The sequence below is a fragment of the Orcinus orca genome, chromosome 7 (genome assembly GCF_937001465.1).
Source record: "Orcinus orca chromosome 7, mOrcOrc1.1, whole genome shotgun sequence".
In the NCBI taxonomy this organism is placed as follows: Eukaryota; Metazoa; Chordata; class Mammalia; order Artiodactyla; family Delphinidae; genus Orcinus; species Orcinus orca.
In genome coordinates, this window is record NC_064565.1 from 102161075 (window position 1) to 102222126 (window position 61052).

The following is a 61052-nucleotide window of genomic DNA, read 5'->3' on the forward strand; positions in this document are numbered from 1 at the left end:
TTAAAATCAGACAGCTATATATTAAAACAAAAGGATTTATAAAGCCCTGGAAGTAATTTAAAATTAAAAGCAAGTAAACAAAAATAAAGATAAAACAAGTTTACAGAACATTAATGTGCAGAATATAATATCACTGTATCAGGAGTCTTTGCAGAGCTGTGAGGGGAGGACCTCTAAAGTTGATTGGGAAACTCAGTGATCATTCCACTGCTACCACCAGAGCCACCATCATATGTTGATGATACACCAGCAAAAAGTTCCATCTGGGTGAATCAAATGTTCACTTTTATTAAGGTGAGCTGCCACAACAGGTGTATCACAAAGGAAGCTTTGGGTTGCAAAATGTAGAAAACATTGCTAACAAGGACATTTCCTCTCTTACATAACAAGAAGCCAGATGTGGTATCCCCGGGTTGGTTAATTTATCAGTGACCCTGGATCTTTTCCATCTTTCTTCTCTGCCATCTTCAGCATGTTGGCTCTGCTTGGCTCCACTCATGGTCACAAAATAGCTGCCTGAGTGCTAGATGTCATAGGTAATGTCCAGAGCAGAAATATTATAAATTCTCATCCAAATAGACTATATGAACATATAAATCATTCATGAGGGAACTGATAAAGAATACAAAAAAATGGTTCTCTGAGTGTTTTCAGGAAAAAAATGTATACATATCAGAATGAAAATAATTACTAGGTTAGATACTAAACTGATTAACATTCCACAGGGCTAAAAAATAACAACTTTTAGGGCTTCCCTGGTGGCACAGTGGTTGAGAGTTCGCCTGCCGATGCAGGGGACACGGGTTCGTGCCCCGGTCCGGGAAGATCCCACATGCCGTGGAGCAGCTGGACTCGTGAGCCATGACCGCTGAGCCTGCGTGTCTGGAGCCTGTGCTCCGCAACGGGAGAGGCCACAACAGTGAGAGGCCCGCATACCGCAAAAATAAATAAATAAAAATAAATTAAAAATAACTTTTAGGTTAATGTTTCTTCAAGGGTATACAAGAACAACACCTTATCAATTTCTACAGGTTAATGTTACAGAACTGTAACCTCTGTGCTTTTATCAGTAGTGGATTGTTAATCAAATATCCTGTGACAACAGTTATATTCCCAGGAGTATCAGATGAAGGTCAAGTTGGATTCTTAGGAAAACTCTAGTATTATATTAAAAAAAGAATGATCATCATTTTTTGTCTTTTTTATTTTTTAAAAGTCTTTATCTTTTTAGTTCTAACTTATTTATTTGGCCACGTGGCTTGTGGGATCTTAGTTTGGGCCCTCGGCAGTGAAAGCCCAGAGTCCTGACCACTGGACCGCCAGAGAATTCCCCATTTTTGTCTTCTTTAAAGTTTGGGATAAATTTTTCTTTCAGATACAAATTGTTTTACATGCCTCAACAAAGGGGAAGTTTTGTTGGCTTAGAGAATTTGGGTTTTTTCCCAAACTGAAGGTTGTATCCCCTTAATGGGATGGTGGATGGAAATCAATGTAGTGTATGGCAACCAGCATTTTAAAAAAATGAAATATAATAGAATATCAAAGTGTATCAAAAATAATAAGGTTGGGCTTCCCTGGTGGCGCAGTGGTTAAGAACCCGCCTGCCAATGCAGGGGACACGGGTTCAAGCCCTGGTCCGGGAAGATCCCACATGCCGCGGAGCAACTAAGCCCTTGCGCCACAACTACTGAGCCTGCGCTCTAGAGCACACGAGCCACAACTACTGAGCCTGCGTGCTACAACTACTGAAGCCTGTGTGCCTAGAGCCCGTGGTCTGCAACAAGAGAAGCCACCACAATGAGAAGCTGCGCACCACGACAAAGAGTAGCCCCTGCTCACCGCAACTAGAGAAAGCCTGCGTGCAGCAACGAAGACCCAATGCAGCCATAAATAAATAAACAATAAATTTATTTAAAAAAAATAATAAGGTCAATTCCCTAGTGGCGCAGAGGTTAAGAATCCGCCTGCCAATGCAGGGTACACAGGTTCAAGCCCTGGTCCATGAAGATCCCACATGCTGCGGAGCAACTAAGCCTGTGCACCACAACTACTGAGCCTGTGCTCTAGAGCCCACGAGCCACAACTACTGAAGCCCTTGCGCCTAGAGCCCGTGCTCCGCAACAAGAGAAGCCACATCAATGAGAAGCCCATGCACCGCAAGGAAGGGTAGCCCCGCTTGCCACAACTAAAGAAAGCCTGAGCCCAGCAACAAAGACCCAACACAGCCAAAAAAAAATAATAGATAAATTAATTTAAAAAAAATAGGGCTTCCCTGGTGGCGCAGTGGTTGAGAGTCCGCCTGCCGATGCAGGGGACACGGGTTCGTGCCCCGGTCCGGGAAGATCCCACATGCCGCGGAGCGGCTGGGCCCGTAAGCCATGGTCGCTGAGCCTGCGCGTCCGGAGCCTGTGCTCCGCAACGGGAGAGGCCACAACAGTGAGAGGCTCGCGTACCGCAAAAAAGAAAAAAAAAAAAGTCAAGTGTCAGGCATGTATGTGTGTGTTTGCGTGTGTATGTGTGTGTGTGTGTTCGTGTTGGGTTATAAAATGTATTTCCTATTGTGAGTAATGGTTAAAAAGTTTGAAAAACATTGACTTAGACCATTTAAGACTCATCCTAGGAGCTGCAAAGGGACCTATGCAAAAAACAACTACTTGGAAAAAGATGATTAAAATCAGAGTTTTGTCCTCAAGGAGGGAGCTGGGGAATGGCTATTGGGTAGAGTGGGCTACAATCGAAGACTGACCAGGTGGTGCTTGGTCCTGTTTTTCTCATCCTCCAACCTCCCGAGCTAAGAGATATGCCTTACACCATTCTGGCTGCTGTGTGCCTTTAAGTGACCCACCACCTGCTTCATTACTTCAAGCTCAGGACAGCCCAAATACCATAAAAGTCATCCTTTATTTCCTTTTGTGACACTAGTTGTCCCCCAAATATCTGTTCTCCTTCACTGACATAATAATTGAAATTTTATCTGGACACATAGCCACCCAGCTAAAGACTACATTTCCCAGCTTCCCTGGAGTTGGGTGTGATCGTGTGACTAACTTAATGATTTATACAATTATAGCTGGTCTATACAATGTTCACAGAAGTGATGTATGCAAATTCAAGGTCATTGAATGGCGGGGGTGGGGCGGGTGGAGGGTGGAGGGGATGCCTTCTGCTCCCTCATTCTGCTGCCTAGAACAAGGACTCATTTGGTACCACGTAGACAAAGGCAACACCTGAATGATGGTGAAGCAACAAAATAGGAGGTGTCCAAGTCCCCGACAAGTGCTATCATACCAGCCAGCCCTGAATAATTACATAAGCAAGAAATTAAACTTCTTTCTTGTTAATGCCACTGTTTCTGAGTCACTGTTATGGCAGTTTAACCTATATCCTACCCAATACCCTCTCCTTATACATTGTTAGTAGAAAATGGTGCAAGGTTGAAGTGCTAAGGTACATAGACATTTGACACATCTGATTTTAAGGTGTGTGGACTTTAAACCATACTCCCAGACAGTGCCTGTTTGTCTTCATATCTGGGCTCCAAAACCCAGCAGGGTGAGGATTAGATTGAAGGTCAGAGGAAAAACAGTTCTTGCCTATGACATGTGCTGCTTAGATTAAACCATATGAAATTGCTGTTTTTGTAAATTAAAAAAAAAAAGTCAACTATTAACAATTTCATATGTTTAAATCTAACAGAACTGATGCTGGATTCCACAGATATGGAGTCTTGGAATTGACAAATAGCAAGCTCTTCAACAGCTCTCCTTTCTGAAGGGCTTGGGTCAAAAGCTGAATCCCTATGGCAGAGGACGCTTAGGTGCATACCCGGATGAAGAGTCTCCTGCATGTCAATAGCCTGACCTCGGGTGTGATAAGAGAGTCTGACAAAGCCTTGGGAAATACAGTGAATCTAATGGGATAACTTATAACTATCTTAAAAGGGACAAAGTGAAACTAATGAAATGAAGGCAGTTAGCCACGGTTTTGTTGGGGGGTGTAGACTTTGGGAGGAGGCAAAAGAGGTAATGATATGATTTAAACCCATGTGTGTAAGCTACAAAATCAATCTCTTTTTATGGGGCTGTGTCCCATCAGTCATAGTATTGCAGATAACAATCTCTTCCTGTCCCTCAGTCAGTATGACAGCATGGTAGTATGGCAGATGGCAAGCCCATAGCTTGTATGTTACAGATCCAATGAACACTGATTTTTTTGGCCTCGATTCCAAATTCCCAGGAAAGAATCTGATTGGCCAAATATAGCAGATGCTCCTGGTGCCCTGTGCCTCGTCTGCTTGGCACACCTTGGACTTCAGCTGTCGCTGTGGACAGCTCCTATGAGCCCAGATGCCTTCCCACCTCCAAGCTGAGCCAGCTTCAGTATTTCTGCCTCAGGGCTTTTCCCAAAGCCCTGCGTAGCTCAATCAGCTTGCACACAGGTACGGGTTGGCTGTGCAAGGTGGACATGGGGGACTTATCACTCCCAGGAGAAACCCCCAACTTACAGAAGACGAGTCAGCCCAGCCTCCTGTCCTTTAAAAGGACGATTCTGAGGTGTATTTTACATGCTTCCTTCTAGGGCTCCCAGTGGAATTGGGAACCATAGTAGTAACCAGTTCAATAATACACTTTGTTTTCCTTCCTTCCGTGTCTCCCTCCTTCCTGCTCTCTTACTCTGGCTAGGACTACCTCCTACATGAATTATCTGCACCGAAATCCTTGTCTCAGGTTATGCTTTTGGGAAACACAAACTTAGTTACCCAATGTGGGTTAGATGACCACTCCCAGACCAATCATCTTTGGCAGAAACATGGCTGCCCAGGGCCTACCCCAGGGTGTGAGGATGGGTTGAAGGAAGGAGCTGACAAAATTTCCCTGCAAGATTGGCCAAAGGTGTTCCATACACTCACTGAATGTTGGGCTGAACTTCTGCATAGAGGTCAAGGTGTTTCCCACAGACAAAGTCATAATTTTTTCTCTGAGGGAATTTCCTGGTGGTCCAGTGGTTAGGACTCAGTGCTCTCACTGCTGAGGGCCCAGGTTCAATCCCTGGTTGGGGAATTAAGATCCCACAAGCCGCATGGCATGTGCAAAAAAAAAAAATTTGTTCTGTGTACTTTATGGTTGCTCTGGGAACAGAATTTCTTTCTTTCTTTTTACCATTTTATTCTTTCAGTGATATATTGGAAAGTTACTTATTTTAAAATTTCTATCTCATATCTAACCTCTATACTGAGCTTTAATTCTAAGCATCATCCCTAGTTCATGCCATCATCTCGTCTCTACTATAGCAACAGCCTTCTACCTAGTCTCCCTTCTTCCAATCTGTTCCCCACTCTGAAGCCAGAGTGACTTTCCCAAAATACAAATTGGATCATGTTACTCTTCTGCTTAAAGCTATCTACAGTTTCCTATTATGTTCATGTTAAAATTCTCAACACTAACGTGGCCTCCATGACCTGAGATTTGACCCCAGCTAACTCTTCAGCTTTATCTTCTGCTAAGCTGTCTCTTACACTCTAAGATCCCGATGCTATAAGCTTTTAAAAAGCTCATCTAAAGGATCTTGTTCCCTCTTATCTCCAGGTTTTTGTCCTTGCTGTTTCCTCTGTCTGGAATACCATCTCCTTCCATCCCACTCCTTTCTCCCTTGGCCTTCACCTAGCCAACATCTACTCACCCTTCAGGTTTTGGCTTGAATAACACTTGTCAACTCCAGAATGGGTGTACCTGAAATGCACTGCCGTATTACCTGGTAGATCCTAGTCTATGCATGTATCATCCCGTGATAGGCACATGGGAGGACACTCAGTATGTTGAATGAAGGAAGGAAGGAATTGAATGGACTCTCTTGGGTTTTCTGGAAGGACTGTCCAAGCCAGCTTGGTGATTTTCACTCTAGGTGAAACTGACTCACTTCCCCCAAACATGAGACTCAGGCCTGGCCCATCAGAACCACACATACCCTGCCCTGGGCCACAGGTCAGGACTTGGCAGATAATCCAAGTCAAGGCAATCAGGCCCAGTCAGAGATGAAATCAGGCCTTCTGCTTGAGGAACCAGGAAAAAATGGTTTTAATTTTCACCAGCCTTAGAGCTGTAAGAATGTAAGAAGCAGACACAGGGAAACAGAGCCAAAAGTTGGAGAGGGAGAGGGAGAAGAGAAGAAGGCTGGCTCCTCATTTCCAGCTGTAGCCTGGTTCTGTCTCCATTTTGGAGGACACTGTTCAACTCTAAGTTTATTTCACCTGTTTACTTGTCCCCATGCCCAAACTTTTGGGAAAATAAGAGTGCAACCAAGCCCACGCATGAGGGGCCAGAGAGGCATGTGAGAAACAAAATGTGCTGAAACAGAAGGTCTTAACCTGGGGCTCCCTAAGGTAAAGCAGGACGTCAATCCAGTGACTCTAGCTTCATTCAAGAAATATTTAATAAGCATTCAGCATATTCTAGGCATGTGTTTTTCAAAGTGTAGTACATGGATAATCTGTCAGAATTCTCTCCTACACTTCCTACTAAATCAGAAGCCCTGGGGGCTCAGGAATCTGCATTTTACAGCAGCTCTTGTAGGTGATTTGGATTCACACTGAAGTCTGAAAACCACAGGCACTGAGCTGGGTGCTGGGGCCTACCTAACACAAAGCAAGGCAGATGTGGTCCCTGACTTACCAGTATATTTATGTGGGGCAGGGGTAGGCAGGGGAGTGAGGGAACAGCTGATTACAATAAGGTGATACAGTGCTAAAACAGAACCAGGGAGACCACAAGAGAGGCGCTTAGCTCAAACTGAGGAGGGTCAGAGAAGTCTTACAAAAGAACATCGAAGCTAAACTTGGAGGAGCTACAGCCCTGAAGAGAAATGTGTATTTCACAGAAACAAGGGAGTTGTCAGCTCCTGGAGAGTAAGTACAGCAGTGGCTGCGAACGAAACGGCTAGTCGGAGAGTGTAGAGTGAAAAGCGGACGAAGGACCCAATTGTGAAAGACCCCAAACCACCCCAGCCCTCCAAGATGTCATCGGTCCTTGCCTTCGCCTGCCGTTTCGCCCTTCGTGGAGGTAGGCCCGCGCCCAAGAGAAACCATCCAGCTTCCAGCCTAACGCAACAAGAGGGGGGGTGTGATCGGCTCTTCCGGGACGCTCCCCCGCCCCCCGGGGACTGCGCTGGACGTGCCCGCCCTGCGCGACGACGTCAGCGCGCCCGCGCGCGCCAGGGGAGGAGTGGGAGCTGCGGGCCTGGAGGCGCTGACGCTCCGGTAACCCGGGCTGGGCAGTGGGGAGGAAGGGGCGGGACAGCGAGTCCCCCCACAGTGGGGGGTCGCGGTTTGGACCCGGAGCGGGAACCCTAGAGGAGCTCAGCATCGCTTCCTCTACCAGCAGGCCCCGTCCGGCCCGGCGATGGAGTTTCCGGACCTTGGGGCTCACTGTTCGGAGCCGAGCTGTCAGCGGTTGGGTGAGGGGGTGAGGGGCGGAGCAGGCGGGAGGCGGGGCCGGGCGGAGACGGGCTTGGAACTGCAAGTGGCGGGAAGGGTGGGCTCCCGGGCTGGAAGTGCCCGAGGGGGGCGGGGCTCGAGGTTGGGGCGTGGCTTAGGAGATAGTGGACTAGGTCAGGGGTGCAGTTCACTGCCAGTACTGCGGCGTTTTCGTTCCCCTGAGCGGAAGGCTTGAGTGAGCGGGAAGGAGGTCGAGGTCCCCCTGGACCTGCAGTCCAACCCACTTCCTGCAGATTTTCTGCCGCTCAAGTGCGACGCCTGCTCGGGCATCTTTTGCGCAGACCACGTGGCCTACGCCCAGCATCACTGTGGATCTGCTTACCAAAAGGTGAGGGGGCGGTCTGCGGGTGAAAGGGGGCGGATGGAGGATGGCATGCAGAATCTCTGGAACCCCTCTGCCTCCCATTTCCTCTCTTTTACTGTCTTTCTGAGGCTCAGTGCTGGGAACATTGTTTCCTTTTGCGTTTATGGGGGGTCATGTCCAGGTTCTTTCAGGACCAGAGATTTGGCTGGTTTGGGAGTAGGCCACAGACCGACCCCTGCTCCCTGACTGTAGGATATCCAGGTACCTGTATGCCCACTCTGTAATGTGCCTGTTCCTGTGGCCAGAGGGGAGCCCCCTGACCGTGCTGTTGGGGAACACATTGACAGAGACTGCCGCTCTGATCCAGCTCAGCAAAAGCGTAAGGTAACCGTTGGAGGGGTTCACCATGGTCACCTGGGACTACAGTTGCCTGGAAGTCTGTACAACTGTTAGGATGGGGTTGAAGGGGGATCAGAGTCTCAGCAGAGACAATCCTCCCTACTCCACCTCAGATCTTCACCAATAAGTGTGAACGCTCTGGCTGCCGGCAGCGGGAAATGATGAAACTGACCTGCGACCACTGTGGCCGAAACTTCTGCATCAAGCACCGTCACCCACTGGACCATGATTGCTCTGGGGAGGGGCACCCCACAAGTAGGGCAGGGTAATTGCAACCAAGTCCTCTACTTGCCTTTGGGACCATCCCATCCTTCTGAAACTGACTCAACCTGTCCCCTTTGGCTAGGGAGTCTTTTTATTTCCTTTGAAGTGCATGTTTTCCAGACCTTGTGGAGGAGTTCCCCTCCAGACTTCCTTGGTCAGGCCAGGGAGGAACATGCAAGCTGACCGTGCCTGCAGGCATGCCAAGAGTGTCTCTTCCCTACAGACTGGCTGCCATCTCCAGAGCACAAGGCCTAGCTTCTTCTACAAAGACCATCCCCAGCCCAAACCAGACCTTGCCTTCATCTACCTCTGCCAGCAGGTAGGCCTGCCTGTTTCTCCTCTTCCTTTTTTCCCTTCACATCTCTGACCTCAGCCTCTTGAATGTCTGCCATAGAGCCACAGCTCAGTCTCCATCCCGGACAGCCTCTCCAGTGATTGCTTTGCAAAATGGCTTGGTGAGTTGGGCAGGGGTCAGATGGACAGAAGCAAACCCAACAGAGAGTAAAGTCCAAGGCAGCTGGTCTTATTTTTCCTTTTGCAGAGTGAGGATGAGGCTCTGCAACGAGCCCTGGAACTGTCCCTGGCAGAGACCAAACCCCAGGTCCCAAGGTACCTTCTCTCTGGTGAAAGAGGGTGGGACGTGGGCAAGGGCTCAGTTTGGAGGGAGGTAGGTGGGACCACTCTCATCCAATGCAGGATAACTGTTAGGAACTTGGGCTCACAATTAAGCTTTTGAACTACAGTATGTGACCTTTGACAAGTTCTTTAACCCATTAGTCTTAACGCACTCTATAAAATGGGGACAGTACTAATACCTTATAGAACCCTACCTATGAAAATTGAGATAATACTCACAAGTGCTCAGCACAGTGATGCCTAACAGATGAGATGCTCACATTTTAGATACTGTCATCCAGCTTAAGCTGTTCCTCCCTCCCAGTTCTCAGGAGGAAGAAGACTTAGCTTTAGCACAAGCACTATCAGCCAGCGAGGCAGAATACCGACAGCGGCAGGTATGAGGACGGGGTAGAGACAGGCCCTGCGCTGGGAGGAAGTAAGGAGTTTACGGGGGGTTGGGGGGTGCTCTTCCAAGTAGTAGAGTTTGGGAATGGTGGTTATCCTTGTGTTTTCAATATGACTCCAGCCCATGCTGAGCTCTGCAGTGAGGACTGTCCCCCTCATTTCCTTGACGTCGAACCCTGTCTTCCTCTCCTTCCCCTCCCCTTGCTCCAGGCTCAGAGCCGCAGCTTGAAGCCGTCCAACTGCAACCTGTGCTAGGGCCTTGGGCTTGGGGAGGGAGGCTCAGCTGAGGAGGACTGTGGCCCTCGCATCTCTAGGGTCCACAGGGAGAGGAGGCCCGGAGCAGCCTAGAGTGAAGATGAGGAGGAGTGACGTGGAGGCCACCTGCAGGGAGCATCAGGAGAAACAGCTTGTGGAGCTGAGCCTACAGATGGCTCTGCTGGCCTCTCCAGCTGCATGGGAGAGAACAGCTCTGAACTGTTCCCTGGCTGGGCCCTGGCCAGACCCCACATGGCCCCCTGCATCTTGACATCCCCCGTATACTGGGGCTCCCCCCACGTGTAGGGGGCTGGGAGGGGGAGCTAGAAAGAATAAAGAATCTTGGCAGTCAGTAAGACACCAAAGTGGTGTGTTTCTTTCTCCTCTCCAACCAAAAACAGAAGAGTCCTGTCAAGAATGCTCAGCTGATCTAAGGGTGGAGGCCCATTGCAATCCCCCACACCAGAAAGTCACAGTGATCCCAGCTCAGTCCACACTTTTATTTCCCCCAAAAGTGCTTTTTTGAAAGGCCCCTTTCCTTCACTATAGCTAGCACCAAGACCAGGATGAAATATGGCAGGGAAGAGGGGTACAGTGTTATTTCCTTCGGCTATGCTTTGGGAGGGAAGCATACTTTTGTCACCAGGCCTTAGTCTGGGGCTTGGTGTCTTCGGAGACTTCCTGTCCCTGCTGCTGCAGCTGCCACATGTCAGCATACACCCCGCCTCGGGACAACAGAGCCTCGTGCCTGGGCCAAGGAGAAAAACATAAGTCCCAACCAACTATCAGTTTTACCCCAAGAGTCCTCGCCACTAGTCTATGAGATGACAGGGAACTGGCGAGGGAGATCCTTCCAGAAAGCCCTGGGATTCCACAACCTTTTCCTGGGGCCCTCAATTCAGAGGCCCTTCCCTATTCATCCTACTGTGTCCCTTACCGTCCTCTCTCCACAATGCAGCCATCCTTGACGACGAGGATCTGGTCAGCACTAACCACAGTGGAGAGCCTGAGAGGTCAGAGATCAGTCACCTACCACACCACCAGTGTGGGCCCCGCTGCCCGCTGCCCGTCCCGTACCTGTGTGCCACCACGATGGTGGTGCGGTTGGTGCAGACTTTGGCCAGAGAAGCCTGGATGGCCCTCTCATTGGATGTATCCAGCGCAGATGTTGCCTACAGAGAGGGACTGGGTAAAACTGCCCCGGCCACCCAAGTCCCCAGTGGGAGGAGGATGCGAGCTGCTGGCCAAAGCCTCAGGAATCAAAAAGAACCTGTTTTGCGCTTGAAAACTGCAAGCTGTTTCTGTGAAACATGGATTTGTGCTAGCTCTCCTAGATGGAGACGGTGCCCAGCAAGAATGGCTGGGGCACAGGTCGGGGAGGAAGGAGGGGAGAAGGCACTCAGGGCCCTCACCTCGTCCAGCAGAATGATGTCTGGAGCCTTGAGAATGGTGCGAGCGATGGCGACACGCTGCTTCTCCCCACCGCTTAGCTTCAGTCCCCGCTCACCCACCTGCGTATCGTACCCTGTGGAAATTGCCCACTTCCCTCAAGTCACAGTAATAAACTTGTTTTCTGTGACCAGATGGGCAAGGAAGAGGTGGAACCGAGGTCAGAGGGAGTAACGGGACTGAACTGGGCAGGAGGGGGACTCTGCAGGGGAGGCTCACCTTCAGGGAAAGCCACAATGGTGTCATGGATGCCTGCAGCCTGAGCCGCAGCCTTCACCTCATCGTTCCCAGCCGTGATGCGGCCGTAGCGGATATTGTTGGCAATGGTGTCATTGAAGAGGACAGTGTCCTGGGGCACGACTCCAATGTGAGACCGGAGAGAGACCTGGGTCACCTGGGGCCAAAAGACCATATGCTCTGGCCTCTGAGACCCACCCAGGCCTGGAAGGTAGGATGGGATGGTGGGAAGCATATGGGATGAGAGGCCCTGCGTGAGAATCCTGCCTCCACCTTCCTAAACCCTAGCTGTGCAGGCAAATCACTTAACCTCTCTGAGTCTGTTTCCCCATCGATAAAGAGAAAATACACTTTCTCTCCCTGCTTCCCTGGGTTGCTGCAGATCTTTGTGCCTCATACAGCACCATACCACTCATTCTCATGACTACTTTTCTTATGTAGGTCGTCTACTGCTAGAAAGGCTGAGGTCTCCTGGCCCAACTTTCTGCAGGGGTGACAGCTCCTCCACCACTCCCTGGATGCCCAGCACCTGCCATTCTTTCACACACAGGCCTCTAAATTACAGGCTTCTCCCAAGCATCCTTACCTGTGAAATGTTCTGCCCATCTATTCGGATGCAGCCAGAGCTGATGTCATAGAAGCGAAACAGCAGGCGCAAAATTGTGCTCTTCCCTGCTCCTGATGGGCCCACCTGTTGCATAAGAAACAAAGGGAAAACATTCTAAGGCCCATTGGCTTTTAAATCTTTCTCTCCAAGAGGCCACAATGTCCATGGAGGCTGCTACAGTCACTCCAGTAACCTGGCATGACAGGGCTAACTCCACAGCCTTGGTCCCAAGCTACCACGGGCACTAGAATAAGGGAAGCTCAAGGAGTCTGGGCCAACTGGCTGGGTCTCCTCTTACCAGGGCCAGTGTCTGTCCAGGCATCACGGTGAAGGACACATCCTGCAGGGTCTCCCGCCTGCAAAGAAGGATGGGCATGCTCAGCAGGCCTGCTGCACTGCCAGGGGCCCCCTCTGACACTAGAGCCACTACTGGGCCCTGCCCCTCTCTTGTTCAGGCTCTCTTTCCAGGTAGTGGTGGGCTGAGAAGCAGGGAGGAGGGGCAGGAAGGCAGTGTGTAAATGGACACCGGAAAAGGGGGCTGGGGGACAGTGAAAGGGGAGGGGCTCACCCATCGGTGTAGCTGAAGTGCACATTCTCAAACTCAATCTGGCCCCTCTGAAAGTGAAGGGGCCCTGCTCCAGGAAGGTCCTTCACCTGGGAGAGTGCCACCAATGTGTGCCATTACAGGCCTGGTATTCTCCAGACACAAAGAACGCCACGCAGGCTCCCGCTCCCCACAAACCCGGCTCCTGTCTCCTCACTCACTTCTGTCTCCTCTTTTAGCAGGTCAAACATGTTCTCCATGTCAATGAAGTTGGTCTGGATCATCCTGCAAGAAGAATGCTGGCTGGAGCTCCTCTGAAGAGCTGGAGAAATAACAGTGCACCCTGAACAGGTGAGGGCCAGGGTCAGGTTACCTGTAGTAGGTGCCAAACCAGTTGAGGGGCATGTACAGCTGGATGATATAAGTGCCAAACAGCACAAAGTCCCCAACCTGTGGACATCAAGGGAAGAGGAGTCACAGGAGGCCTGCGGGCTCTCACCCTGCCCAGTGGCTATCACCCTCCCTGCTTCCCACCCAGGAAGCTGGTGGCCTAAACAAAGACCCCGGTCCCCTCATCCCCAGGCCCAGCACAATTCCCTCACCTGTAGCTTCTGCTCACTGACAAAATATGCACAAAGCAGGGAGCCAGAGAGGAGCCCAAGTCCAATCACCAGGTTCTGGGTCTGATTTAGCAAAACCAGTGAAGCACTTGACTTCCACTCCAAACCCTGGGGCCATGACATGAGAGGAAGGAATATCACATACATGCTGACAGTCACCAAATCCCAACCTGGCCCTGGGCACCTTCAACCTCACAGCCCAAATTTTACTCCTCTCTGTCCTGGCAATTCCACAAGGCCAGGCTGTTGCTCTCAGTAGGCCTCAAACTACCATCCTCACCTGATATTTGATGATGGCCTCGCGATAGCGTTCCACTTCATAACTCTCCGCATTGTAATACTTCACCTGATGAATTCAAACCACCGCTGTTCCACACGGCCACAGCTTTCAGCTCAACTCCCCATCCCTCCTCCCTAATTGTAAACAGCACACCTCGCACCCCCCAGCTGCTTATCAGCCCCAATGGTCCCAGGCACACTCTTCCACATCTCCGAGCCTCACAACACTGCCACCAAGGCCTCTGTTACCGTCTCAAAGTTTAGCAAAGAGTCCACAGCCCGTGCCCGGGTAGCATTCTCCTGTGTGTTCATAGCACGTCGAAACTTCGTTCTCCACTCAGTGACCACAATGGTCAGGGCTAGAGAGTGACAGGAGGAGGGAGAGGGAGAAGAAGAGAGCAAGACATCACTCCCAGCAGCGGAGACCACGTGCATGCCTGCTGCTGGTCACATGCGCGCTATCCCTGTGCTACAGCCCAGGGATCCAGATTCCAAAGGGGAGGGAGTCTTAAGCTCCCTGAGGGAAGGGGCTGTGTCCAAGACCTCACTGCAGGCTGCATAAAGCCTGTGTGAAAACGGTTGTGGTGAACAAATGAACGCAAGCTGCATGCTGTTACAAAGATGAGGTTCGTCCTTGACTCGCATCCACAGCGGGCACCTAATGTGACCAGGATGCCCTTCCCCAGCCCTCCCTCCACCCAGGGTGAGCTGAGCTTCCCTCAGCAGAGGAGGCTCACCCGTCATATTGGAGAGCAGCAGGAGGCTATGCGGGTCCACTGATCTACAGTCTCCCAAAGCTGGGTCACCTGAGTGGGGGCAGGGCTCATGCCCAAGGGAGTCCGCGGATAGTTCAGGGAGGTGGTTTCACCAAACAGCACTCACCGAGGTAAAGACTCATGCACAGGAACACAATGAGGCCAAACCAGGCATTGAAGAACATGCTGAAGTAGATGATGCCAATGATGATGTCGGCCAGCGTGGGGATGATGTTGAACACCAGGTAGCTAGGAGGTAAAGTCAAGCAACGAAGAAAGGTTTAAGGGCTCGGAGCCAGCAACTCTCCCTAGGGGGTTTCAGCGTAGTGTTTTGTTTTTAACAGCAACAGACTGGAATCAAGCTAAATGCCCCTTAAGAGGTAGATGGCGAAATAAACCATAGGATGCCCAAATTATAGAATGCTCTGGATCAATTATAATGAATGAGGAAGATCTTCATGTGTGAGTTAGAATACATCTCCCTAACATTTTGATAATAAGGCCATTCTGAGAATGACATCTACGTCATGACACCATTCATTTTAGGAAAAACCTCCACGATACCACATTAGTTCTGTGAGTCTGCATGTATATATGTAAAAAAATGCAAAAAAAAGCAGAACTCAACATACTGAATGGAGTGAGAACCTCTGGAGAAGTGAGCGGAATTCAAAAGAGATTTGTTCTGTCTTCTTTATTTGAATTATTACGAGAGCACGTGTACATTAATTTTACAATTAAAAAAAAAAAGAGGACAGAGGAGCAGCTCCTCAAGCTGGGTCTGTTCTCCTGACAGCCCCTCCACCCCTGCGTCTCCAGACCCGCCCTCCCACACTTCCTTTCCATTGGCTTGGCACCTGAGCAGCCCCGTGACACTGGATGTGCCCCGGTCCACGATCCGCAGCACCTCCCCTGTGCGGCGCCCCAGGTGCCAGCGCAGCGAGAGCTCGTGCAGGTGGGAGAAGAGGCGCAGCTCCACCTGCCGCGAGGTGAACTGCTGCACCCGGATCCATAGGAACGTGCGCAGGTTGCTCACGAAGCCTGGGGGAAGCCAGGGGAGGCCTTGGTAGGGCTGAGAAGCCTAAGGACATCATCCCAGCAGCAACATGTGAAAGGTCTGAGAGCACCAAGGGGCCTGGGGGAAGGACGCCTGTGGGAGAAGGGAGAGGGGCCAATACCAACCGAGGTGAGAGCGGAGTCCCTCATACCTGTACTGCCGGTGCCACCCCCCTGGAGGAACTTGAGGAAGACATAGGTGATGACAGTCCAGACCAAGGAGTTCCAAGGTGTCTTCTGGGTCAGCAAGTTCACTATGGAGAAAACGAGTCCAAGCCCACTTATGGACCCTAGAACCCTCTTCAGGAGAAACCGCCCCAGGAATCAGCCACAGCCTCTTTCTGACCACCCAGCTCCCAACTCTGTCCCACTTCCCTAGGCTAGTCCCCTGCACCAACCAGGCCAATGAAAGACCAGAGTGCTGAGCTGACAACCCTTCTCCCCCTCACCTATGTCCCTGTAGAAGATGGGGACCAACACGTTCAGTCCCCGGTCCAGCCCCATGAGCCCCAGGCAGATGAGCACAACAAACTGCAGAGCTGGACTCCCTCGAGGCCACAGGTAGCCACTCAGTAGGCGGAGTTTCCTGCCAAGGTCTTGCCAGGTAGACCGTGGTGGCCCCTCTGTTGACTGAACCTAGGATGGTGAAACGCATAAGGGAGGGAAGCTCAGAAATCAAAATGAAGCGCACTAGCCAGAAAGCCTCTAGGGAAAATGTATGGGATTACAGCTCCCAGGTAACGGTAACAGACCAACAAGCAATCCCTGATGGGGTAAAGCTAACAGGGCACAAACTGAGATTTAGGAAAGAAATGGGTTTTTATGGTGGGAAGAAATGATGACAGAGAATGGAATTAAGATAGATCCGAAGTTTCAGAAACTGAGGTGTACCTGGCTCCTGTCTACATCTTGATCCTCTTCATTGACCAGCAAGGTGTATGACTGGGGACGAAGTCCAGGGGCCCAGAGCCCCAGGACAAAAAGCCCTCCAGAGACCACATACCGCAGCACCCACAGGCTAAACTGAACCTAGAATTAAACATATGTGGGGAGACTATCAACGAGGGCCAGAATCCCATTGTTACTACTTATAACACATCTGGGGACTGGGGTAGGGCACACACCCAGGTCCTCCTCAGGGGCCCAGCATCTAATAGGCTTTTAAAAAAATCCACAGTGACTCAGCACAGCCACTCCCCACCAGCTGGCTATCAGCTCCCAGCAGCGCTGGCCCCTCCTTTCTGCCCTTTTTTAGAAGCATTCGAAAGCATGGAGCCAGTGTGACCAGACATGCCATCTTTCTTCCCAGCACCCGCTACCCATGCTTCCCCTCCCCCCACGAGGTCACTCACCTGCTGGCTCAAGTTCGCCCTTGCCCACCACCATTGTGGGCTGTTCCAAGACACTAGGGCCAAGTTCTCGGCTGCAAAAGCCACAGTCCAGAGGAGCAGGAGACCCGGGCTGTGCGTGAACTTGATCCAGACGCCCATTGCTAGCTTCTGCCGTGCCTGGCTCCGTTCCACCACGAGCAGCCCCAGGCCACAGGCGCTGGCCACAGTCCCCAATAAAGACGCCAGCAATAGGTAGCCTGGCAGTGGGGCACCCTGGGCAGCGCCCACCCGGCCAACCAGACCGGCTAGGGGCAGCGCCACCTGAAGTGTGGCCAGAAGCAGCTGCAGCACGTAAGGAGCTACGCGAGGGCCGGCCGCCCAAGACACCGCGTCAGCGCCACCTGGCCGCTCCGGACGTTTGCAGGGAAGAACCGGCACCAAGGCCAGAGCCCCCAGGCCCATCAGCGTCGAGGGTACAAGCGTGAAGAAGAAGCAGGGGCTGAGGCCACCCTTCGCCCAGACCGGACCCGCGGGTCCTTCGGCCTCACAGTAGTTGCCCACAGTCACCATGGCAATGCGTGGCCGCCGGCCGAGGCTGAGGGGACTGAGGGACAGGAGAACTGGACCGACCGCTCGGGGCGGGGCGCGGAATCCCGGGTATCTCGGGTCATGGAGCCTCGGGGCGCTAAGCCGCGGGGGTCGCGCGGCAGGGACGAACGTGGACCCGGCCACACCACCCCCTCGCTTCGCGCACGCGCCGCCGCCACGCACTCACGCCGGGCACGTACGCCGTCTCTGCCGTCCGCCCCTAGCTCGCGGCCGGGGACCCTCTGGCCAAGTCGGGGCCCACAGGAATGTTCAGCCTCTGCCTCCAGCCGCTCTCTTCCGCAGCAGCCCCGCCCACCAGGGCCGCTCCCAGCTCCTACCCAGGGCCCCATTGGCCGAGTGTCTCCGAAGGAATGGTGCACGCTAGGGAAGGCAAAATAGAACAGCGGAGTCGGCATGGTCACGTGCTCAGGGCGGGAAATCTGACCGCACGTCCTGCCGGAGTCCTTGACCTCCACGGAACCAGGGATCGGAAGCTGCCCTCTGCTCGCCCAGTAGGTCGGTATACCCAAGCGATCGCATTGGCCAGCTTTCCCACATGGCCGACCCGGTCCCCAGCCACCAGGGTGGTTCACACACACCCCACACCCCGCTTGCCCCCAGAACCTTGGCCACTCGAGACAACAAGCCGCGACCTGGTCAAAATCCCTTCTTTATTAAGGGTTGTCAAGCTGTACACGGTCCCCACCCCACTCCGCTGTAAGTTCGGGCAGCGTAGTTCACCGCTCACCCGCAGCGGACCGCAGCTGGGTGAGGGGTGGGGCGAAGGGAAGGAGCTGGGTCCCAGCATGCAATGCGGCAGCCCAAGGCGAAGACGTCCTGTCGCCCCTCCATCCCCCTCAAGGGACAGTGGGATGCAGGCCAGAGCTCTCTTGCTGATAGGCAGCCAGTCGAGGGCACACTTCCAGCCCTGTCCATCCCATGTGCAGGTGGTGGGGCGGGGTACAATAAGCAGCAATAGGGGCCAGGAAGGCCTCAGTCTCCCGGGGGACCCATCTTAAAAGTTGGAGAGGGCAGCAAAGAGTTTCCATCCTGCTCCTGCAATTTAGAAACTTCCTTCTTAGTGTCAAAAGATAGCATGAGGGGAGCTAGGAGCTAAAGCCTCCACACCAAGACAAAGCAAAAGCTGAACAGAAGGGGAACAAGCGAACGGAACAGGAGCAAGTGGCACACATGCCAGTGATGTGCAGGAAGCAGGGGAGAGGTGAGCAGGCTGCAGCACTGGGAGAGAACTGGGGGTGAGGTAAGGGCCACAGCCTGAGCTGCTCATCTGTTCAGGGTGCGGGGAGGGCGGCTGCAGAGGTTGAGGGTCCAGGCCCACCTCCCCACTCCACAGTTGGCACAGGTTCTCCCTGCTTGGCAGCTTCTGTGGTGGGCAGTCCTCTGGAGACTTGCAGGGTTGGGTGCAAAGGTGGCAGTACTGGGGCTGGGCTGGGGACCAGTTTCTAGCACCACACTCTGAGCCAAGGGGTGTCCTGGGGATGAGGCTAGAGTCCTGTGTGCCCTGGTTCCTAGGCCCCCAATCTCTCTCCTGGGGCTGTGGCGAGCCCAGCATTGGCACCTTCCTTGGCCAGGCACAGACACACAAACACCACACGCGTGGAGCCAGGCAACACTCAGAGGAGCCCTCCATGGCAGGCGGATGGGATGGCAGGGCAACGGTGGCCTCCATCCTGGGGCATAGGGACCCTCCTCAGCCTCGTCTATACCTGTGGAGAGAAAAGGGTTGGTAATGGAGATAGTCTTCAGCTATCTGCTTACACAACAGAAGCCTGGAGATAAAGGAAACGGAAAACTTCATTCTTGAGGAGGTAAGCAAAGGAAAAATCAAGTCCTGGATTTCACAGCAGGTGAGGGAATAAGAGGAAGTGTACTTTGGTGGGGAAGTTGCAGTATCTCTGCCTGAGAGGCCCACCTCCCTTCACATGAGAAGCTTTGACCTCAGCCTGCAAGTTACTGCTTCTGGCATTTGTTTTGGGGTCTTGAAGCCCTTACCTTGTGCACCTGAGGGGGAAGCTCATCCTCTGAGCCCTCTTCGGGCACGGGCTCTGGGTGCCTTGATGCTGACTGCCCATCTTCAGCCCATCCCCCAAGGGGCAGCCGAGAGAAGTGAGAGGGAGCCCGGGGCACTGTTCCAGGATCTAAAGATACAAGTAAATACTCTTAGAATGAACACAAACAGGAACGAGGAGAAGGATTCTGGGGCTTTTGGGGGTAGGTGGAAGTGCGGGGGAGGGATTAGTCGCCTTGGGTCTGGTCCCTCTGACTTCTTTCGTCCCCTAGAGGCCCCAGAAGGACCACCCTTCCCTGAAGACTCTGTGTCCTTCCCAGTGGATACCTGTGATGCCTCCATAGCGCCTCTGGAAGCCCCCATGCAGGGCAGTGGTCTCGGGAGCTCCAGGCCGGGATGCAGCACAGGGATAGCTGGCGGAGCGGGGGATAGGCTGGGGGCCCCGGGCACCCTCTCCCCCCTCTTCGGGGGCACTCTCCCCACTCTCATCACTCTCCCGGCGGTGCCACACATGCCGCTCAGGTTCAGCCTGGGCCTGTTGCTTGTGGAGCTGAGAAGTGGGGGATTCATTAGTTGGGGACAAAAGAATATCTGTCTGAAATAGCTACCCTCCACCATGGTATCGGCCAGTTCCCATTTATACTGCCTCACCTAGAATCACTGACCCAGAGTATCTGATGTGTTAATAATGTGTAACATACACATGATATCTTACAGGTTAAATTCTCAGCAGATCCCTGGAACAGGCCTGTGCATAAATTGTAATAGCTCTCATTTTCCCCAGTCATTTGATTCTGGAACAAATTGGTTGTGAATCTAAGTGCCAGGAACTCTTTTAGGTGCTAGGGATACAGCAGTGAACAAAACAGACAAAAATTCCAACTCCTGTGGGGCTTATATACTTGGGGGAAGTGGGGAAGGATAGATAATAAACAAATAAATAAGGGAAAAATACAATGTCCCATGGTGCTAAATGCTATGGAGAGAAAAACAGAACAGGAAGGTTCAGGAGGGTAGGCAAGGGAGGCTTTTACTCAGGGTGGCCAGAGGTGGTCTCATGGGGAAAGAAGGAGCATACTTGAATGAGAAGAAGGGAGCCCTGTGGATATCTCAGGGAAGTAGGTTCTTGGCAGGGGAAACCACAAGTGCGGAAAAGGCCTGGGTAAAAGTAAGCTAGGCTAGAAAGGATAGGAAGAGGATGTATGTGGGAATGGAGATTGCAGAGCAGGTAAATGGCAGAGAAAAGATTTGAACCCAGGTCTTGCTTCACATCTAAAACCCTCTATTCTGTTTTCAGCTGCCACCTTGGTTCTACGACCCTGCCCCTTCCAGCCCACTCACCTGGTGCATATAGAGGGCATGCAGGCTCATCTCAGTGGATGCATATTCCGACAGCACCAGGCTCTGCAGCTGTCCTTCCCACACACTGCTCCCGGAGCTGGCTGTCCTGGCATCCACCCTGCCCACCAGCACAGACAGCAGTCATCAACATTTCTGAGACCCACACAAATTGCTGGGGGCTACTGCCATGCCCTCCTCTCACGGCCCACCTCTACTCACCCAGAGCCTGTCATGGTGCTGGGAGCCCGGCCTGTGGGAGCCTGACCAGGCTGCAGCGGGGAGAAGGAGCGCAGGGCAGAGGCGACCTCAGCCCTGTGCCTGGAGCCCTGCAAGTCTCTGGGCAGTGGGGGGCCCCGGCAGGATGAGCCGGCTACCACATTTGCAATAAGGCTCAGTGGCTATGAAAGAAAAGGGTGGGTAGAATTCTCAGGGCATAGGGAGGCCTCTGAGACCCCAGTATTCTGCACATTAGTACCCAGTGGCACAGAGTGGACAGAAGGAAACTGACCCGGTAGGCCCTTCCGCCCCAAGCGCATGTCCCACGTCCCAGCTCCTGGAGTCCACTCTTCCTGTCATCTCCCAGTCCCTAGGAACGCACCTCAGACTCAGATTGTAAGGATTGGATGGACGTAAAGAGGGCATTTTCCGGGAGCAGACCCCCTTGGGCAAGGCCTGCAGCTGCTCCGTCCCGCTGAACTTGCTCCTTGAGGAAACCGAGGAAGGCCGTGCTCTCACGTGGTGGCTGCCAGCCAGGGTTGGTGATGGCAAAGTGCATGAGTGACAACTCTGTCTTCCCGTCCTCGGCTTGCTGGTACACTGAGGCCTCCGTCTGCCCACCGGACAGCCACTGTACAAGGGAGGCCGCAGTGAGCAGGACTGTCCCCTTACAAGAACCCTTTTTGTACCTTTCCTGCTAGTGGGGAGGCCTTGCCCCTGGAGGGCAGAGACCACAATGCACTGCTGTATCTTGTCCAGGGGCCCTGGTGCCCACCCCACGAGTAGCCACATGCCAGGCTAGCTGCTTGGTTTGTGCCTTTCAGGGAGCTTGGCCAAGGGTGCAAGTTTAAGGTTATAATCGAGCCCAGGCTCCTGTTTACAAAGAAGTGTGTGCCCTGGTACAGGGTTGCCCCAAGGCAGGGCTGCCTTTTTGTGATTTGTTGGCTCAGAAGGGTGCCTTTTTGCAGTTTGCCCAAAGACACTGTATATGCCAGCATCACCTCTGGCCAACTGCCCCCCTCCCTCCTTTCCTAATACCTGGGGGTGCCCATGCTGGCGAACATCCATCTGAGCGAAGGAGCAGGTATCTCCAACACCAACGACCTCCACGGTGAAATTGCGGAAGAAGTCTATAATCTCCAGGGCCCGTGGGCGCAGGCAGAAGATGAGGATGAGCGGTGTGACAATGGGGCTCAGTAACTCCTCCAAGATGAACACCTAAAAGGGAAGGGATCAGGGTCACAAGAGAGCAGGAGGGAGCCCAGCCCTCGCCACCAGGCTATCAGCCAGTCTCTAGCAGGCCCTAACTCCAACTCCACTCACTGCCTTGTACTGGAAGAGCTGGGCAAACTCGTCCCGGGTCTGCGAGCGGTGGGCATTACCCTGCCAGTGGTCAGGCATGTAGTGGATGTGAGCGAGGATCACGCGGAGCAGCTGCTCAGGGCAGAACACCATGTGCTGGTCCGGAATAAAGGACCTAGTGGGATCAGGGTCATGGTGAGACATAAGCCCCCGGGAACGCTAGTTGGCTTGCTCCCACCTGCTCCCCTGGCCGACCTGCACACGGTCACGGTGACCCCCAGGAGCGTGACAGTGGTGAGGACATGTTCCACAGCCAACACATCTTCGTCGTAGATGGTGAGGGCAATAAGCACGGCCAGGATGGAGCCAGCAAAGAAGGCGCAGTTCTTGGCCAGCAGTGTCAGCAGAGGTGACAAGAAGCAATTCATGTACTTGGATGCGGGCTTGTAGCCTCGGTTGAGGCGGGACTGTAGCTCGTGCTCCAGCTCGTTGAAGTGGCGGAGGTAGCAGCGGCCGTAGAGCGACCAGCAACGTGCTCCCAGGGCCCCCGGCTCCCGCTTCAGCACCTCGGCGTAACTGAAAAAGGCATAGAGGATCTGCCAGATGAGGATGAGGGGGCACAGCAGGAAGTTGGCGATGCCAATCCACAGGATGCGGTTGCTGAGACGCTGGGCCAGCTCGAGCCGTTGTCCCCCACGTTTGTACTCAGCCTTGAGGCTCCATTCATTGAGAAACAGAGAGCCAGGTCCCCAAAAGAGGATCAGCTCGAAGTTGTACTTGAGGCCCCGAGTGAAGAAGACAACCTCCCCGAGACCGGGCAGGCGGAAGCGCAGAGGCAGGAGGGATTTGTTAACCAGTGCCACCATGTAGTTCTGGAAACGGAGGATGCGGTGGTAGATGTCCAGCTCTGTTAGCTCACGCTTGTGGATGCAGATCTGGTGCTCTTTCTGGGTCTGCACAATCCGGGCCTGTACTTCTTGCCACGTGCAGTATGGAAGCGCAGACTATGGGGTGGGGAAGAGACGAGGGATGGAAGGTGCGGTTGTTGCCTCGGCCCCTTGCCCTGCATGAGCTGTGAGGCTCAGGGGTCCTCTGAGTGGAGCCTTTAACCGGATGCTCCTTGATCTGCAAAGGACGGCTGAGGCTGCCCGATGCCCGGGAATACAACCCCCCCCACTTCCCAAGCTGCAGAAGACGTCCTGGCCTGTGGTTGTAACTGCCCAATTTCCCAGTCTCACCATGGGGATGCGCAGAGCATGCAGGTAGAAGGAGTGGATCTCCCAGTAGCAGCAAATGTTATAGATGAACTTGATGAGCCGGTGAACCCAGAAGACACCAGCAATGACGAGGATGGTGATAAGGGAGCCATTTTCCTGAATCCTGGTGGGGAAAAGAAGGGGAGGAGGAGTGGCCCTTGAGGAGCCTTGGCAGACATGCTGCTGTCCTGAAGGATTTGGAGAGGCTGAGCCTGAGCCTGTGTTCTGGGGAATGTTACTGCCTCACACTCCACTCCATTCCCCACCTGCTAGCTGAACAACAGGCTCTGGTGCCCTCTGAACTGCAGCACTTACCTGGCACTACAGACTGGGGCAGGCAAAAAGGCATCTGGCAGAGTAACCTTGACAGGCTCGGTAGGGTGAAGACTGTGGTTCACCATCTTGTTGGCAAATAGGATGTCGTAGTCCACACAGCTGACCAGGAAGGTGGTGAACGCAACCACAAAGAGGAACTGCCTGGGGAGTTGGGAAGAGAGGGCGCAGTCCGAGAGATACCAGTGAAATAACATGGGAAAAAGGAAGAGTCTGGAAGCCCCAGACCAAAATTAGGGAGCAGCCTCTGGGGAAATGGGCTGGAGAACTCCGTGTGGGCTCTCTCTACTGCTTGGCCCCAGGGGACCCAAGCCAGCTCCTTTTTTTGCTCTTAGCTTCAGGCACCACAGAATCAGCCTGCTTTTCCACCTCATAGTAATCTCTGCCGCCACTCGCTGGACTCCTTCAAAGGTCTTAAATTGTGGTCTGTGGTCCCCAGTACCTGATTTCCTTTTGAGATGGTAGTTAGAAGCCCTTTGCGGATTTGAACTCTTTTCTTATGGAGGGAAGGTTTCCCAACCCCTTGACATTTGGCAAAGCCATATGGCTCCTTCCTCCTAGCAGGCTCTCTACTCGGCAGCAGGCCTAAGGTGCAACCAAGGCAGAACAGAGACATTTTTCTCAAGTGAGTGGCTGGCATCTCTGATACCTCCTGCCTGAACCATGCCCATTCCACGGGAGCTCTGATGAAATGATCAAGTCTGACTTCTCTTTGTGGAAGAGACAGGACTTGGAAAGCTTTCCTTATAAGCGAGATTAAAGAAGATAAGGCTGTAAAACGGTGTCACACCCAGTCCTTAAACTCTAAATGTTTGCAGAGTTTTGAGCCTAGGACTGACTTGCATTGGCGGTTTGGGCCAGGCGTTGAGCTCAAAGAGAGGAAACACTGAAATGTATTCCTTCACCACATCGTCCATCCCTTCTTATACTTACATGAGCTCAAAGATCTCCCCGATGAGCATACAAGTGAAGCCATTCTTCTGGTGTAGATTATAAACGTGTAATTGTTAAGAGAAACTGATCTATATAGACAGCAATTAAGAGCACAGGGACTTCCCTGGTGGTGCAGTGGTTAAGAATCTGCCTGCCAATGCAGGGGACATGAGTTCGATCCCTGGTCCGGGAAGATCCCACATGGAACAAAGCCCCCCGTGCGCCACAGCTACTGAGCCTGCGCTCTAGAGCCCGTGAGCCACAACTACTGAAGCCCACGCTCCTGAGCCCGTGCTCTGCAACAAGAGAAGCCACCACGATGAGAAGTACGTGCACCGCAACAAAGAGTAGCCCCTGGTTGCCACAACTAGAGAAAGCCCGTGCAGAAATGAAGACCCAACACGGCATAAAAAAAATTTTAAAAAAAGTACAGACTTTGGTGTCACATACCTGAGCTGAAGTCCTGGCTCTATGACTTTCAAGCTGTGTGACTTTGGCCAAGTTACTTAACCTCTCTAAGCTTTTGTCTGTAGTGGTGTGTTGGGAATAATAGCACCTGCCTCATAGGATTATTAGGTCTGAGATAATGCATATAAAGTATTTAACACAGAACTGACACAGAATAAGTCAAATGACATTAATTACTATGGTTATTAGCATACCATCAAAAAGAATCACACTCAGAGAGGTTCCTTATAAACTAACACTACAAAATGCAAGGCACGTAGCTCTTGATAAATGTGAGGTATCATTGTTTATAATGATCATTATTTCTCTAGCCTCTTTCAGGCTCAAGGTGTCTGAAAAGGATTAGAACCATACCCACACCGACTTCTCATCAGGGGCCTGGCTTAGAGAGGGGCTATAGGTCCCAGAGCTCCAACACAGAGACACAAAGGATATTCGAGAAAAGAAGAGATCAAGGTTTTCGATGTGGTGCCAAGGTGCTGTGGGTACAGGAGCAGAGACGTCAGAGCCCTGAAGAAGTGGAAGCCCCTGCTCCCTCAGTGGTCCTCCACCAATTCTCCCCCCAAGCCCCAGCTCTGGCCGTCATGTCCAGGAACTCACACTTGCTCCCCTCAGGGACATGCACCAACAGGTCCTCCTCCCCGGGGGGTGAATCGCTGTAGGAGGCCTCTAGGCGCTGGTATTCAGTGTCAAACTGCGCCATCACCACCGCTCCCTGTCCACCTTGTCCACCTGTGGGTAATGAGGAAGGAGAGACCCAGGTTCAGACACCTGGTGCTGTTCGTCTTCTCCCCTGCCTACCAGACCAGAAATGAGTGAGAAGGAATCCTGGGCTTGGTCTCCACTACCAGTCTTCTTGGATCAAAGGCAGAGAAAGAGCAGTAACCCAAGGAGAGCAGCAAGCTCAGGGCTTGGGAGGCCCTCACTGACCAATGAGGTCAGTCATTCCCAGAGCCTTTATTGAATGTCTACCAAGGCCTTGCTGGCCTGAAGGCAGATTCTGGCCCTGTGGGGGGGTCTGCTTCATCTTCTATTCACTGGAGAGAAGGGGTCCTCCCCCTCCCCTCCTAGAGAAACCTTGGTCTCCCAAGAGACTAGCAGTTTGGAAGCACTTTGTAAACAGAGATTTGAGATAAGCACATGGCCCTACCAGCTCCATGGGCAGTGTCTGCTCCACTCCAGCCCTCGATGCCCTGGCTCTGCAGCTGCTGGAGGAGAAGGTGTCAGGCCCCGGAGAGTGGGGAGTGGGAATAGAAATAAACCCAACCCTACCACCCCCCGACGCCCCATACTCAGGGGCGGCCAAGCAAGGGGCAGGGAGGCTGCAGTGGGAAAGAGGCACCCTTCCAGCCTAGGGCTATGCGTACTTCCTCTGGTTGTATTATACACGGCCACTCATTCAACTCTAGGGTCCCAAGAAGTGTCTAAATGAACCTGTGGAGACTGAGTCTGTACAGGGCTGGACTGTTTCTCCATTGCCCCACTTCAGCCTCAGAAATTAGATGGACCGTTCAAGGTCCACAAAGCCCCAAACCCAAAAGCCAAGAAGAGAGTCTTTTCTAAAGAGGACCTTTCTGGTCAACTCCTTCCCTTGCTTCCCTAGCCCCAAAGGCCCAGCAGGCAGGCAGAGTTCCTGGATGGGATATACTGACTGGGTCAGTGTAGACCTAGATTCTGGGTGAACTGTGGGTTACCTTGGTCCTGGAGCCAGGCATGATCTAGGTGGCACTCAACCAGTCAGTGCAGACCCCGTGGCTGTGAAGCCCTGCCCAGCCAGGCCCCGGTGGGATTCCCTGGGTTAGTGAGAACCCTGGGTCCTAAGCTGACCAAGCCCTCAGGGAACTCACCACTTACTGGGTCAGTGTAGACCCAGGGCCCATAGAGCCCCTGCCAGCCGGGCCTGGGTTCAGGGGTTCCTGCGAACGTTGGAGGAATCAATCCAGTCCGACAGCCGATACCGCAGGTGGGCTGGGTTGCCTCCCTGCACCCAGCAGCCACGACCCGAGCCCAGCACGCCCCCAGATCGCCCGGCCCCCGGCCAAAGGCTCGGCTCCCAACAGCGGACAGCCCTGCGCGCGGCCCCGTCGCTCGCGCGCGCCCCCGTCCGCGCGCCCCCGCTATCAAAACATTCCGGCTGCGCGCCCCCGCCCCGCCCGCGGCGCCCCTTCCCCCGTTACTCGCCGCGAGCTCACTTAGGGCTCCGAGGGCACCCCTGGCCAGGCCCGACCCGGGCCGTGAGATTTCGGTATCCGGTCTCGCGTTTCACCTCAGGGACGGTGACCCGGGTGATTCCAGGGGCTCCGTCGGCTCCACTGGGCTCAGCCAGACCCGGAGCAGTAGGCCCGGCGTCTGCCACTCACTGTCACCCGCAGTTAGCCTGACCAATGAACATGATGGGTGGAGACACGACGGCCAATCTCGGCGTCTGGGGCAGGACTAAAGGCTAGAGGCGGGTCTTGGAAGTCAGGGGACCAATTGTGCGCTCTACGTGGGGAGGGGTTCAGGTGCGGGCGACGCCTTTTGTCCTCTTTGCTGCCCCGTAGTGACGAGATTGTTGTGCTTTTGCAGAAATCCGTGCTTCGAACTGTAGGCGGCCGTGTCACTCGGCTCCCCGGGACCTTTGGGGCAGCTTCTGAGGGCGGGGACGAGTTCACGCCGTTTAGTCACTGCTGGAGGTCGTCGCACGGGTAATGAGGAGCGGTTGGTTAATGAACCTCAGTGATTTTAATTCTGTTGAACTGGATTTGGTTGCTGAATGCGCCCCCATTTCACTCTTGTGTGGTCCGAGACTGGGTGGTGTGAGAAAGCGGGCTGGGGTCACGTATTAACCCCTGTCACCAGGGCGAGGGCCGTGGTGCCTTGCGGCGTGGGGGAGACCAAGTCATGCTGGCGGGAGACGCGGCATAGGATCTTGCTTTGGGGAGCTCTGTTTCTTAACCGCCTTTCTGCTCAGCCATGTCGCCGACTCCAGCTGCAGCCCAGGCTTCTGTGTCGGTCTCCCTGTTTGACCTCAAGGCGGATACTCCGGTCCTTCAGGGCCTGCGCCTGGTGAGCCACGCTCCCGGGGAGGCTCTGGCCCAGGCTCTGCAGGTTTCCTGTCCAGGTATCTGGGAAGGTTTGGGGTGGACCCGTGAGGGACGTGACAGGGCTCTTTAAAGGGAGCTTATTGCTCCTTCAGGGAACACATTTTTTATTGGTGTTTCCCAGCTTAGGAGCCCTTGTTGACATTCCTTCTACTGAATAAAATTTATCAAACCCCAACTGCAGAGTGTTTGTTTTTTACTTTTCCTTTTAAGCTGAAGTTTGTGTATATGTTTCTTAACTGTTATGAATTCAAGGCAACATTTGTACGTGTAAAATTAAAATCTATATTTTGGTCAAAAAAAAAAGAATTCACTCGATCTCTGGATTTCCAGAACAGGCTCCTGAATTGTCTCCAAACAAGTCTCTTGCCATTGTTTATGCCTCATCACGTTACCACCACTGCCTGCAAAAACACTTCAAAATTCCTTGACATAGTCCAAATTTAACTATTCCAATCAAGTCATTCCTTCTTGCTGAATATAAAACAACTTACTCTTGGTTTCATACAGCTTTAGTTTGGCTGTTTCTCTTGTACCTTTTTAAAAAACAAACTGCACACTGTAATTGGAAATATAAGCTAAAAAAGTGGTATTTGGGAAGTGACTTTTGCACAGTTAAAAAGAATTTTAACTTTACCAGAAATCATTTTCTAGGATTTCTCTAAACAATCCCTTTGGTTAATTTACATACAATGTTTGATTTATATTCATTTTACGTACATCTTTTCAGTAGCATATTTATTGTATAAGGTGATTGTTGTGCTATTCGCTTCATTATTACTAGATTGTAAATTCCTTGAAGGCAAGGACGTGCCATCTTTTTTTGTATCCTCCTCTGCTTTGTATATCAGACACTGAATGTAATCCTAGATACTGTGGATTTGGGCTCCTTTTCTACCTCTGTTTACCCTCCCCTTATTTAGGTTCAGGGGAGAGAATAAGCCCAGAAAGAAAACCACTCCAGGGTCCTCTGGATATTTCAGAGAAGTTGTTTCGTTCAACCTGTGACCAGACCTTCCAGAACCACCAGGAACAGGTAAAAGACCAGGTACAGAGCTAAATGGTGGAAGCAAAGGGGTAATGGTGGGTGGGGAGAGGTAGACATGTTGTCTTTAATGAATAAAGTTCCATGTTTTAACTAAGAAAGTTAGTGTTACCTGGTCATACTTCCTGGAGTTCTGTTAGAGGTCTTGGATACCATAAAAGGCCAGGCTGGGCCATGCTTCCACACTGTGCTTCCTTCTTTGCCTCCTGCTAGAGGGAACATTATAAGCTTGACTGGCATCGGTTTAACCTAAAGCAGCATCTCAAGGACAAGCCTCTCCGGTCTGCCCTGGACTTTGAAAAGCAGAGCTCCACAGGTGATGACTGTTGGGAGACCTGTGTGCGGATAGGTCATGGGGATGGAGAAAGACCCTAGTTTGGAGCTTGAAGAAAGGTCAAAGATGGGGCACCAAACTTGCGTATCTCATGTTGTTCTCAGGAGATCTTTCCAGCATCTCAGGATCAGAAGACTCGGACTCAGCCAGTGAGGAGGACTTGCAGATACTGGATGAGGAGAGGGCTGAGTTTGAGAAGCCTGACCGACCCCGAGGCTTCCACCCCCATCGGGTTCTTTTTCAGAATGCCCAGGGCCAGTTTCTTGATGCCTATTGCTGTGTCCTAGGCCCTCGCCAGGCAAGTGCCAGCACAGGTCGTGTGGTCAACTCCAGCCTTCTGTACACTCAGCCTAGACTTTCCCTCAGCACAGTCCGTGTCTCACTTCTTTCCTTCCTTCCTGTTGGGGGTGGGTATCACACTTGACACCACAGTCTTGGATTGAACTGGCTTGACTCTTAGAAGGGTCAAGTGTAATGGAATTAAGTTTGGAAATAGACCAGTCTAGGTTTGAATTATGGTTCTACCACTTGACCTTGACTACCTCCACAAGCCTCAAATTTTCTTTTTCTTTTTTTTTTTTTTTTTGCGGTACATGGGCCTCTCACTGTTGTGGCCTCTCCCGTTGCGGAGCACAGGCTCCGGACGTGCAGGCTCAGCGGCCATGGCTCATGGGCCCAGCCGCTCCACGGCACGTGGGATCTTCCCGGACCGGGGCACAAACCCGTGTCCCCCGCATCGGCAGGCGGACTCTCAACCACCAGGGAAGCCCTCAAATTTTCTTATTTGTAAAATGGAGACAAATAAGTTGTATTAAAAGAGATGATGCATGTGAAGCACTTAGCATTGGCACTTATTTCTTGCTGTCAGTAAGTGCCACAGATATGTTCGTGCAGCAGAAGTGCTGCTACAAAACCTGAAAAGCGGAGGTCCCAGGGACTGCATTGTGCTCATGGCTGCCGCTGGGCACTTTGCTGGTGCTGTTTTCCAAGGGTGAGAGGGTGCTGCATGGGGTAAGGATGGAATGGATCCTGGTAGCCTGGGAGTACCAGCTGGTTTCCAGTACTGAGTCTGTGCTGTCTACAGACAAGAAGTGTTGACACACAAAACCTTTTACTGCTACACAGTGCGGGCCAAGTGGGGCACAGCCCAGGGGCTTCAGGATGCCCGGGGTGCAGCTTCCCGCTCTGCTGGAGCCAACCTGAGGCGCTACAGTGAAGACATGCTATATAAGGTGAGTTAAGTGTCCAGATCTGGTGCTCCTCTAATCTACACTTTTTCCCTCTCAACTGATTAAATGTCACAGTAGGGAGGCTGGCTCCTGTATCCTCCGTCTTGGTTATTTTTGGGTAGATGAAGGTAGAATGGGGTGAATGCCCAGGATTCTTAGTCCTGCCATTCTCCCTCCATTATCTTCTTTCTTTCTTTCGTTTTGGCTGCATTGGGTCTTCATTGCTGCGCACGGGCTTTCTCTAGTTGCGGCGAGCGGGGACTACTCTTCGTTGCGGTACGCGGGCTTCTCATTGCAGTGGCTTCTCGTTTCAGAACATGGGCTCTAGGCATATGGGCTTCAGTAGTTGTGGCACGAGGGCTCTAGAGTGCAGCATCAGTAGTTGTGGTGCACGGGCTTAGTTGCTCCACGGCATGTGGGATCTTACCAGACCAGGGCTCAAACCCGTGTCCCCTGCATTGGCAAGCGGATTCTTAACCACTGTGCCACCAGGAAAGCCCCCTCCATTATCTTCTGCCTCCCACTCCCTACACATGATCTGTGGGTCATGTTTTGGTTGGAGATTTAAAAGTCGCAAGTGAAGAGATGCAGGGCTGAGTTACTTTCTTCTCTAGGATGTTCGTGACCTGCTGGCAGGGCCAGACTAGGCTAAGGTGCTGGAGAAGGCTGGGACGATACTGATGCGTGCACCCCGCTCTGGCCGGTCCTTGTTCTTTGGAGGCCATAAGGCTCCCCTGCAACGTGGGATCCCCGACTTTGGGATATCCCCCTCACTACCCGCAGACCCACCTTCCAAGAGCTACAGCGTGTGCTCCATAAGCTGACCACCTTGCATGTCCACGGTGAGCCTTCTGTCCAGATCCCCAGACTCCCTAGACCTTCCCGAACCTCCCGGCCCAAGCCTCGGCTTCTCATTTGTGCACCCAGATGATCTTCTAGCCCTCGTACTGCAGTCCGATGGCATCTTCATTGAGAGAAACCTGGGCTGGCTTCTCCTCAGCTAAATTTGAGAACCATCTTTTGTTTTATGGCAGAAGAACACCCCTGGGAGACAGTCAGGTTGGATTTACCTCAGACAAACTGGAAGACAATGAGAGGAAGGAAGGCCATTGAGGAAGAAAGAAAGGTCCGCAGTGATGAAAATGAGGCACTCGGGCGGAATGCGGAAGCTCCCAAACAGGGTTTGAGCACCATCTGGCAATTGTCAAATCTCTCTCGGGGTCTGTCCTAGAACTGCAGTGGCAAATCCCCTACTGTCATAACTTATTCACTTCCCTATTTATAGGTAAACCCTTACATACTACACACACACACAGGTCTGTTTATAGTGTGGGGTATGTGGTAGCAATTACACGTTTTGTGACTTTTCCAAATCTATCGTCTCTTTTGTTCACTAACGTTCTCTCTAGTACTTTGAAAAGTCTTAACATGAAGTCGATGCTTGAATGTGTGTTGTGTGGATCTTACATAATTTACCTGTCTTCTTGGATGCTCTGGTTTTGGGCTAAGGGCTGCTTGCCTCGCTGCAGACTGTTGGCCTGCACGGCTGTCACTGCTCGTGCTTTCCTCTGTTGTGCACCACCCTAAGGCTGTCATGGGAATGTCCAAGGACTCTTGTCCCTGCCTAGCTTCTTCTGGGCCTGTGCTTGTCTGGGCTGCGAGCCTCATCTCTGCATGTGATACTAATGGCTTCAGCTCTTGATGGGCTACTTTATCTTGGGTGACAAAATACAAACACTTTTATTTCAAGTGATCTGGATTTTCTCTCTGTGTACATTCTGATGCATCTGGGGCAGCCCACAACCTTCTACCCTCTGCTTATTCCTGAGATGGATCTAACATAGCAAATTTTTCCCTAGGTTCAGAGTCAGAGGGAGAGGATGGCTCCCAGGTAGAGTTGGAGCTAGTAGAGGTGACACTGGGGTTGCTGGATCTTTGTGAATTTGAGGTATTGCCCAAGCAGAGGAGTAGAAAAAGGAATAAGAGGGAGAGAAACCAAGACCTGGAGGCTGGGGCGCAAATGACTCTTTCCCAGCAACCTCAAGAAGATGAGGCCTTTTCAGAGTCAGCCCCTTTGGGGCCTTCCCCAGATGAGGCCAAGTCCCCTGGTCAGCCGGAGCTCTGGGATGTGCTCTTGGCTGCTTGCCAAGCTGGAGATGGGGGATGCTGAAGCTCCAGCTAGCTGCCAGCCCCCTAGACCCTGGAGTTCTGTCTCTGCTCAGTGCCCCCTTGGGCTCTGGTGGCTTCACCCTCCTGCACGCAGCCGCCACAGCTGGGAGAGGCTCAGTAGGTAAGGGCCCTCGTGCCGGCCCCTCCTGACGATGATCTTGGCACCAGCTACTTGGCAGTGTTTCCCCTGGTCTGCTTGGGTGATGTTGGGAGGAGCCGGAGGCAGGTGATGTTGAACTCATTTTTTGGGTTTTCGCACCTAGGGACTCCCGGACCCGGCCACCGTACACGGTTGCAGCTGACAAATCAACACGTGATGAGTTCCGGAGCTTCATGGAGAAGAATCCAGATGCTTATGATTACAGCAAAGCTCAGGTCAGCTGGAAGAGGAAGCAGCAGAGTGGGAAGGCATCAGAGATCCTGGCTAGGTCTTTTCTATTTTCTTGCAGTTTTACCAAGGATAGTTTGTATAGGTCTTACCTTATACCTTCCTGGAAATCCTCCAGGTGCCAGGGCCACTGACAGCAGAAATGGAGGCGCGGCAGGCCATTCGGAAAAGGGAGCGGAAGGCAGCCCGGCGGCACCGGCAGGAGCAGCAGTGGGAGCAAGGAGAGCAGCGGAGATTTGCTGCCCTCAGCGACTGAGAGAAGGCGAGACTGGAGGTTCTTTCCTCCCCAGCAACACTTCCTTAGAGGTCTGATCCGGTGTGCAGTGTCACTTCTTGGGTACCCTCTCCACCACTGGGGCCTTGTCCTTAACACAACTTCTCTTCCCCTCAGGGAGCTCTGGCTGCAGAGCACCAACTAGCTGCCCGTTTGGGAGCCCCTACCCCTCAGGTCCCTGACCCTGCCATCATCAGTGTTCGGTACGTAGAGGGGGTGGGCGTGAGTGGGTAGGTTGTGATGAGTTAGAGGCCATTCTGGACAAGTAGAATGCGTGCCCGCTCAGTGTTCAGAAAGGCTGTTGAGGGGATTTGAGATGCTCTGGGAACCTTTGGAATAAAAATAGAAGTGGCAGGAGGAGGGACAGGGAAGGCTTGGATTAGAAAGTTTCTGGGACACCTCTCCAGCCATTTTTCTTCCTCTTGTTCAGACGCCACTGGAGCTGTGGGACATCCCTCCAAGGCCTCATATTCCCTTTCACTACTTTGACTTCTTTCCTCTCCACACGCTGCCTCCAGGATCATCGCTGTCGGGCTGGGAAGCCCTCTTCCTGATCTCTTACAGCTCCACCTGGGGCCAACTCTAGGCTCTGAGAGGGCACATACACACTGGCCCCCTCTGGTTTCTTCTTCCCCACGAAACCAGAGAGTATTTGGAAGATTGAGGTGAGGGACATTCAGGAACCAGGGCCATAGAGGTGTGTGGAGCTGGTACTGGCTCTTGAATTTTAATCACAATGAAGTTTGGCAAGGAAACTGCACTTGTACTTACATTCAGACCTGTGGCCTTTGTTTCCTTACGGTCACCATGACTAGCACCAAGGGATCCTGCCCACTACATGTCCCAGGTCCAAGGGTTACCTTTCTTTCAGTGCCCACTTAACTCCATTGGTTCAGAGGCACTTTCAGCTGAGAGGGAACAGATGTGTGTCTTATGCACAGTGCCATTGAGGATAGGCCTATCCAGGAATTGGATTTGGGGCCGAAGAGGCACATTTTCTAGCTCCAGCAACGTGATTTTGTTGAGGGCTCCCCTAGGAAACAGCAGGGGTCTTGGCACGTAGAGGGTCTGTTGTGGCCCCCTCTTTGTCCAGTAGCGGCCCAGGTTAAACCCATTGATCCAGACTTGGCCCTGGGGAGGAGGAAGGAGAGGAATATAAAGGATCAGCTCTCAAAGGGGTAGAATTGTCCCCTTTGGGGTTTCTAATCAGAGAAATAATTTCTGCTCTCCCTCCTTCCAAGATTTTCCTCTCTTACCACCCTACTCCCCAGCCCCACCCTCACTGTCAGCAATACCTTGGTCCATCCAGGTAGAAAGAGAAATGTGTCCCCGCCTGAGTCTAAAATTGGGAAGGTTGTAGAGTAGAAGGTGGGGCCAGAGGGAGTTTGAGGATGTGAGCTTTTCAGCAACTGGTTGGGAAACCGCCACTTTACAAGATTATCAACTTTCAGAGGGAACATCAGCCACTGGGTAAGGACCGTTTGCCCCAGAATTGGTGGCTCCAATAGGCCCTGTGAAGAAGGCAAATGAAAATTCATCATTCTCTAAGTTCTAAGGCCAAACTATCCCTACTCAAGCCCTGGGATGCAACTAGTGGCCATGTCCAGATCCCCACAAGCTGCTACTTTGCTGCCTAAGCCCTAAGGACATAACTTTTTTTTTTTTTTTTTTATGGTACACGGGCCTCTCACTGTTGTGGCCTCTCCCGTTGCAGAGCACAGGCTCCGGACGCGCAGGCTCAGCGGCCATGGCTCACGGGCCCAGCTGCTCCACTGCATGTGGGATCTTTCCGGACCGGGGCACAAACCCACGTCCCCTGCATTGGCAGGCAGACTCTCAACCACTGCGCCACCAGGGAAGCCCAGGACATAGCTCTTGTTTATCTTCTATTAGGCCCCTATCTTTCCAAGGGTGTTCGGTCAATAAGAATATTGGGGGGTGGGAATTCCCTGGTGGTCCAGTGGTTAAGACACTGCGCTCCCAATGTAGGGGGCCTGGGTTCAATCCCTGGTCAGGGAACTGGATCCTGCATGCCACAACTAAAGATTCTGCATGCTGCAACTAAAAAAGATGCCATGTGCTGCAACAAAGATCCCACGTGCAGTAAGGCCTGGCGCAGCCAAATAAGTAAATAAATAATTAAAAAAATGAAATTAAAAAAAAAAGAGTATGGGGGCAAGGGAGTGGGCATAGCTAGCTCACCTTGAAGTCACTGCTGTTAGACCCGAAACTGAACCTCCCCATGTTCTCCAGCAAGACATCCAGTTTGGCCCCCTTTTTCCCCGTCAAAAATAGGTTGTGTTTCATGTTTCGTTCCAAAACACCCTGAAACACCTGTGGATAAGAGTATCTGTTAAAGGGAGGAGCTCAGCATCTAGCCTGTGGCCACCACACAGGAAGCCACATAAGGACACTGATTTAGAGGGCAAAGAGAATGTAGCCCTTCTGTCACTTATCCATTCATAATGGAACCTTATCCTTAGTCAAACTCTTCCTCATCCCAGCTTATCCCCTCAAATGTGAGCAGGCAGTGGGAAAAGGTAGATATGGGAAATTTAAGACTAAAGTGTGCTGGGGAGGAGAGGAAATGGGCTCAGAGATAGCCTGGTATTAGGTTCTCACCCCATCCACCATCACGTAGGCACGGTCATGGACTCCATTGTTTGGCACCCAGAATTGTGCTGGCTCAGAAACAGTATGGATCAGATAGGTCCGGTACAACATATACCCATGGTCCTGGGTGTGTAAGAATAAGTTTATAAGCTGAGAGATAAGAAAGGATACTGTGGGGAAGATGCATAGCTGAGGGAACACCCGGTATAGCTGTTGCCATAACCACCAGATGGGGGATTATGCTTTACCTGGTTGACAGCCTCAAAGGTCATTGGCAGGATTGAATGGATGGGCCCTTGGGGACATAGGAAGTCTAGGAAAGCCAGCAAATTCCCATCCTGTTAGAATAAGGGGAAAGTATCAGAATATGAGGGAACTTTCAGAATAGAGGGTAGGACAGGCTGGGCTATTTAGAGAATAAAGGGGTAGAATTAGAGAGTAATGGAGAGAAGCTTACCAGGTGTAGGCTCAAAGGTCCAAGCATCATCTTGGGGCTGGGGGGAGGTAAAGGTCCCAAGGGAACTTCCTGGAACTGAGACCAAATTCTCTCAGGAACCATAGGAAAACCACACAAAGAACCCCTATTCCAAGACCCTAGTGCAGGGTTCTTAACTGGGGGTCCAGGGAAGGGCTTCAGGGGTCATGAAGGTTCTGTAATTTTACATATATTTGTGTGTATCTCCCCAGGGAATCCCATTTGGGTGGGTGAGAAATGCTGCCATAGGGTGCTCAGAGGGCTCTCTGGCGCAGACAACAACCACTGATTTATGGGATCCCTTTACAAACAATTTGGGTACTCCCTCCCCCCAAATTAATAAAAGCTTTCGGTGCTTAATGAAGTGGTGGGGCACCTTGCTGATGACATTTCGAATAGCAAAAAGCTTAGGTGTGGGGTCCCCTGCTTCAGATATGGGTGCATCGTAGTCGTAGCTGGTAGTAATTGGAAGAAAGCGTCCCTTCTCATCAGCACCTGGTCAAACCAATTTAATTAATTCAATATATCTTTCAGGTGATAGGCACTAAGCAAAGAAATGCATGCAGAGAATTTTGCTATCAGCAGGGGCAGCAGTGGCCATATCCAGCTTCTAGCATCCTAATCCGTGCAGCCCGCAGATTCTAATTCCTTGCTGCCTCCCTGCTGCCACCCCAGGGACCATCTGGACTCACCATTCCAGTATCCAAAGTTGGTACCTCCATGGAACATGTACCTAAAGTGGGGGAGAGCAGGGGGAAAGGTAAAAGCTGACCCACTGAATCTTAACCTTCATCCCCAGCACCCAGTTACAGAGTCATGCTGGCCCCGGCGTCTCCAGTTACATGTTCACACTGGCTCCCAACTTCAGCATGTTCTCTAGTCCTTTGGTTACAGCTGGTATGGAGCGTGTGGAGTGATTCTGGCCCCAGTAATCCAGCCAGCCTGTGTAGTACTCAGAGTTCACCTACAGCATGAAGTGAAAGGAGCTGTGAGCCAGATGGGAACCGAGCCCAACCCATTTCCCACACTGACACCTGCTTTGATTGCCCTCCCCTCTGGCTCCTCACCAATGGCCCGCGGGGTTCATACTTCCGAAGTAGGGCAAAGATTTTGGTCATGTTGTCAGCTGCAGAAAGGAGGCAAAGGTGAAAGATGAGCAACATGGAACAGGTGCCCCTTCCCCAGACTTCACTCCGAACCCTTGCCCAGGAGACCTGGGCCAAAATCTATAGTGGTATAGAGTCCCTGGAGGGAGCCACATTTGAGGCCTTCAGGGCCATCTGTAGTGAAGAGCAAGATCTTGTCTCCAAGCAGTGCACGGAAGAGCCCAGCCAGGTGTCTCATGTAGCTCATGTCGCAGGCCCCGTAGCTACCGTATTCATTCTCCACCTGCCAGGGGAAAGGAAAAGTGGAGGTCAGCTATGAGGTGGAGAAATTAAGGACACCGGCACCTCCTTCCCCTAGCCCAGTCAACTTTCCACTTGTACCTGAATGCTAATGATGTTGCCCCCATTGTGGTAGAGCCATGGATGTATCTTGGGCAGCAAGACCTTGAACCAGGAATCCACTGCGGCAAGGAAGTCTAAAGGAAGGGGCAGTGCTCTGTTCATCAGGGCACCACCACCTCTGCAGCCCCCACCCCTAGCCTCAGTGCTAGCAACTTCAGTGCTGCCTGAACTCTGGGCTGCACTTTGCATCCCACTTGTCCACAGCTGTGTCTGGGAAGCAGTGACTTGTCAGGAGAACCTCTGAACCCTAAGCACTTGTATAGTTGCATGGCAATGAAATTTGAGCATAGGAAACAAAGCAGTATTTCTTGTAAATTCATTTTTTAAATGTAAGAAAAATGTTAAAACACATCATATGGAGCTGTTATTATGTAATCATATATACTTGAGATTGCTATGAAGTAGCATGGGAGTTTACAAAAGTGTAGAATGTCTGACCTGCACCCTGATGTAACTGACAGTCCAGGAGATTTAAGTCATCAAATGAAAGATGATATTAGGTATCATGCCTTAAATTCTCAACTCCTATTGGTGATTTCTATTGACTCACCCTCAGAAGACTCATGCATGACCTCTGCCTCCTTACCTAAGCAACTCCAACTCAGGCTTCAGCTCTTAAATTTCACTTCCCCAAGGAAACCTCTGATATCCTAGATGAGGGTAGATCCCCCTGTTACACACTCTCACATCACCTCATACTTCCCTTTCGAGTGCTTAACAAATTATAATTAAGCATTTATTTCTGTAATTGTTTCCTGTAGGTCTCCCCCACTAGTGAGCAGGAACCTTGTCTGTCAGGTTCATTTGCTGCATCCCTGTCATTGAGGACAATGCTTAGCAGATAGCGGACTCTCAAAGGTGGAGTCAACGAAAGATATTTTAGAGGGTGTTTTTGTATTCTTAAAACATTTAATTCCTTTACATTTTGTGTTCTGTATAAAGGAGGCCCAGGTTGTTTTGCCTCCTTTAATCCAAGCATACATTAACTCTCACTCAACAGGTATTTATGGGTGCTCACTATGCACTAAGCAGTGTTCTAGGTGTTAGGGATACAGAAGGGAACAAAATGGACAAAGATCTCTGTCCTTGTGGAATTTCCTTTCCAGTGAGAGAGGCAGTGAATTAAATAATCAGGTAAAATATGTAGTGTGTTAATGTCAAGGAGAAAAAATTAAGCAGGGAAGGAGGATATAAAATGGTGGGGTGAAAGGAGTTTAAATTTTAGAGGGTGGCCCAGGGAAGGCATCAGCGAGGTCATTCTGCAGGAAGATAGAGGCAGTACCACGTGCAAAGGTCTCAAGACAGGAACAGCAGAGAAGCCAGCATGAACAATGGGGAGAAGAGTGGATGTCACGGAGGTGACTGGGCCAATTAGGTAGGACCTAATAGGCCATTTTAAGGAATCCATGGTTCGTATTCTGAATGAGTTGAGAACCTGTTGGAGAGGTTTAGACAGAGAAATGACATGATCTAAAATATATATTTAAACTTATATTTTAAGAGGATCACACTGACTGCTGAATTAAGAATAGACTACATGGGGGAGGGGCAAAGAAGGGAAACCAGTTAGGAAGGTATTAAAGTAATCCAGCTGAGAGAGGTGGTTTGGACCAGGGTGGTGGCAATGGGGGCGATGAAAAGTAATTGAATTCAATATATTTTGAGGGTGAAGCTGACAGGATTTTCTGACGGACTGAATGAGGGGCCTGAGAGAAAGACAGGTGTGAAAAATTCCACCACAGTGTTTAGCCCGATGAATTGGAAAATGGACTTGCCATTAACTGAGACAGGGAGAGTGTATGAATAGCTGGTTTGAAGGGAACTTAGTTGTATCAGTGTGCCTTTTAGACCTCCAAATGCAGAAGTCAAGTAGGCAGTTGGATATATGGTTTTGGAAGCCAAGGGAAGGTCCTGACTGGAGATATATATTTCAGAATCATTAGCTATCAGATGGAATTTAAAGCCACGCAAATGAATGAGATCATAAAGGAAGTAAATATATATGGAAAAGAGAAGTGTCCAAGGACTGAGCCCTGACACACCCCAGCACTTAGTGGAAAGGGAAATGGAGAAGGATCAGTAAGAGACTGAGAAGGAGTGGTCGGAAAGATTGTAGGGGGAGGGGCAGGGACCAAATAAGTGTGGTATCATGGAAACGGTGAGAAGAGTATTTCACAGGACAAAGTGATCAACTGGGCTGAATGCTGCTGACTGGTCAAGGGGGATAAGATCTGAGACATCACCATGGATTCAGCAATGAAGAGGTCACTGGTTTTCTTGAGAAAAACAGACTGCATGTTGTTTTTCCATCAATACTTTTATCATTTTAAATGTATTTCATAGTCAATTGAGTTTCGGAAATGCTATAAGTGGCATAAAGCTCTCCAGCACCCTAAGAAGTGAAACAGCACCTGGAGAGTCCCCAGCAGATATAAGGAATTTTGACCTTTTTAAAACAGTAAACTTTTTAAAAGGTGTAAAGCAGATAGAATTATTCCCTGCTCTAATGACTTCCTACTTGCACCTGAAATGAAATCCAAACGCCTTGAAATATTGGGCATCTCATCTTTTCTTTTTCATGCTCTTTCCCTAGGTGATGTCTCAGTACGCATGGATTTAAATGCCATCCTTACACCGATGACTCCCAAATTTATACCTCTAGCTCAGACCTACTCCTAAGCTCCACATTCACACATCCTATTGCTTACTTAATATCCTCCCTTGAGTGATAAAAATTTAACATGACCAGAACAGAACCATTGTTTCTTCCCCTAAAGTTGCTCTTTTGCCACCCCTTGTCTTCTCTGTCGTCCCTAAGTCAGTAAATGGCACCACCATCTTGACTGGCCAGAAACTTGATTCCTTTCTTTCCTCATCCTACCCACACTACCCCCACCCCTCCCCCTCTCATCGAAATCTGTCAATAGAGTCCTGGTGACTTTTATCTCCAACCTATAGCTCAGTCCTGCTCTCTTCTTTCTATTTCCACCACTATCACAGTCCAGGAGTCATCATCTCTCTCCTCAGCTACAATCATATTCTCCCAGTTAAGTTTCTCCACCTCGACCCTTGCTCCCCTCAATCCATTTTCCACATCCAGGCTAACATAATCTAAAAACAAATCAGATAATTCTGGTTAAACTCTTTCAATGACTTTCTACTGTGCTTATAATAAAATGCAAACCCCTTATAGTGGCCTGTAAGATCCTGCATTAACAGTCCCTATCTATCTACAATTTCTTGTCATACTACTCTCCCTCACCCACTGTGCTCCAGCCATGCTGGCCTCAACCATGCCATGATCTTTCCTATCTCTGGGCCTTAAAAGATACCATATCCGGGAACTCCCTGGCGGTCCAGTGGTTAGGACTTCGCACTTTCACTGCCGAGGGCCATTCAATCCCTGGTCTGGGAACTAAGATCCTACAAGCCCTGAGGCGCGGCCAAAAATAACTGAATTAATTAATTTTTAAAAAATACATCATTCCCTCTACCTGGTCGTTCTCACCTCACTCTTCATATGACCGGTGTTTTCCCTTCCCTAGAGTAACTGAAATGTCATCTTCTCCGGAAAGCCTTTTCTGGCCTTCCTACCTAAAAGAGGCCCTGTTATTCACTATCTCAACTCCTTGTCTATTTTCTTGTGTAGTATTTTTAAATAATCTTATAAGTTTGGGGTTTTTTAAAATTAATGTTTCTTCCAGACTGGGTCTCTCTGGTCCCCCAGTTCCTAGCATTCTGCTGGGCATGATGAAAACACTAAATATTTGAATGAATGATCTCCGTTTTGGGCACTCAAATGACCCATTTTGTTGTTGTCCTTCGCATTTTTCTGTGTCAAGTCTTTTTTTCTCAACTCACCTGGATCTGAAGTTCTCAGATGAATTTTAGGTTTTCGAAGCAACCAGGCTGGGAGACCCCCCTGAGACAAACATAAAGACAACAGAGAAGTGAGTGGGGGACTTCCCTGGTGGCGCAGTGGTTAAGAATCTGCCTGCCAATGCAGGTGACATGGGTTTGAGCCCTGGTCCGTGAAGATCCCACATGCTGCAGAGCAACTAAGCCCGTGCACCACAACTACTGAGCCCGCATGCCACAACCACTGAAGCCTGCGCGCCTAGAGCCCGTGCTCCACAACAAGAGAAGCCATTGCAATGAGAAGCCCACACACCACAAAGAAAAGTAGCCCCGCTCACTGCAACTAGAGAAAGCCCGTGCAGCAACGAAGCCCCAAGGCAGCCAAAAAAAAAAAGTGACTGGGCTTTGTTGTCTGGGAGTGGAGTAGGGGAGGTAAGAAGGGAAGAAGTTGAGTATAGTGATGTAAGTGACCCTAGAGTGGGGGCAGATGCGAGTAGTCTGGGAACTGCACTTGGGAGGCTTTGCTTCTATTCATTCTCCCACTAACTCACCATCTCCCACTCTGCACAGATGTAAGGTCCTGGTCTCAGTATGACCAACAGGTTTGCTAAAGTTGCCTCTTTCAGAAATGCAAAGAGGTCACGGCTGGCATTAAAGTTATAGACCCCAGGCTCTGGCTCGTGGTAGTTCCAGGGCACATAACTGAGAAAGGAAGAGGTTAACAAGGGCCCAAGGCAGGGAGATGCCGCGGAGGCCTATGGGCTCAGGCCTTGCAGGGAATCTCCAGGAAGCTGTTGGAAGGAGGTCCTGGCCCACCCTTTCCCACCCTTGGCTGGGAGGCCCTGGAGCTAGAACCTCTCTCATACACAGCCAGTCTTCCTGTCCTGATCCCCTTCTTAAGGGGGTGGTAGGAAGAGTAAATCCCACCCTTCCATGGCTCTCAGGAGCACTTCTTACAACTGTACGGCGTTGAGGCCACTCATTCGCATCTTGAAAAGCCGGTCTGCCCAAAGCACCCGTGGTACCCGAAAGTAGTGCAGGCTGCCAGACACGTAGCGGAACGGGGCCCCGTCCAGGAGGAATCTGTCATGATCCCGATCCACTACAAACGACCGAGTGTCTGCCTGCAAGGGGAGAGACGGTGCTCAGCAGTGGTCTGGAGTCGGGGGTCAGCGTCTGCCAAGAGCAGAGATGGAACTAGCCCTTCCCAGTATTCTGTTGTTTTCACTTTCGTTCTCTCCTCCGCCATATCTGATCCCGTCTCCCCGCACCCAGCCGGGTGGTTTGATACTCATCCTACCTGGGGCAGCAGCCGCGTCAGGAGTAGCAGCAGCAGGGAGGGAAGGCAGAGCAGCTTCTGGGGAGCCATGGCGCTTTCGGGGCTCTTCTAGTCAGAGACGGTGGTCCGACCGTCACGTGGCGGATTCCTGGGAGGGAACCTCAGCGGGCAAGTGGGCGGAGACCACCTCAAGTTGCCAGGCGAATTAGTCTGGACTTTGTCTACAGCCTGCAGCTACCCACGACTCTACTAGTTTGTAAAATCCTCTACATCTTGCTACTCAAAGTGCAGTTCATGAGCCAGCTTCACCAGCATCACCTGGGAGCTTGTTAGAAATGCAGAGTCTCAGATCCTACCTCAAACCTATAGAATCAGATTTTGTATTTTGACAAGTTTTCCAGGTGCTCCTAAGCAAACTCAAGATTGAGAAGCAGGGATTTCCCTGGTGGTCCAGTGGGTAAGACTCTGTACTCCCAATGCACTAGATCCCACATGCCACAACTAAGAGCCCAGATGCCACAACTAGGAGCCCACATGCCGCAACTAAGACCAGCGCAGCCAAATAAATAAAGATTGAGAAGCAGTGCTCTACTACACTGAGCCCCCTGAGGGTGGGGAGAATCTCATCCAACCTGAATCCTCTGCTTCTATCACAGGGCCTGGCACATAGCAGGTTAAATCTAGATGAATGTCAGAAACAGGTTCAGAACCAAGGGAAACCAGAGGAAAGGGGGTGGGGGGGGGACCAGATTACAAGAGGGATCTTTTTCCTGGAGAGTCCTTTGCTGCTTCAACAAAAGAGAACATCTAGGCCATCCTATTTTCTTTGGATGTGCACCTCTTTCCAATTTATCCCTGCCTGCTTAGGCAAGAGAGGTCGAGGACAACTGCCTGGTTCCAAGGCTTGGGAATTTGTGAATTTCCATTACACCTGCCTTCACAGTCCCAAGCCTGGGATGTGAGGACCAGGATAATATTATTATTATTATTAATTTCTGCTTATTGACACTGCTGAGAGCTATGTGTCAAATACTGTGCTAAGCACTTTACCTCTCATTTAATCTCCAAACAACTCTATGAGGCAGATGATTATTATTTCCATTTTACTGATGAGGAGATTGAAGGATACAAATATTAAGTAGCCTGTTCAATGCCACACAACTAGTTTAGTAGAGCTGGGATTTAAACAAGGCAGTCTGGCCTCACAGTTCATGCACTTAACCTTAGGTACTATTATACCTATTTTACAGTGAAGGAAAGTGAGCCTCCCAGAGGTTAAGTAACTTGTTCAGGTCACACAGCTAATAGGCTATTAAGACAGGATTCAGACCCTAGACTGGTTCAAGAGCCTGAGCTCTTAACCACTGAGACTACGGTAATGGGATACAGGCCAGAGCCCTCAAGGTTGTACTGATCAGAGCTCCAGGGGTCCAGGCCGCCAGCACCCGCCCCTCTCAGCATCCACCTCGGGCTGGACCGTAGCTGGCTGCCCAGTGCGCGGGAGATATGACGCCCCCTACCTCTGGCATTGGGAGATGGAGGTCCTGGGGGCCCTCAGGCCGAGGCCGGCTTTGCTCCCCTTTGGCGTAGGTGCCTGCGTCTTGACCCGTACTGAAGGCCAGGTGTGGAACCCTCACTCGGGTCCTGGGACCCGTCCTCCCGCAGGCCTAGCCAGCACCGGGCCTCTCAACTCCACGCCCCCACATCGTCTCGGTGCCCAGAGGTTGCTAGCATACTACGGGCCGTTACACAGGCGCGGGCTGATGACGTCATCGCTGTTTCCGGTGTCTGGCGCTTCCCTCCAGCCGAAGCCAGGTGAGTTGGGAGTCCAGGCTGGCCCACCCTGGGCTCAGCGCGCCGAGACTGGGGTGGGCCCTGCAAGTGGTGGGTCCGGGCCTCGCTCCTCCCCCCCCCGGAACCCCCCCATGACCTGCCTTTGCAGCCCAACGGGCGTGGGAGTGGGAGCCGCCTAAAGGTGGGCGGGGGTTGGAGAAAGTGGCCTGGGAGTCGCCGCGGGGCCTGAGGCTTTTAGGCACCTGACCCCAGCCTTCTTGGAGCCGGCGTTGCCAGGGCCCGTTTTTTCTAGGTTCCGAGATGTGGCCCTGAGCGCTCCATGTTGCCACTTTAGGGGTTTTCTGGATTGTGCCCGGCCAGCGACCCTGCCGTTCTTTTCCTTCCAGCATGATCCGCTGGACCCCCAGCGACTTGCCTGAAAGAGACCCCTCAACCTGGACGAACCCTTTGGCAGCCCCAGACCGTCCTTGAGGAGGATGACTGAGACACTATGGGCCACGCGCTTTGTGTCTGCTCTCGGGGAACTGTCATCATTGACAATAAGCGCTACCTCTTCATCCAGAAACTGGGGGAGGGGTGAGTGTTTGGAAATCATTTGACTAGTCCCTAGGGTTATGGTGTTTGAAGGACAGCAGTCTGCACATGATAGGGGCACAAAAGTTTTATGCCTAGCCTCTGATTCACCTGACAGAGCCCAGCTACTGTGGTGGTCAAGAAAGTGGATTGTGGAGCCAGGCTTCCTAGATTCACCATGTATGGCCTTGATAAGCCATAGTTTCATCTGCCTTTTGGAGCTAATTATGCTTTACTTGTAGGGCTGTGAGGACTAAACCAGATACTGCGTATCAAATGTCTCCCCTACGGCCTGGTTCATAGCACTTGATAAATGGTGACTGTTATTTATTTAATATTTATGGAGCATCTGTCATGTGCAGAGCCCTGCATTAAGATCATAGCACCTAGGGGCTTCCCTGGTGGCGCAGTGGTTGAGAGTCCGCCTGCCGATGCAGGGGACACGGGTTTGTGCCCCGGTCCGGGAAGATCCCACATGCCATGGAGCGGCTAGGCCCGTGAGCCATGGCCGCTGAGCCTGTGCATCCGGAGCCTGTGCTCCTCAACAGAGAGGCCACAACAGTGAGAGGCCTGCGTACCGCAAAAAAAAAAAAAAAAAAAAAAGATCATAGCACCTAAAAGGTGACTCTGTCCCTGGTCTTGAGCTCAAAGTATAATAATCTTCAGACTTCTTTTTAGAGTCACACCTTGGGAGGGTTGCTACTAAATGGGAAAGACACCACCCCGCCCCACCCTTCTCCCCAGGGAATTCCTCTGGGTCCAAGCAGTGTGGGAAATGACCGTGGTCCTTCACTGACCCCTTTGGCCCACAGTGGGTTCAGCTATGTGGACCTAGTGGAGGGGTTACATGATGGACAGTTCTACGCCCTGAAGCGAATCCTGTGTCATGAGCAGCAGGACCGGGAGGAGGCACAACGAGAAGCAGACATGCATCGCCTCTTCCATCACCCCAACATCCTTCGCCTTGTGGCTTATTGTCTGAGGGAGCGAGGCACTAAACATGAGGCCTGGCTGCTGCTACCCTTCTTCAAGGTCAGAAAGTCTCCTGGCTGTGGAGGGGGTTGCAACAGAGCCACCTGCCAAGGGCTGTGTAAGCGGTCAAGCACGTTGGGAAGCAGAGAACATGTTCTGGTTTGACTACTTCAGATTTGGGGTTTAAGGAACCCAGATGGGGCTGTGGGGTGTGTGGTGAGATGGTTGATAGGCTTTGTCATGGGGAAGGACTCAGGCTCAAGGAGCAGAGGCTAAATAAACATCAACTGTGGGGAAACTTGTTTTGCAGAGAGGTACGCTATGGGATGAGATAGAACAGCTGAAGGACAAAGGCAACTTCTTGACTGAAGAGCAAATCCTTCAGCTGCTGCTGAGTATCTGCAGAGGACTGGAGGCTATTCATGCCAAGGGTTATGCCCACAGGTCAGTGGGAGGCTCCTGTGTACCTGCTGGGCAGAAGGGAAGAGACTCATCAAGAGAAATGAGAGGTCTCTGCTCTCCTCCCAAAGAACAGCCCCCATGATTCTTTTGCGCCCCCCCCTCCCCCCCCCCCCGCTCAGGATTCCAGCCTTCCTGTCCAAGGACGCTCATGGTTCATTTCCACTTTCCTGCAGGGACCTGAAACCCACCAATATCTTGCTTGGAGATGAGGGGCAGCCAGTTTTAATGGACTTGGGTTCCATGAGTCAAGCATGCATCCACGTGGAGGGCTCCCGCCAGGCTCTGACCCTCCAGGTAAGAGTCTCTAGGTTCCTTTGCCTACCTGTTCCCCATCCTCAACCCCTTCTGGTGCGTGCCCCAATTTGGTCACATGACCATGACCTGTGCCCCACTTTTGAGCTCTGGGGCCACTGTTCCAGGACTGGGCAGCCCAGCGGTGCACCATCTCCTACCGGGCCCCGGAGCTCTTTTCCGTGCAGAGCCACTGTGTCATCGATGAGCGGACTGATGTCTGGGTGAGGAGGATGTGGGTGGGAATCTGGGTGGGGAGGAGTGCTGCTCTGTACCTACTGTGGAGTAGAACAGGTCTTTGGTTTCTAGCGCATGGGGCCCCAGGAACCACGTATGTCCTCATCCGCCCTCGACTCTCTTCCTGGAAACTGTCACTGACACTGTACTCAGTTGCTCAGGAAGTGGTATAATCCTGCCCTTTGAACAGGGTGAGTACAGCTAACTGTCAGGGCTAACAGGCAGTGTCCAAGCACAGGGTGCAGAGGCCTCCAGCTAACTCGCAGTTTCTCTGGGCCCTGGTGGTGTCATGTGACTGAAGTCCGCATATTGTAGTTTCCTTTCACTACAGAATTAAGGGGAGCGATATCATCTACACTGGTCCCCTTCCAAGGAATAACCAAGTTATGCTTAGTCCCTAGGCTGTGTGCTATATGCCATGATGTTTGGGGAAGGCCCTTATGACATGGTGTTCCAGAAGGGTGACAGTGTGGCCCTTGCTGTGCAGAACCAACTAAGCATCCCGCAGAGCCCCAGGTGAGCAATGAAGGGGGCAGCAAAAGCAGTTCAGACTCCTCCCAGCCGTTTGCGGGGCTGGAGCTGTAGCACAGGGGATGGCTGCCCTCATCACCCTGCCCTCCTTCTTCTACAGGCATTCTTCAGCCTTGCGGCAGCTGCTAACCTTAATGATGACTGTGGACCCGCAGCAGCGCCCTCATGTTCCTTTCCTCCTGAGTCAGTTGGAGGCACTGCAGCCCCCAGCTCAGAGCCAGCACACTACCCAAATCTGAACAAACCAGTGGCCATGTTGAGAAGGTGGCCCTGTGCCTTGGGAAGAAGCTCCCACCCCTTAGTGGAATCTCCATCCCTTCTAACCAGGACAGCTTTCTTGTAGTTGGGGGCAGCTGGGGGGTGGGGACAGTCAGCTCAGTCTTCTGTCTCTGATTCTGCTCCCTTACGCCCAAGAGCAACAACTGGACTGGGGGCCTGACTGGGTAGTGGTGGGTGAGGGTGGGGAACGGGGAAAGGGGAACTGACAGAATCTGGTAAAGGCTCTGAGCAGGACTGCTGAGCTTACATCATGATCTGCCTCCAAATCTGGGAGCAGGAAAATGTATGAATAGAAGAATAAAGTGAAAGTAGCTTGGTGTGATCTTAGTTTCATTGTGCCTGGAGTGAGAGAAGAGGTGCAGGGGGCCGAAAGTCTGGTTGCCATTTCCAAGGGAGAGCCTGGAGAGAAGAGGAACTGGCGTAGCATCAAGAATGGCGTGAGTTCATCATTCCACGTACGTAGGCAGGTGTGCCTACCTTAGATCTGGCTGGTTGGTGGTGGGCAATACTTCTCCTAGCTTGTCTTATTCAGAAACTTCAAGATGCTCTGGTTTGAGCTGGCTTCTATGCCAAGAACTGTGACCAGGGCCGCCTTAAGCACCCTCAATTCGTACTTTCATTTCTTCATTCCCAGGGCTGGGTAGCTTAGTCAGAGCAGCCCGGCTGGTTTTCCAGGCAACGGCTTCTGGGTGGAGACACCTGAGGAGTCTTTGGGACAGCTACATGACGGGTCTCTAGCCTCTGCCTGGGAGCAAGGGGAGTGGAGGTGGCAGCCATTTTGGCCCAGAATCTCTCCCAGATGGTTCTAGTTCACACATGGTTAATGATTAATGAGGCCAGTGTGGTGTGGCAGTATCCAGCTGCCACTTCCTGCTTACTCTGCTGAGTAAACAGGGGCCCTGCCCTTGCTGGGCTTGAAAGCTGTTCCCCTGGGAAGGGCACTGTGTTCCTGAATCACCAGGGAGGGGAGGCAAGGGCAGGGTTCGCATCTCCTGCTCCTGAGATTGAAGCTTCTTCCCCGCACTGTGCCCACCCCCAACTGCTGACGTCAGTGTGGGTCCCAGGGTGCCTATTAGCAAAGTTGAAGTTTTCCCCAGGGCCCTGGCAGGAGGCTCCCACCAGCTAACACAGAGGCTGAGGCCAGAAAGAAAGCACAAACAGAGGGGAAATGACCTGACTTTTAATGGCACAACCCTAGGCCCCAGCAAAGCAGCAAGACCAACAGTAAGCTTTGCAAAGCTGCTAGGAGGTGCAGTGACACAAACAACTCTAGGAGATCGCCCTTGTTCCCTCCCATCCCCCAAGCTTATGACTAGGCTCCATGCCCAGGAACTCTGGGCCAGCTCAGCCCCACTCCCAAGCCCTTATAATGCACAAAGGTACCTGGGCCAAGCCTTGCTTCCAGAGTCAGTGAATGCAGAGCAGCGGGAAGAATAGGGTAGCCGTCTAACTCTCAAATACAGAAACTGCTGGGCTTAAACTCCTACTTGGAACAGAAGTGAAGCCTCAGATCCTTTAACAGCTCATGGCTGGACAGACAGGTCCAAGACTTGGTCCTCATCTCCCCCCTATCCTGGGCTCCTCTAGGATCATACACGGGGTCATGTTTCCTGGGCCTGGCAAGGAAGGTCTTTCTTTCCTGGCCTGAAGGTCTCACTTTCAGCCATGGAAGGGAAAAAGTCATGAGCAGCACATAGTGAGGGCAGCAGCAGAAGCAGCAGCAGCACAAAAGGGGAAGAGGCAGCAGAAGCTTAATCACTCACAGAGGGGACAAGAAACCGTGCAAGGAGACTGTTTATTTCGAAAGGATTTTGCAATAAACATAGTGAGTGGACTCCAGGCAGCTGTTCTATTCTTCTCCCTCATCCTCGTCCTCATAGGAGTCGATGCCTACTTCCTCGTAATCCTTCTCCAGGGCAGCCATATCCTCCCGGGCCTCGGAGAACTCACCCTCCTCCATGCCCTCGCCCACGTACCAGTGCACAAACGCCCTCTTGGCATACATCAGGTCGAACTTGTGGTCCAGGCGGGCCCAGGCCTCAGCGATGGCGGTCGTGTTGCTCAGCATGCACACGGCACGCTGCACCTTGGCCAGATCACCCCCGGGCACCACAGTGGGGGGCTGGTAGTTGATGCCAACCTTGAAGCCCGTGGGGCACCAGTCCACGAACTGAATACTGCGCTTGGTCTTGATGGCAGCGATGGCGGCGTTGACATCCTTGGGCACCACGTCTCCACGGTACAGCAGGCAGCAGGCCATGTACTTGCCGTGACGGGGATCACACTTCACCATCTGGTTGGCAGGCTCGAAGCAGGCATTGGTGATCTCTGCCACCGACAGCTGCTCGTGGTAGGCTTTCTCTGCAGAGATGACTGGCGCATAGGTGGCCAGGGGGAAGTGGATGCGAGGGTAGGGCACCAGGTTGGTCTGGAACTCCGTCAGGTCCACGTTGAGGGCCCCGTCGAAGCGCAGGGAGGCCGTGATGGAGGAGACGATTTGGCTGATGAGGCGGTTGAGGTTGGTGTAAGTCGGGCGCTCGATGTCTAGGTTGCGGCGGCAGATGTCGTAGATGGCTTCGTTGTCCACCATGAAGGCACAGTCTGAGTGCTCCAGGGTGGTGTGGGTGGTCAGGATGGAGTTATAGGGCTCCACCACAGCTGTGGACACCTGTGGGGCTGGGTAGATGGAGAACTCCAGCTTGGATTTCTTGCCATAGTCAACAGAGAGCCGCTCCATCAGGAGTGAGGTGAAGCCAGAGCCAGTGCCCCCTCCAAAGCTGTGGAACACCAGGAAGCCCTGAAGTCCTGTGCACTGATCAGACTGAAAGGCAAGAAAGTAAAGAGCAATGTGGGCAGGGAAGGGGCCTGAGGAACTCTTATCTTCTGGCTTCACAAACGCCTAAAATTTCTCAGGAGTCAAGGCAAAGACTAATGAGTATCCCATAGCTGCAGCATGCTCTGGGACATGTACAATTAGAGATGACCCCACGAAATGGATCTGGGAGGGCTTCCCTGGTGGCGCAGTGGTTGAGAGTCCGCCTGCCGATGCGGGGGACACGGGTTCGTGCCCCGGTCTGGGAAGATCCCACATGCCGTGGAGCGGCTGGGCCCGTGAGCCATGGCCGCTGAGCCTGCGGGTCCAGAGCCTGTGCTCCACAACGGGAGAGGCCACAGAGGTGAGAGGCCCGCATACCGCAAAAAAAAAAAAAAAGAAAAGAAAAAGAAATGGATCTGGGAAAAAATGTTTCTGACCATTAGCATCCTCTCAAACGCTCCCTTCCTTCCATCCCAAGTTCTCACCAGCTTGCGGATTCGGTCCAGTACAGGGTCAATGATTTCCTTGCCAATGGTGTAGTGACCACGAGCGTAGTTGTTAGCAGCATCCTCTTTCCCAGTGATGAGCTGCTCGGGGTGGAAGAGCTGTCGGTATGGGCCATTTCGGATCTCATCTGGAAGGGCATAAACCACATCATTAGGGCAGAAACCACAAGGCTGTGCTCAGCACGTACCTCCCTCCCCCAGCCTGGTAACTGTGGTCAGATGTATGGAAGAGCTCATCCTTCTGCCAGCCTGAGATACCAGTGTGTGTGGGAAACCCAGACCTGCTGCCCAGGCCAGCCTGCAATCAGCTTGCCTTCTTTAGCTTCCAGCAGGGCAAGGGGTTTTTAGGGCCAGGAAAGCCAGGTCTACACACCCTCTCTCCAGAGAGAAGCTTAGAGTCACTTTCCATCCCCTCAATTCCACCCTCTCTTCCTCTCACCGATTACGGTGGGCTCCAAATCCACAAAAACTGCCCGGGGCACATGCTTTCCAGCGCCGGTTTCACAGAAGAAGGTGGTGAAGGAGTCGTCCCCTCCACCAATGGTCTTGTCACTGGGCATCTGCCCATCTGGCTGAATCCCATGTTCCAGACAGTAGAGCTCCCAGCAGGCATTGCCCATCTGAACACCTGCCTGCCCCACATGGACAGAGATGCATTCACGCTGAAGGATAAAGAGAGGGGACATGGCATAAGCTCCACATACATAAGTCCTTACCTCATGAGCCTCTCTCCCACCCTATCACCTGCCAGTTAGGATCACTCAGTTGGCAAAAGTGGAGGCTTGGGGCTGGGCAGAGGTCAAAGAGGCTGGCAGCCTGCCCAGGCTCCCCTGCATAGGACTTTCCAACTGGAGGCACCCAGTAGGGCAGGCCAGTCCCTCAGCCTACTTCTCCGTTGGGACCTTGTCAAGTAAGAGCTGTGGCTCCACATGACCCTGCTACATTCACAGGACACTCAGGGAGGACACAGAGGGCAAGTGCGTATGAGACAGGCAGACACTGCAGTAACTGAGACAAGGACAAGCGATTTTTCAGCTGTTCCCAATCCCTACTCCCACAAATCAGCTTCTCAAGAGCCTGAGGAGGGACAGAAGGTTTTCCGGAGCTATGAATTTATAGCTAGAGGTTCCCAGCTTGATTAGTTCTTTGCTCTGAGGATGGAACAACTAGTATTTCGTATAACCCTCTTCCCCTTTCATTCTTTCGGGCTGCAGAGGTGTCTCAGCCTTCCAGCCAGGCGTCAACTGACCACGCTGGCCAGCAGGATGCCCTCCCCCCACCGCCTTTCAAGCCCGTCTGGCTGCGCTCGTCACCTCCACCCCCACACCCTGGGTGTCTTCACCACCTTCGTCCACTGCGGAGCCCTCACCGAGACTGCAGAGAGCAAAAGACGGCAGGCGCAGGCAATACGGGTTGTGGGTACTGGGGCACTCGCTGCCCTAGGCTCATCCCTGCCAGTGTGAAATTAACCTCTGAAGAGCCAAAGTGGTGCCACGCAGGGCCGGCGCAGCCTCCCTTTTCGAGACCGAAATGGCGGGGTGACGGTTTCCAAATACCGAGAAAAGGAAGCGGAACCTGCGGTGAGGCCCCAGAGGTAACCGCCTTGCCCTGGGCAGGGTGAGCGCCATCCTGAACCTTGGCCCTGCATTCGCCCCCCCCGCCCCTTCTAGATTCTTTCCAGTTACATCCCGGCGGAAAGCGAGGATTGGATTTCGGTCCCGGTCCCTAGGCTATAAATACCACCCCCCTACACACACCTCTTTCCCCTCCCCCCAACCTGGCCCCGGCCGCACTCTCGCTCAGCGCCAGCTGTCTCTGCCCGTCCGTGCACCCTGATTCCGGCTGGAGAGAATCCGGCTCGCCTGACTAGGCTGAACCCCATTCTCGCCACCCCTCCAGGATCAGAAGAGGGGTGCTGAGTCACAGGGGACTGTGGGTAGGAGGGATACACACACAGTCGGAGGAAAGGGGGATGCTGCACCAAGTAATCTGACCCCCTCCACCTTCTTGCGCCAAGCACGTGTTTGGTCAGTTCCGGGGACCGGGAAGTGAGGGGGAGGCTAGGGGCGGAGGGCAGCCAAGCGGGTCTCCTCGCCGGCGGAAAGGACTGGGCACGGGACCGCGTGACTCCCCTCAGGAGAATTAGGGCACAAAATGCTTGGTGGAGCAGGAGGGGATTCCAGGAGGACTCCTCTCTGCTCGTGAAGAATCCCACCCCACTCCACTCCCTTCCCCAGCCTCCGAAAGTGGACAACGTGGTTCAGCCAAAGTCACCGGGAGGGGGTGGGGTGGGGGAAATGCACCCCCCCACCCCACTCCCCCAACTCCTCGAGACCAGGAACTTCGGATGGAGGGCTCCGAGCATCCCGGGAGGGAGGTTCCCCGAAGAAGAGGGGCAATTAAGGGACGGGCGAGATGCCGGCAGGGCCGCACTCACCATGGTGAGTCCAGGCGGTGGGTCTCACGTAGAGTCCGGGTGACGGGTCTCAGTGAGAACTGCGCTAGCTGCAGTGCCGCACCGCTCTTATACGCGGGGGGCGGGCCCACGCGCTCCGACCTCCCACTAGGAGCTGGGCAGCCCATAGGCCACGCCCCCAAAAGATAGGCGGCCCGGAGGGGTGGGGCCAGGGCGAGTCCCCTCCCCCTGGCGTGCCCCCGTCCCTCACCTGTCCCGCGTGGGTTACGGGTAGCGACCGGAGCTTTAACCCTTCGCTCCGGGTTTTGAGCCGACACTCAGACCTCCTGAGCTCCGCTGTTGGGACGCAGGGCGCAGTGCCAGGACGAGTCTCGCCACCTGCGTCATGGGGGCGCCTGTGGCTCAGGTGTTCTGACTTAGGGCGGGTGCTGTAGAGACTGTTTATCCGAAGTGGCTGTAGCCAGCCTTCGCCGGTGCCCTCCCCGACCCGCCTCCCTGGAGGCTCCGGCCAACTGCCTGGCTCTGGCCTGTCCCCCAGGAACCCCTTGCACCTGCAAGCGGCCTGCTGGTCCCCGGCCGGGATGGCTGGCCTTCGCCAACGCCCGTGGGCGGCCGAGGACCAGGAGCTGCACAGCCTGAGCCCCAGGTTGCCGATCCCTTAGGCTGCTCCGCGGAGCCGAGCCCCACAGTCTGTCTGCGAGGGCCGACCCCCGGAATCTCCTGCGGCTCGCAGGCTACACGCCGGTCAGTGGCCCCGTCATCAGCGCCGTCACTATTAGCCGGCCCTCGCCATCGTCACCTGCCCGTTTTCCTGCTGCCAGAACTGCCTGAGCTCTGGACCGAAGCCCTCAGTACCTGGATTCGCATCTTGACTGCCCTACGTGACCTTGGGCAAGTGACTTAACCTCACTGAGTCCTTGGCATTTTCACCGGTGAGACAATGATTCCACCCCCAGAAAGCATTGTTGTGAGGTATCCTAACGTTTGTTGACTCCAAAGAGGAAAAAAGGAAATGGAGATTCAGATATCATGGCTGATTTTGACTTCCCCACCCTCTTCTGTCCCTAAGCCATAGGCAGGATCTGCGACATGCATCTCAACGCCCTCAGAGCTCAGGTGGAGGTCTCAGCTGAAGCTATTCCTTCTTTTTACGTTTCATTTCCATTTCTTGCAAGAATGGGCTTTTCAATCTACTTCTTCTTTCCCTTGCATGCCTTACATTTTCTAGCTGTCTCCCTTCACTGGGGAAATCATCAGAAGTGCCCTATGTGCCTATTGGTCACATTAAGAAACCTGTCTCCCAGGCTAGTCACTTAGAAAGGATTCACCTGCCTCTCCTATCAGAGTGTTTCCTAGGGCCAGAGCTGCCTGACAGAACAACACATCAGGATAAAATAACTAGCAATGGCAACTTTCTACCAACAAAATAGCTAATCGACACCTTACTTAGGCAAGGCATGGAAAGGAATACAGTGAAATATGACAAGGTCTCTTTTCCCAGTAGACTAACCATATGGTTGGGAGAACAAGACTCATTCATTAAAAAGAAAACTGGCAAGGGCATACAATGAGGCTGCTTTGGGAAATGGGGTCATGGTCTCTACAGAGCAAGGAGCCTTGGTGATTACAGAACACACGGCCTCTTGCAGACCTTCCCTGGCCCTCTTTTTTCCTTGTGCACCCCAACCCCAGCAGAATGAATATTTTAAGAAGATTGCGCTATCTTAGGCAAAATCCAAAACCTATTTGCCCTTCAGGTTCAGCTTCTTTCTTTGTAAAACTGGGATAATAACTTCGGATTGTGAGGACCAGATGAAGTGAGGGATGTGTACATACACAGCAAAGCACCGTGTATGCAGTTGTCTGGACTCTTAGAGCATTTTATTCATTTATTTTAGCGTGTGTAGCATATCATGCTGCAGTTATTCTTGTACACGTCCATCTTATTAGATAGCGACCTTGTTGAAGGTAAGGATTGTGTCTTATTCACTTTTGTGTCCGTAGCTCCTAGTATGGCGCTTAGCATGTGGTAAAGATTTGCTAAGTGTGTGTCAGGTGAATTTTTTCACTACAGAGATGGGACTAAAATTAAGGTGAAACTCTAAGAAGTCAGAAGTTTCAAATTAGCAGCCTGGAGGCCAAATTTGCCCACAGTGTTAACCCCCATAGCATTTAGAATATGAAAAAAATCAGGAATTGTCTTTGGGGCATCCCCAAAGACCACCCCTATGTTAGGAGACTTGCCAAACAGACTCACAGGACTCAGCATAAACTTGTACTCACAGCTAAGGTTTATTACAGTGATGTAGGAACAATACACAACTGGATGATAAGGGGAAGAGACACAAGCAGAGTCTGAAGGAATCTATGCCCTCTCCCTCCCATAAGGGCTCACACAGTGTACTCTTCCTCCAAAATGAAAATGGGACAATGTTTCCCTGCAGCGTTTCTGCCCAAGAAAGCCCGTTAGAGACTCAGCACCCAAGGTTTTTAGTGGGGTCTGGTTGCATAGGCACCTCTGCCTTGCACTTACCAAAATTCCAGACTCTTTAGAAGAAAAGCAGGTGTTCAGCATAAATCATATCGTTTACACACACCATCTAGGCACAATGAACCATCCTTATCAGTTAGCTGTTGACTGGGCACACTCTAAGAGCCAAGTTCCCAGATGCCAGCCAAGGGCCAACCTTGCGAGCAGGCCTTTCTAAGTCTCAGTTCTGCTATGTTAACTCTTTTCTGCACGATCATGTAAAAATCCAGATTTCCAGCTTATCTTGAAAAGAATTGGAAGATATGACTATTCTAGGCCTGCATTCCCATTTAGCAATTGTGATAGGCAGAATAGCTCCCCACCAAGATGTCCACATCCTAACCCCTGGAATCTGTGACTATGTTACTTTACATGTCTTTTTGGATGTGATTAGGGTAAAGGTCTTGAGATGGGAGATTATTCTGGATTTTCTGGGTGGGCCCAAAGTAATCACAAGTGTCCTTATAAATGGAAGAGGGAGGCAGGAGAGTCAGAGTCAGGGAAGGAGAGGTCAGAGTGATGGCTTTCAAGATGAAAGGAAGCCATGGTAAGGAATGTGGGCAGCCTCCAGAAGATGGCAAAGGCAAGGAACATATTCTCCTCTAGAGTCTTTAGAAGGAAGACAGCCATACCAACACCTTGAGTTTATCCCTAAGCAGCCTTCCAATTCCAGTGTGTGGGGCAGGGGGCTTCCCCACACACCACCAAGCAATTCTCAGACACCAGCAGGGTGTTCAAGAATACAACTCAGGGCTTCCCTGGTGGCGCAGTGGTTGAGAGTCCGCCTGCCGATGCAGGGGACATGGGTTCGTGCCCCGGTCCGGGAAGATCCCACATTCCACGGAGCGGCTGGGCCCATGAGCCATGGCCACTGAGCCTGCGCGTCTGGAGCCTGTGCTCCGCAATGGGAGAGGCCAGAACAGTGAGAGGCCCGCGTACTGCAAAAAACAAAAAACAACTCTATTCTGCCACTTTCTGCCTGGAGATAGCATCAGATTCCCCGATTAAGGGTTTGGTCCTACAAGACTGTCACCCACTCCCCACTTAAGATGCCAGTCGCTAGGCCAGGTTGTTGCCTATGCTTCTGACCCACCAGCTACAAATTGGAAGTTCCAACAGCCCCCTCCAATTCAGGATACCAATCACAAGTCCAGGTTGTTACCTGTCTTTCTGACTGACCGGCTGTAAATTAGAGGTTACCATTACTTCTTCCTTGGGTTCAATTAATTTGCTAGAGAGGCTCACAGAGTTCAGAGAAACATTCTACCTACTAGATCACTGGTTTATTATAAAAGGATATAAGCCAGGAGCAGCCAGATGGAAGAGATGCAGAGGGCAAGGTACGGGGAAAGGGCATGAGCTTCCATAGCGCCAGGAGCGCCACTCTCCCAGCACCTCCATGTGTCCACTATCCTGGAAGGTCTCCAAACCCCATCCTTCTGAGTTTGGATGGAGGCTTCATTACATAAGCACGACTGATTAAATCATTGACTATTGGTAATTGAACTGAATCTCCAGCTGCCCGCCCCTCCCAGGAGGTCAGAAGCGGGTGGTGGGACTGAAATTTCTAACCCTCTAATCACTCAGTTGGCTCCACTGGCAAGCATCCCCCCTCCTTAGGTGGGTCCAAAAGTCACCTCATTAACATAACAAAAGACACCTTGATCACTCTCAACACTTAGGGAATTCTCAGGGTTTGGGGAACTGTGAGCCGGGAGGAGTGGACAAACACCAAATAATATATAAGAAATATATTTTGGTCATCTGAGTAACCATATATATTGTTTTCTTTTAAATCATAATACTGCAATCTCTATAAGACCAATTTTGGACTTCTGACCTCCAGAACTGTGAGATAATAAATTTGCGTTGTTTTAAGCTATTAAGTTTGTAGCAATTTCTTACAGCCTCCATAGGAAACCAATAGGCAACAAATGCAGCTGGGTGGCGGCTACTCTCTTAGGATGGGCAACAAGCTGCTCCACTTCAGGCAGCCCTCATCACTCTGTGTCTCCCTGACACAGAAGACCAGTGCCTGTTGCCATTTAGCATCATATGCTCAACCCACATCACACATTTACATTACGCTGGCCCCTGTAGCAAGGAGTTCACAACCACTGAGCAGGCCTCCTGGCAGGAAAAATGGAGAAGACAAAGTTTCAGGGAGACATGCCCAAGGCGTGTTAGTGGAACATAGATTCTGCTTCTGATTGTGCATGTGTGTTTGTGCACCCTCATGTGTGTATGTGCATGGCTGTGAGAGTGTATGTATCTTCTCAGGGTATATACAGATCCCCTGAATTAGGGCATAAACTCCGGGTAGGTGTGCAGGTAACAGTCCATATTACCAGATGGAAAACTCTTAGACATTCACATGTACAGAATCTAGAAGACGATGCCAGGCACTTCTTCACTCTTCCTCATGACGCATTGCTTAGTCCATTTACCCTACATGGATGTCCATTCTCTCTTTGGATCGCTCTCCCTCTTCACCATGCCCATTGTTATCTCTGTCTTTTCTAACTCCTTCTCAGAGTCTCACTACAACCTTGGAGCAGTGCAGCAAGGTCATCAAAGTTTAAAATGTCTCCATTGATTCCATCTGGGAGAGGTGGAGCTGAGCCTTGGTGCACATCCTTCCACTTTTTCAGATGGAGCATCTACCAGCTGTCCTCCTCCTCACAGACCCATCTTTCCAAAGGAATATCTCCATGTCTTCTCTCCTTCTTGCTGTCCACGCAGACCTGGTTCACATGCTCCACTTAGATGTTCTTGCCAAGGTTTCTAGACCTCCATCTTGCCAAAGCCAAAGGTCACGTCTCTCTCTTCATCGTTCTCAGCCTCTCAGCAGTATTTGACATAGCTTATCCTTCCCTTACAGTGTTTTGTAGTTCAAGCACTTCCTTCTTGCCTTCGATGACACCTCCCCTTCTGGTTTCTGTTCTGGCCACTCCTTTTTGGTGGTCTTTGATGGTTTACCTCTAAAGGGCATTCCCCATAGCTCAGTCCCAGGCTCTCCATGTGCTTTTCTCCCTGAAGGAGCAATCATTGAAGGTGGGTGATGAGTATATGGGGTTTTATTATGTTATCTCTACTTTGGGGTATATTTTTAAGTGTCCTTAATAAAAAGTGATTGTAACATATTTAGGGTTACTCAAAAAAAAATACCTAGAGTATATACATTGCCAAACGGAAGTGCAAGAACTGAACAAAAAGAAAGACATATCACCTATACGTTGATGGCTCTCAAATGTATACCTCCACTTTGGACCTCTCCTCTAAACTTCAGATTCACATGACTCTTTGCCTTCTTGACATCATACCTTGAAAGCACATTAGACAGCTCAACATAACACATTCAAAGTAGAACTCTCAGTATACTACCCTCATCCCACTCCCTGCCAAACCTGCTTCTATCCTAGGCTTCCGAGTCTGAGTCAACAACATCACCTTCCACCCAAGTGCTTAGGTAAAAACCTAGGATCATCCTGCATTCCTCTTTCCCTCTCTCCTTCCCCTCTTTTATTAGTAAGAATGTTTTAGCTTCAAGTAATGGAAAGCCTAACTACCAGCAGCTTAAACAATGGGTACAATTATTATCCTACAAGAAGCCTTGAGTGTAGGGTGGGTCCAGGGTGGATTCAGTGATGTCACCAAAAAGTCCGGTATTTCCAGCTTTCTGCTCTGGCATCCTCAGTGGGCTGGCGGCATCTTCTCTCCTAATCACAGGATGGCCGCAGCAGCTCCAAGTATTATGCCCTCATATGACACCATCCTAGGGCGGGAAGGGGGTTTGGTTTCCTCCCACATCTCTTTTTATCAGGGAGAAAAACCTTTCCTTAAAGCACCCGAGCAGACTTTCCCTTATATCTCACTGGCCCCAGGCCTAAACTAGTCACTGGAAGGAGGGAATGGAACTACTAGGAATGGTTTGGACTAACCTTTACTTAGCCCTAGGTCTAGGGAAAGGCCAAGTGGAAGTTACCAAGTTGGGCATGACCAAGTAGAAGGGTGAATAATTATACAAAATCAGGACCATGCCAGCAAAGAAGAAGTGGAGGCAGGGGTCAGGGGAGGCTGTTGGTGAGGTCTGCACACCCCAGATTAGCATGTCCTATCACTTTACTTCAAACCCAGCTACTTCCCCCATCCCCACTCTAGTCCAAGCCACCAGCCCCTCATTTCTGGATGTCTTCCATAGCCTCCTAACCAGCTTCCTTCTCCTACTCTTGAATCCCTATAATGCATTCTTCACATAGCAGCTGAAATAATCTCACTAAAACAAAACACAAAGTAGGCAATGAGGCTTGCTT

General features: G+C 51.8%; 7 protein-coding genes and 1 non-coding gene across 18 annotated transcripts; 4 read left to right on the forward strand and 4 right to left on the reverse strand.

The window, feature by feature from the left end:
* Positions 1-4987: 4987 nt before the first annotated feature.
* TRNAE-CUC (transfer RNA glutamic acid (anticodon CUC)) lies at positions 4988-5060 on the forward strand. Its single transcript has one exon. It is a non-coding gene; the product is annotated as a tRNA-Glu (tRNA).
* Positions 5061-7124: 2064 nt separating this feature from the next.
* ZFAND2B (zinc finger AN1-type containing 2B) lies at positions 7125-10099 on the forward strand. Of its 5 annotated transcripts, none has more exons than XM_033427418.2 (10): positions 7125-7252; positions 7374-7449; positions 7723-7817; positions 8046-8177; positions 8306-8457; positions 8680-8775; positions 8851-8911; positions 8998-9065; positions 9397-9469; positions 9794-10099. In XM_033427418.2, the coding sequence occupies exons 2-10, from the start codon at positions 7395-7397 to the stop codon at positions 9830-9832; spliced, it is 771 nt and encodes a 256-aa protein (XP_033283309.1). In that variant the 5' UTR covers positions 7125-7252; positions 7374-7394; the 3' UTR covers positions 9833-10099. The 5 variants fall into 5 exon arrangements, with proteins under 5 accessions (XP_033283309.1, XP_049568572.1, XP_049568571.1 ...); XM_012532554.3 differs by having other exon boundaries at positions 7129-7252; positions 9690-10099; XM_012532555.3 differs by having other exon boundaries at positions 7142-7252; positions 7377-7449; positions 9690-10099.
* A 114-nt stretch (positions 10100-10213) lies between these two features.
* On the reverse strand, positions 10214-17239 carry ABCB6 (ATP binding cassette subfamily B member 6 (Langereis blood group)). 2 transcript variants are annotated; one of them, XM_012533115.3, is made up of 19 exons: positions 16634-17239; positions 16173-16310; positions 15731-15917; positions 15434-15535; positions 15083-15266; positions 14353-14474; positions 13720-13829; positions 13472-13537; positions 13174-13299; positions 12945-13021; positions 12793-12856; positions 12596-12681; positions 12326-12383; positions 12007-12111; positions 11403-11577; positions 11147-11259; positions 10812-10906; positions 10672-10740; positions 10214-10482 (listed from the first exon to the last, which is right to left on the reverse strand). In XM_012533115.3, exons 1-19 carry the CDS (start codon positions 17180-17182, stop codon positions 10374-10376), a joined length of 2535 nt encoding a protein of 844 aa, XP_012388569.1. In that variant the 5' UTR covers positions 17183-17239; the 3' UTR covers positions 10214-10373. The 2 variants fall into 2 exon arrangements, 1 of the variants encoding a protein (XP_012388569.1); XR_004483006.2 differs by lacking the exons at positions 10214-10482; positions 11147-11259 and having other exon boundaries at positions 10666-10740.
* Positions 17240-17470: 231 nt separating this feature from the next.
* Positions 17471-27440, reverse strand: ATG9A (autophagy related 9A). The gene is given in 18 exon segments (XM_049712617.1): positions 17471-17571; positions 17574-17625; positions 19214-19359; positions 19557-19779; positions 20571-20688; positions 20790-20968; positions 21169-21417; positions 21825-22004; positions 22110-22263; positions 22344-23092; positions 23327-23468; positions 23660-23821; positions 24611-24675; positions 25514-25557; positions 25679-25810; positions 26229-26286; positions 26773-26994; positions 27271-27440. Coding segments are annotated over 17 exon segments (2775 nt in total). The 5' UTR covers positions 26794-26994; positions 27271-27440.
* A 175-nt stretch (positions 27441-27615) lies between these two features.
* Positions 27616-34372, forward strand: ANKZF1 (ankyrin repeat and zinc finger peptidyl tRNA hydrolase 1). Its single transcript, XM_004262695.4, is given in 15 exon segments — positions 27616-28181; positions 29085-29197; positions 29420-29522; positions 29645-29854; positions 30435-30531; positions 30625-30772; positions 31384-31510; positions 31513-31611; positions 31804-31950; positions 32629-32925; positions 32928-33059; positions 33165-33313; positions 33445-33588; positions 33718-33803; positions 34031-34372. Coding segments are annotated over 15 exon segments (2124 nt in total). The 5' UTR covers positions 27616-28033; the 3' UTR covers positions 34155-34372.
* GLB1L (galactosidase beta 1 like) lies at positions 34301-44994 on the reverse strand. 5 transcript variants are annotated; one of them, XM_033427289.2, is made up of 17 exons: positions 44854-44994; positions 43355-43481; positions 43012-43178; positions 42606-42756; positions 42058-42118; positions 38176-38270; positions 37903-38077; positions 37756-37814; positions 37531-37652; positions 37381-37421; positions 37065-37183; positions 36671-36745; positions 36462-36551; positions 36223-36336; positions 35803-35934; positions 34896-35111; positions 34301-34731 (listed from the first exon to the last, which is right to left on the reverse strand). In XM_033427289.2, exons 2-17 carry the CDS (start codon positions 43421-43423, stop codon positions 34468-34470), a joined length of 1950 nt encoding a protein of 649 aa, XP_033283180.1. In that variant the 5' UTR covers positions 43424-43481; positions 44854-44994; the 3' UTR covers positions 34301-34467. The 5 variants fall into 5 exon arrangements, with proteins under 5 accessions (XP_033283180.1, XP_049568569.1, XP_033283187.1 ...); XM_049712612.1 differs by having other exon boundaries at positions 43355-43520; positions 44854-44993; XM_033427296.2 differs by having other exon boundaries at positions 43355-43493; positions 44854-44991.
* A 14-nt stretch (positions 44995-45008) lies between these two features.
* Positions 45009-48789, forward strand: STK16 (serine/threonine kinase 16). 2 transcript variants are annotated; one of them, XM_004262693.4, is made up of 8 exons: positions 45009-45148; positions 45514-45703; positions 46513-46732; positions 46983-47116; positions 47308-47428; positions 47554-47649; positions 48057-48178; positions 48294-48789. In XM_004262693.4, exons 2-8 carry the CDS (start codon positions 45618-45620, stop codon positions 48430-48432), a joined length of 918 nt encoding a protein of 305 aa, XP_004262741.1. In that variant the 5' UTR covers positions 45009-45148; positions 45514-45617; the 3' UTR covers positions 48433-48789. The 2 variants fall into 2 exon arrangements, with proteins under 2 accessions (XP_004262741.1, XP_012387794.1); XM_012532340.3 differs by lacking the exon at positions 47554-47649.
* Positions 48790-50248: 1459 nt separating this feature from the next.
* TUBA4A (tubulin alpha 4a) lies at positions 50249-54373 on the reverse strand. Its single transcript, XM_004262692.3, has 4 exons — positions 54231-54373; positions 52233-52455; positions 51773-51921; positions 50249-51293 (listed from the first exon to the last, which is right to left on the reverse strand). Exons 1-4 carry the CDS (start codon positions 54231-54233, stop codon positions 50322-50324), a joined length of 1347 nt encoding a protein of 448 aa, XP_004262740.2. The 5' UTR covers positions 54234-54373; the 3' UTR covers positions 50249-50321.
* Positions 54374-61052: the final 6679 nt, after the last annotated feature.

What these genes read in the sequence shown, in the direction of transcription:
- ZFAND2B (XM_012532554.3), top strand. Translation starts at nt 7,395, where the DNA reads ATGGAGTTTCCGGACCTTGGGGCTCACTGTTCGGAGCCGAGCTGTCAG. An exon ending in TCATCTACCTCTGCCAGCAG is followed by an intron (nt 8,776 to 8,850) that starts GTAGGCCTGCCT and finishes TGTCTGCCATAG; the next exon opens with AGCCACAGCTCAGTCTCCAT. An exon ending in CAGAATACCGACAGCGGCAG is followed by an intron (nt 9,470 to 9,689) that starts GTATGAGGACGG and finishes CCCTTGCTCCAG; the next exon opens with GCTCAGAGCCGCAGCTTGAA.
- TUBA4A (XM_004262692.3), bottom strand. An exon ending in TTTGGAGCCCACCGTAATCG is followed by an intron (nt 51,922 to 52,232) that starts GTGAGAGGAAGA and finishes ATGCCCTTCCAG; the next exon opens with ATGAGATCCGAAATGGCCCA. An exon ending in TGGACCGAATCCGCAAGCTG is followed by an intron (nt 51,294 to 51,772) that starts GTGAGAACTTGG and finishes CTTGCCTTTCAG; the next exon opens with TCTGATCAGTGCACAGGACT.
- STK16 (XM_004262693.4), top strand. Translation starts at nt 45,618, where the DNA reads ATGGGCCACGCGCTTTGTGTCTGCTCTCGGGGAACTGTCATCATTGAC. An exon ending in TGCTGCTACCCTTCTTCAAG is followed by an intron (nt 46,733 to 46,982) that starts GTCAGAAAGTCT and finishes CTTGTTTTGCAG; the next exon opens with AGAGGTACGCTATGGGATGA. An exon ending in GCCAGGCTCTGACCCTCCAG is followed by an intron (nt 47,429 to 47,553) that starts GTAAGAGTCTCT and finishes CCACTGTTCCAG; the next exon opens with GACTGGGCAGCCCAGCGGTG.
- ABCB6 (XM_012533115.3), bottom strand. Translation starts at nt 17,182, where the DNA reads ATGGTGACTGTGGGCAACTACTGTGAGGCCGAAGGACCCGCGGGTCCG. An exon ending in AAGATGTAGACAGGAGCCAG is followed by an intron (nt 15,918 to 16,172) that starts GTACACCTCAGT and finishes TCACCATCCTAG; the next exon opens with GTTCAGTCAACAGAGGGGCC. An exon ending in ATGGGCAGAACATTTCACAG is followed by an intron (nt 11,578 to 12,006) that starts GTAAGGATGCTT and finishes TTTTGGCCCCAG; the next exon opens with GTGACCCAGGTCTCTCTCCG.
- GLB1L (XM_033427274.2), bottom strand. An exon ending in TGACGCGGCTGCTGCCCCAG is followed by an intron (nt 43,179 to 43,354) that starts GTAGGATGAGTA and finishes CTCCCCTTGCAG; the next exon opens with GCAGACACTCGGTCGTTTGT. An exon ending in GCAACATCATTAGCATTCAG is followed by an intron (nt 38,078 to 38,175) that starts GTACAAGTGGAA and finishes TTCCCCTGGCAG; the next exon opens with GTGGAGAATGAATACGGTAG.